Raw genomic sequence first — 64,845 nt, forward strand, 5'->3', positions numbered from 1 at the left:
CAATATAGATGATGTTTTTAGAGCTTTTAAAAGCTCTTTTGTGAGTTGTTTCACTGCTCACCTTGGTCACTATTTCTCTTACAACCAAATTAACTAGGACTATAATTACGATTGAACTAGCTCATTAGAAAAGTTGACATAACGTTTGGCTCGAAATTGACTCCTCTCTTGTATCACAAGTTTTCTTAAGTACAATGTGATTTATCTGTCTTAGACCAACTAAATAGTTTCGTTTTAAAGTTACTCACATTTTATAGAAGATAATGCGTAATGTGTTGAGAAACTTACGAATTATGCATTCATGTAATATGGTCATACTTTCAAAATCGATATAACATGCCTAGCTAGGTTTCTATTTCAATTAAGGTAGTAAGTATTTAGGGCTTTGTTTACCCCACACGTTTTTTTTTCGTTACTATGTTCTACCTCATTGAATTTTTTAAAAAGGTTTTTTAATGAGACAATTATCCTACTCCTTCATTTTATTGTGTTTTTTCGCCTAATCCTCCAAGTTGTACATTTCCTATTTTTATTTGGGAAATGCTAACCTAGGCACCTAAGCTAATTTGATATTTAAAAAGGAAATTATATAGTAGTTAATACATTGAAATTGTGTAATTAATTTATAATAAAGTCAAAAACAGCTTTCCTTTATGGTAATAATTCCTTTTATGTTATGCTTAACCAAAGGTGCCCGGCACCTAAGCAATAGGACCCTATTTATTTTCGTTGAATAAATTCATTAGAGTGTTGCAATCAACTTGTGGTGATTTAAAGCGTCAACCCAGTTGAAATGTCATTATTTTTGTGTGATAATTTTGCACTTTCATATTTTTTATAAAAAATGATATTTATGTAACTATTTTACGACAACTTTTGTATAACTACTTTTCTCATACTCACGATGATCTTATCTTTTTTTCTCTTCTTCAAATTTTTTTTCTCTATTATTTTTTACCAATAAAAAAATGAAGATTATCACAAAAATTATAATCAACTAATTGTACATATATTACTTTTAAAAAAAATACAAATCGGCCAGCAGAATTGACATCAAAACTGCATGAGTAATGTAATGAATGCGTGGAATGATTCTGAGTCAGGGTTCGCCGAAATAACTACGAGTGTGAATGCACCCTGTTAATTAATTCGAAACACAGATTTAATTTAATGCGACAAAATAAAAAACAACAAGTATCAGAAAAGAAAGTGGTAATAAATAATAGTAAATGATGAAAGGGTTCCGTTGGTGATGGCGGGTTTGCAACTTGCACTTTCCAAATGCAAATGCAAATGCAAAGAAACTAAGAAAGATCCTTCTCTGAAAAATCTCCACCAATTTCCAACTATATCCATCCCAAAACAAACAGCAACAACAACAATTTACATTACAGATCCCCAACATCACCAATCTCTATGCCATTTTCCCTCTTTTTTTAATCTTATTATTATTATTTCCTTTTCTTAAATCTAAATCTCAAATCTCAATTCTCTCTCTCACACACTCTGTACTCTGAACTCAATCCTTGGCTCTTTCTGTTATAATTTCTAATTTCTCCCCCTCCTTCCAAATCGATCCACGATCCATCTCTATTCACCCATCAACGGTCAGATTTCACTCTCGTCCTTTTCCTTCACTAATTTTCACGCGTTTTCACCTTCCCAGTAACAAACACAACCTCTTCACAAAATGCAGAGCAACACAACAACCACATTTTCCCATGCTGCTTCCATTTTAGTATTATTATTCCACCATTACCCTCACTGAACTGAACAGCCATCTTTCTTCCATATCTTTCCTTCATTATGCTTCCATTTCTCAACAACACCACAAAAAACCACGACAAATTGTAAATTAACATGGGCTGCGGGGGCTCCAAACTGGAGGAGTTCCCCGTGGTAACTCTCTGCAGAGAACGCAAAAACTTTCTCAAAAACGCTTCCGATCAACGATACGCTCTCGCCGCCGCGCATCTTTCTTATTTACAGTCTCTCAGAGACATCGGAGAAGCTCTGAGGAGATTCTCCGATCAAGATCTTTTTCTTCCAACTGGTTCTACTCCTTCTTCTTCTTCTTCTTCAATTTCTTCCCCTGTTCTCACATTGCCTTCTCGTGAAGGTAAATCCTCTAAAAATAGTAGTAACCACCATGATGATCATGATCTTGAGTACGATGATGATTCTCATTTGAATCTTTCTTCTGGATCGGAGTTGAGTTCACCTTCTTCAGATCATGTTCATCATCATCAACATGAACACCGAACACCCGAGGCTGAATCCGAACCTGAACAAGAACAAGAAAGAGGATTTGAATATGGACACGAACCTCAATACGAACACCAACCCGAACCATCTTCTTCTTACGGGTATAATTATCCATATCCATATCCATATCAACAAGATTGGAATCAAAATCAACCAGGGGTTAATAGTTATGCTTATTATATGAAGAAATCTGCACCACGTGGAAAATCTGTGATCTATCAAGAACCCGAGAGACACGTGGCGGAATCTGGACAATGGACTGGTTCTCCTTATGGTGGTTATGGGTATAATGGTATGAATGGAGGTAATAGTGGTTTTTTTGGTTTTCCGGCGGGACCTTCTACGCCTGCGCCGCCTCCGCCGGCTCCGGCTCCACCTTCACCACCGAGAGTTTCTACTTGGGATTTTCTTAACTTTTTTGAGAGTGTTGACAATAATAATTATTCTGGTTATGGAAGTTATGGATTAGGGTTAGGGTTAGCGTCGAGTGGGAGTAGTCCTGATTCAAAAGAAGTGAGGGAGAGAGAAGGGATTCCTGAATTAGAAGATGAGACGGAACAGGAAACTGTGAAGGAGGTTCGTCATGAGAAGAAGAAGAAGAAGAAAGTGGCAGAGGAAGTGGAGAAGGAAAAGGAAGAGGCTGTTAAGGGTGGAGATTTTGGTGAAGGTACTTCAAATTCAAAGGAAGTGCCATTGCAACAGGTGAGTAGTAGCGAGGGAAGTTCCAAAACGGTGCGGTTTCATAGTAGAGAAGGTAGTGGTGATTCGATTTCTTCTAGTGAAAAATTGAGTCCTGATAATGTTGTTCCTAAAGGATCTCCTCCTAGAAAGAAAGGGGTGAGTTTTGAGATTGAGGGTGATGAAGATGCGACGGTTACAACAGTAGAGGTTGATGGTGAATCTTCTATGTTGAGTAGCTTAAGCACTTTGTCTCCACATGGAACTAGGGATCTAAAAGAGGTTGTTAGGGAAATTAGAGATGAGTTTGAGACTGCTTCTAATCATGGAAGAGAGGTTGCATTTCTTCTCGAGGTTTACAAACCACCTTATCAGTCAAGACTTGCTGCATTTAGAGGTATCAAGGCTTTTTCCTTTTGAGTTCTTTTTTGGATTTGGTTTCGTAGTGGTGCTATAGATTGTGCTAGAATAATCATGGGTTATGACTTATGCATGTTATGTAGGAGAAGGTTTATTGCTTACAACATTAAGCAATAGGATAAGGGGCTTGTAGGGTGCATTTTTCATTATGCATTGTTTGAGTTTATATTCCCAGTTTTGTGCTTCAAGAAAATGCAGTTGCAGTTTGATTTGAAGGTTAAAGTAAAATGCATACTTCAAATGAATTTTCTGCATATATGTTGAACTTTATGTGGGACTTTATTGCTAATTTTGTTCAATTTTTATTCTCTATACTATCATTTAATCAGGTTTGAAATATTAATCAACTAAATCATGTAAATATTACTGTTTACAGGTTTAATGTCTTGCTATGTGCTTTTATGCAGTTATCTATTCAAGAATATTACAGATGCTAGCACCTTCTAAGCCACCTTCCTATCCTCCATCTGGGCCGCCAATACAATTTTCTTCTAAGACAATGAAATTGGCAAAAGCATACCGTGGGGAGCCCGAGAAAGAGTTAATATCAAATCCGATAAACCTTTCATCTACATTGGAGAAACTTTATGCATGGGAAAAGAAATTATACAAGGAAGTTAAGGTGTGAATATGAATTTTTTGAAATTAGTTACTTTATGCATGGGAAAAGAAATTATACAAGGAAGTTAAGGTGTAAATATGAATGCTTTGAAATTAGTTAAATGTTAGGATTCTTTAGCAGAAATTGTTCATGAAATTAGAAAACGTTGGAGCGATTGATAATTTGATATCCATCTAGCTGATTTACTGTGTATCCTTCTTTTAGGGGACGAAGGCTTTCTGAAATTCCTATACATAGTTTCCCTTTCATACATTTATGTTGTTTGAGAGATGATATAAATTGGATCTTCATAAATCAATAACATGTACTCTCTTATGATCAATTTGTCCTGCATAATCAGCATTGTTTTTTTATATGACAAACTACTTGTATTAATAAATTAGTAAATATTGTACGGTTCCTTTCAAATTGTTCTTATTTGTATTTAACACTGTTCTCGGGATGAAGAGAGGTTAAGAGCTATTTATGAGAAGCAATGCAAGAGATTGAAAGCATTGGATAATCGAGGAGCCGAAGCTACTAAAATTGATGCTACCGAGTCATCAATACGAAAGTTGCTAACAAAGATAAACATTTGCATCAAAAGTGTTGAAACTATATCAGGGAGGATACATAAACTGAGGGATGAAGAATTAGAGCCTCAGCTTGCAGCATTAATTAATGGGTATGAAATTGCTTCACTTATTCACTACTATGTTAATATTCATCTCCTGTGAGTAGAAATTTCTCAGCTAAGGGCCATTTTTTTTAATATCAAACAAGTTAGCTATCCAATTCCATTTTGTTGGTGCAAATTAGCAATAGTTTGATCCTCCAAAAATGCTTTAGTTGACAGTTTTGTCCCTCCAAAGTTGAACTGTTTCATTAATGTCACTCGTATGCCCATCTATGAATCAGAAATCCCTAATGGAATGTTTGATTTTGCAAGTTAGATGCTTTGTTGTCACTATTAATGATAATGTAGGAGCCTGCCTGCCTTTATAAGACGCTGAGAATAGATGGTCACGTGGTATAGAGGGATGACATTGATTCCAATTATAGCTCGAGAGATTGATGAGAGGCTTCAGCGTTTATCTCACATTATGTCGGAAGTGGCTGAAGGCACCCTTAAATCTTCATTATTAATAATTATCATCATTTTTGGTTTTGGGATGGCAAAATTTGTTGTTTTTCCTACACGGTTGAGTGTTTTTCTGGAGTTGGATGCTAATAGCATTATGTTGTTCATAAGTGTAATGAAATGTATTTTTTGTCAGCAGATTGATAAGAATGTGGAAATTCATGTTCCAATGCCACCAGAAACAGTTCCAGGCTATCATGGAGAGTAAAACTCAATCTCTCAAATTAAACACTGGTTTGCAAAGAGATGAAGGTTTGAAAGCCATTATAGAACTTGAAAGGGAGCTTCTGAATTGGTGCACACAGTTCAACAATTGGGTCAGGACTCAAAAATCTTATGTTGAAAATTTGAATGGGTGGCTCAGAAGGTGCCTTCTTGATGAACCTGAAGAAACAGATGATGGTGTTGCCCCTTACTCTCCAAGTCGGATTGGAGCTCCGCAAGCTTTCATTATCTGCAATGATTGGCAGCAAGCAATGAATAGAATTTCAGAAAGAGGGGTGGCAGATGCTATGGGCGAATTTGCTCAAAAGCTGCATGAGCTATGGGAGAAACAAGATGAGGAACAAAGGCGGAAAATCAGGGCAGAGTATCTCACAAAGGATTTTGAGAAACAACTTAGAGCTTTGCGCACCGAAATGGGAGCCTCAAAACACGAGCATGACAAAGTTTCAGGGAAGACTTCATTGTCGAAGTTCAATTCTGATAGTGGTGTTTCGCCACTGGATGATCTAAAGGTGGATTTAGATTCTATGAAGAAGAAATTGCATGATGAGAGGGCCAAACATAAGGAAGCCATTAGGCTTGTCCGTGATGCAGCTTCTAATAGTTTACAAACTGGTTTGGTTCCCATTTTTAAGACCTTAGAAAGTTTCACTTCAGAGGTGGTGAAAGCTCATGAGGAAGTCAGACTTCAAAATGCTGCAGCCTCGTAGAGAACATGGACGATTTAGAACTAACCACCAATTTTGCAGCTAGAGTTATTCTTGGTATGTAGGAAAGAACCTCTTAAAACTCTCTGAAGAGGTTTGATTAGATCAAGTTTCAGCAACTAAAGCTTTGGGTGTGTAAACGTCAGGACATGGTTATCTTGAATTCAGCTCCTGTAACACCCAATCTACAGTCAGGCAAAATTTTGTACAGAATAATTCATTTATTTATTGATTGTAGGTGATTGTATATGCTGTTTAATATGCCTAGGAGTAGTAGGATCTTATTAAGAGGAAGCAAGGAATTTTAATAGAAGTTCAAGAACGATCTGGTGAATTCAAATACGCTTTATTTTCAGGCAGTTTTGATTTCTACCCTCCTCTCTATTACTTCTTTCTCCTGATCATACCCAACTCTATTTAGGAAAAATGGCTACCCAATATTAAATTGTGGTGTACTCATTTAGATGAAACTACAATACATGAGACTACTTTTATTATATTTCACTAGAAGTGCAGTGAAAGGAAAATTTTGTTTTCTACTTCTCTAGTCACTTGATAACAACTTAACCCATTAATCCAAATTTAAAATGGACAATCATGAACTTATGCATATGGTCGTAAAACACACATATACCCATAATTATTAATCAATTTCTGGCTAAGTTTCCTAATCAACAATCAGAGCCCTATTAGGAAATCTATTGGGATTCCTAAAATCATCATTCAATCACTCAATTAGAGAACTTCAACTCTACTAAAATTTAAACTTATAAACATAGCAATATTAATCATACCCATCGCAATTTCTACACATGCAATTGCTAATAGCAAGTCTTAACTCACAAGAATTCTCTGGACATTAGTATTCTAGTTAGACTTCTAATTAGAACAAATTGTTTAGACTTTATTTACTTCTTGGTTGAACTTTAGATTAGTCGGACCGTTTTTTAACTGAAAAACTGAAGGGTTAAGAAAAAAACTCTATTCTGGAAATAATTTGATATTGTTTGGACATAAGAAAAAAAAAACTTTAGATTAGTCAGACCAATTCATAGTTTGGAGCTTCCTTTGCAAGAGCAGATTATGTTGTTGACCAGGATTTCCCTGCGAGAGTACAACCTTCAGCTTTCAATCCGACCAACGACAATTCATGTTAATTATTATTGTCTCAACCTTGGAAATGTACATTAAGCTGTGTTTCAGTCACCTTAAGCATTATTGTCTCAACCTTGGAAGTGAACATTAAGCTATGGAGGAAATGGAATAAGTGCACTGGATCTCTTTACTGATGACACAGAATTGGTCAAGGCTTGTGTTTATCACAACCCTGAGGATAAGGTTAGTTTGGAAGGGGAGGGGACTGATATGACCCTCAAAGACACTGCAGAAAGGCTCAACATGGCTGCTGAACTTGAGAACATTGACCAAGCAAAGTCATCACCATTCTTTTCAATCTCTTGTTATTTCATTTCCACAATTCTCGCAAGTTGTTAAAAAAAAAAAAATTAATGTCGTCGTGAGTTAATCTATCAGGAGTAAACCTTTGCTTCAAATACAATGTACTTGTGAACCATTGAGTATGATGAATATGAAGAAGGTTCTCTTTTCTCCAAGAAATTTTACTACTTCAATTTCATAATTTTTAAGGAGTTTGCACTCACTTGAAGAGTATCTCGCTTATCTTCCTGAGCTAGCAGGTTGTATCAGATTATATTAAATAAGTTACGTAAATAAATGCTTTTAATGCTCTCAACTGTAGTTGATCGAACTAATTTATCTGCGGCATTCTCTAGCTTGTGGAAGGATGATGATGATTGATGCTAAATAGGAAGTACACTTAGACCTGTTATCTTGTTCTCATTACCCCGAAGATATTCGTTAACCTGATTACAATCTCTATTCATGTAAGGATAATTTACTTGAAAAGCCTCTCCAGCACAGCAGTATACTTTTCTGGTATATTACTTTCTTGACACTATAGAATTCACCCTTTGATGAAATTGGGGGTAATTTATTCCTAATGACAAGTAGAATTCGATTCTTAACGCAGGAGATGGAGATCACAATAATAATGAGATGAAGAAGTTTGATGTTCTTGAGATGAAAATGGGTTACCGATTGTAAGAAAAAACCATATAAGAGGTAATGTAGAAAAAACCGAAATTAAAGTTGAGCGCATGTGAATGATAATTTGTGTCGTATGAGCCAATAATTTAGTAAAAAAAATAAATTTATATGTATATTATGCTAGTTTATCACATGATATAAAATAAATCTATGATAAAAATGGGTCTAATCTATGTATATTATGCTAGTTTATCAGTGATGCTACTTAATATCATGAGAAGCTAAAGAGTTTACTAGAATCATAGTAGCAGCATAGTATAATAGTATGAAAACATGAAAATGTTGGGGGGACCGTGGCCCCCTAGTGGCTCCGCCACTGATTTGTGTAGTGACAAAGACGAGCCTTTGTATCCAGGGTGCAAAAACTTATCATGGATGGACATATAAAAGTTTTACTAAATTGCTTGAGTTGTTGAAAGAAACACTCCCGGAGGATAACATATTGGCCAATCGTAACTACGAGGCGACGAAAATATTTTTTTCCAATGGGTATGGAGTATAAGAAAATACACGCAAGCCCGAATGATTATATATTGTACCCAAATGAGTTTGAAATGTTGAAGAAGTGACAACCGGTGTGGGCTATCACGCTACAAAGTGAAGGACAATTATTTTAATTGTGATGATAGCTTAAAGCGTCCTTCGCAAAGGTGTTATGGCATCTTCCAATAATCTCAAGGCTTAAACGATTGTTCGCTAATGTAAATGATGCAAAAAATATTTTTTTGAACAAATCAAAATGAATGATGCAAAAAATATTAGATGGCATGCAAATGAGAGGAAACATGTTGGGTATCTTCCAAATCCGGTTGATTCTTTGCAATGGAAGAAAATTGATGATTTATATTCGGATTTTGGAAAATAGGTGAGATACCTTAGGCTTGGACTTGCTACAGATGAATTGAATCCGTATGGAAACTTATGTAGTAGTCATAGTTCATGGCATGTTCTCCTAGTCATCTACAATCTACCTCATTCTATTTGCATGAAGTGCAAACAAATTATTTTATCCATGATGATTTCATGCCCAGTAGCGACCGTAAAATGACATAGAAGTTTATCTTAGACCATTGATTGAAGACTTGAAAATGCTTTGGGAAGAAGGTGTCGATGTGTTTGATGCACATTCTCCCGATGTTTTTCAAGATGCGTGTTATGTTATTTTTCATAATCAATGATTTTTCCGCATATGAGATGTGTATTGAAGTTTTAATGTTCTTACGCCTTGGACAAATATTTGATTCTGCCATTCTTCTATGATACAAGAATTGTAAGGTGTCCCTGAAAAAAAGAGTTGCAAAGTGGGAAGAATTGACTTGTGACATATAAGCCAAATGAAGAACTTCTGGTGCCTTTAATTTCCAAATCCAAAGCCAATTCAAAGCATTATCATACACCATATATTGTTCAATCAACCAATGATATCCTGTTTTAGCACTATAATTTTCCTCCAAGGTCCTCCCCCAAATGAAAGCATAAGGAATATCCTATTGTTTACATGGAAAGAATCTTCTAAAATACCCGTCTGCAGGTTAGCTGGGACAATAGTATAAAGACATGGCTGTTAAAATAGTATAAAGACATTTTTTAAGAAAAAAAATAGTGCAAAACATGCAAAGTTTCATTTGCCATCCAGCAATAAAAAATAAATAATTCATTTACACATCTTATAGGGGTCCAATTGATTTGAAGTTGAGTATCAATAGTGTGGACATAATCAACCAAATTATAAAGTTCACAAAATCTATAATCCAAAGAGAGTACCGAAATAGGGAATCACCAGCGCCAACTCTATAATTATATAGCCATCTTTTAGAGCTTGAGCAACTCTTGAAATTGAACTCCAAAACATGTTTGATGGGCAATTGCACATCCAACACATACATATGCATTTTCATCGGCTAACCTAAGATAGGTAGTTGTTTGGGTCACATAAATAGGTTCAAGAAATTTTTTATTTAAGCAATTTTTTTTTGAAGGAATTTAAACAAATTGTTATATTTTTCCTCTTAAAAATATTGTTTTTTTAGGGGAACATTATAGTAGTAGTAAAGGAAAACATCATAGTCTTTTTTGACAAAAAAAAACATAGTTTGTTTTTTGATAAACAAAAACAGCATAGTTAAGCCATACATTTTTTTAGGGGAAGTTAAGCCATACATTTATCACATGATTCAAACGTTAATCAAACATTGACAATTCAATTAATCAGTTTATTCGTAATTATTGATTTTCATTTGTAAGTTACAATTTTGTTATATCAATTTCAATTTATTGATTCTTTAAAAGTCGGTCATTGACTTTTTGAATATGTTTGCCTAACTCTAAACTTTAAGCCCCCTCATAAGAATGGGTGGTTGAATTAGGATTACTATAGGTGATTTTTTTCAACATTCAACAAACAGTTTTTTTTTTTTTTTAACAATTCAATTCTCGGAAATGAATATGGTAATCCGAAATTCGATAGGAAGATAAACAAAGTCCGACAAAAAATCGTTTTATCTAAAAATTAAATAGAACATTTTTTGAATAATTCGCCTTAAGTGGAGGTTATTAACCACTCGGGTTCAACCACTTCGTATCGAAATGCTAACGAGTGTCTTAAGGACACTCTTTGACAACCTTAAATAATAGGTTTTTATAAAAATTGATGAATTCAATGCATTGAAATTGAACTATTTGACTTTGTTAATAAACATTTTCTTCATTAGGAATTCATAAAGAGTGCCCAACACATTCGTTAGTAAGACTCCTTGACTATATACATATTTTATGAGTAGAGATCTCTCCATTTATCCAAATAAATGGACATCACCATGACTATAGTTTTAATGTGTAAATATCCAATTAATGTCATCAATTCTTGAAATTCGTGTCTTTATATCCGTTATTTACTTCAAAACTATGATAGTGGGTAATCCATTTCTTTTAAGGGTTATGTTAAGCTGGTGTCTCGGACATTGGTTAAGAATAACAAGAAAGAAAGTTATTACTAAAAAAATATATATTGACTTTTTATGGATTGATTACACAATTTCAATGCAATAAATACTATGTAATTTCCTTTCTTATCTTTAATCGGTGTTCCGAGAGCACCGATTAACATTTCCCTTCTTTTAAAAAATGGAGATGATCTCTAATAAACCTAATAAATACATTTTAATAATAACAAATAAATTTAATTATTAAGAAAAAAACTTAAAAGTTTAACTTTAGAATATCTTAAAAATTTAGTTATTAATTCGCATAAATTAATTTATAATTATTTACAATTTTTTTAATATCATTAAAGAAGTTTATTTTTGTTATATTATTTTCTAAGAATAAAATTATTATATTACAAAAAAAGTTAATAATTATAAAAAAAGTTCTTTGATTACATTTGTTTTTTTTTCAATTTTTATCAAATAATTATAATTTTAATCACCAACCATTCTGTTATTAAAATCATTTTGTAATTAGGTGTCAATTTAGTGATATGAGTTTTACAATACAACCTTAAAAAAGATATTGAAATTCTATTAAAAACACTTGAAATTTTTTCGTTAATTTCACTTTAAATAATAATTTTTCCTCTTTCGCCTTTTTAACCATAATTCATTTGCTATCAAGTATCCATTAGAAGTTATACAAGAAAATAGTTTTTTTTTGAAGGAGTACAAGAAAATTGTTACTCCCTCCGTCCGTTTTAAATGACCTAATTTAAAAAGTTTACTATTCATATAACATGTTTTGACCCATTTTTTTACTAATATATAAATACAAAATATAGCGTATAAGATCTTGTTGGATTCGTTACGATGAAAATTTTCAAAATAGTAGAATTTTCATAACTTTTTCTAATAGATTATTGAAGATAGTTAAATTCAAAATTGTGCGTTGACATACGTAAATGCAAGTCAATAAGCTCGCGTAATATAGGACGGGGAGAGAGTATCATTTCTTTTTAAACAAAGTTATTGAAGAAAAAAACCAGTCAAAAAAGTATTTCGGTCAAATAGTTTTTATGGTATTTACTTACAGGAATTCGGTCAAGTAGTTTATAAGCTTATTACTATTTAATTTTGTAAAAAATAACAGCTTACAATAAATTAATCCCTAAAAAATTAATTAACTCTTTTCCCAAAAGAAGGATAAAATCATAAAATTAACACCAAAGGTTTGACAAAAAATACAATTACTACTCCAAACAAAAACCAAACAAAAAAATGAAAAACGTTCATATGACAAGAATGTACCCTATGAGGTAAAGCCACGTAATACATATGCCAACGTGGAGACTAGAGATTCGTTGATTGTACAAAACCAGAACACACGAAAACCAAAAATATCTTAAAAAAACGATTACTCACGTGAATTGCTCACGTATCACGTGTCTTGAACAGTGTTAGTTTTGTGTGTGTTACTTGTACTTTCTCACACACTATAAACCCATCTCAATTGTTAGAATCTCCCAAATCCTTAACATTCTTTCAACACCAACAATGGCGAAAAACGTTGCGATTTTCGGCTTATTGTTTTCTCTTCTTGTGTTGGTTCCTTCTCAGATCTTCGCTGAGGAATCATCAACTGACGCTAAGGAATTTGTTCTTACATTGGATAACACTAATTTCCATGACACTGTTAAGAAGCACGATTTCATCGTCGTTGAATTCTACGCACCTTGGTATGGTTCGATTCTCCTATTTTTTATGTTTTTTTTTGTGTATGCTCGATTCATCGATTCTTGTTCTGATCTGTCTTATTTGCTTTTATTGTGTTCTAGATCTTAATTTTGCTTATTTCGTGTTAGATATTGGTAATTATGCTAAATTAGGTATAATTATTACATAGTTTTTGTTTTGTGTACTAATTTCAACGATTAGAGTTAGACTTGTTAATCTCTGTAGCACTACTCTTATGATCGATGTCGTGTCTGTGTCCGGTTTTGTCAGTGTCCGACACACGCTGACACGACTAACTCATGTGATTATGTTGAATTATGTTATTTCCTCGATGCGTGTCTATGCTTCATAGTTGAAAATATTGTCAATTTTTTTTGTTAGTTTTTTTTCAATTTTTTTTATTCAGATTGTATTTGTTGCATGCACGCTGATGTTTGTTAAATTTTCTGTAATGGAATGTTATTAAATCCAATTTTCATTTTGATCAATTGTTATGAATATTTTTGCATTGCATTTACCTTATAATTGTTAATTTGATTTTATTTTTTCCCATCTTTCTAGGTGTGGACACTGTAAGAAGCTAGCCCCAGAGGTGAATTATTTTTCTTTATTTTCTTTAATTATTTTGGGTTAAAAAATGAAAGAATATTATGCTGATGCTGATTTTTTGTTGTGTTTACATCTGCAGTATGAGAAGGCTGCTTCTATCTTGAGCACTCACGAGCCACCAGTTGTTTTGGCTAAAGTTGATGCCAATGAGGAGCACAACAAAGACCTCGCATCGGAAAATGATGTTAAGGGATTCCCAACCATTAAGATTTTTAGGAATGGTGGAAAGAACATTCAAGAATACAAAGGTCCCCGTGAAGCTGAAGGTATTGTTGAGTATTTGAAAAAACAAAGTGGCCCTGCATCCACAGAAATTAAATCTGCTGATGATGCGACCGCTTTTGTTGGTGACAACAAAGTTGTTATTGTAAGTATCCAGCCATTGTAGTTTAATCTTAGAATTTAATTCATATATACCGTAACATCTTTTATAATGCGATGCATGAAAATAAAACTCTTAATATTATCTTTCAATTTTTTCAGGTCGGAGTTTTCCCTAAATTTTCTGGTGAGGAGTACGATAACTTCATTGCATTAGCAGAGAAGTTGCGTTCTGACTATGACTTTGCTCACACTTTGAATGCCAAACACCTTCCAAAGGGAGACTCATCAGTGTCTGGGCCTGTGGTTAGGTTATTTAAGCCATTTGACGAGCTCTTTGTGGACTCAAAGGTATTTCTGATTTCTGCAGCTTGACTGTTCCATGTTACATATTTTAGTTTTTTTGTTTGTTTGTTGTTTAAAATTGTTTCATGCTCGTAGGATTTCAATGTAGAAGCTCTAGAGAAATTCATTGAAGAATCCAGTACCCCAATTGTGACTGTCTTCAACAATGAGCCTAGCAATCACCCTTTTGTTGTCAAATTCTTTAACTCTCCCAACGCAAAGGTAATATGCTATTTAAGTTATTTTTATGATTCGTAGTTGTTATTAATTTATAGAAGCATATTATTGATATATTTGCCTTTAGCTTACCATTTTGTGTCTCAAAGCATTTTACAAACCTTGCTTCCTTTGTCTCTGTTTTACACCCATATTATCCTGTGTCCCGTAAATCTAAATTAAAGTTATAAAATTGGCAGGCTATGTTGTTCATCAACTTTACTACCGAAGGTGCTGAATCTTTCAAAACAAAATACCATGAAGTTGCTGAGCAATACAAACAACAGGGAGTTAGCTTTCTTGTTGGAGATGTTGAGTCTAGTCAAGGTGCCTTCCAGGTTTGTATCAAATCAAAGTTTTATTATTTAAATATTTTCAAGTTATTCTTTGCTCAATATTAATATTTGACATTGTCAATGGCTTTTCTTGGCAGTATTTTGGACTGAAGGAAGAACAAGTACCTCTAATTATTATTCAGCATAATGATGGCAAGAAGTTTTTCAAACCCAATTTGGAACTTGATCAACTCCCAACTTGGTTGAAGGCATACAAGGTATTAGCTCATTTCTCTTGGTAGCTTTTTGCCTTTGACTTCTTTAAGTTGGTACCCTTATTTCTATTAGGATATTTGGTTTTGTAAACTCTTTCATTCAAGATATTTTATATTTTACTTCTATTGTTTGTCTTCAAGATTTTTAATTTATCGTATTTTCTTTTCAGGATGGCAAGGTTGAACCATTTGTCAAGTCTGAACCTATTCCTGAAAGTAACAACGAGCCTGTTAAAGTGGTGGTTGGGCAAACTCTTGAGGACGTTGTTTTCAAGTCTGGGAAGAATGGTATTAAAATTTTGCCTTTTATTTTTGCCTTTTTCTATGGATTATCAGATAGATTTTGGTACTCACTGTGTTCAAACAACATATCATGTTTCAAAATATTTATGTTCCCTGCATGTGAAATATCATGTTTCAAAATATTTATGTTCCCTGCATGTGAAAGAGTTTGGACAAAAATATTTGAGATGATTAGATAATGCATTCATATAAAGATTGTCAAAACTAGATTATAATTTGACAAAAATATAATGAATTTTGTTTTTAAAGCTAGAGATTTATGTACTTCTTGTCATATATGTTCTATGGAAGTTCTCCAGGAAACATGTTTCTTTGAAGCTGTTGCTATTACAACCTTGTGATTATGTATATAGCATAAATTACACATGGAAAGGAACATGTCTTTCTGATTCCATTATGTTGCAGTAATTACCATACAGAAACCACTGTCTCTCATTCACAACTTGTATTAATTAGTTGTTTGCCTTATTCATTTAGAGTTACACTAATAATATACTGGCATAAACTATACAACCTGCAGTGTTGATAGAGTTTTATGCTCCTTGGTGTGGTCACTGCAAGCAGTTGGCTCCAATCTTGGATGAAGTTGCTGTCTCATTCCAAAGCGATGCTGATGTTGTTATTGCAAAACTGGTAAGATATGTGTCTTGTTTCATATCCTTTGATGATTATAACATTATCCTTTTTCTTTTATTTTTTGATATGGCTAACTTTATTCTATGCATCATTTGTGTCACTTTCCAGGATGCAACTGCCAACGATATCCCAACCGACACCTTTGATGTCCAAGGCTATCCAACCTTGTACTTCAGGTCAGCAAGTGGAAAACTATCACAATACGATGGTGGTAGGACAAAGGAAGACATCATAGAATTCATTGAAAAGAACAAGGATAAAACTGGTGCTGCTCATCAAGAAGTAGAACAACCAAAAGCTGCTGCTCAGCCAGAAGCAGAACAACCAAAAGATGAGCTTTGAAAAGGTAACTTTCCGTAGATCATTCATTAGTTTCCCAACTTAATCCGAATTGTATAGAAACTCTTTCTACAAAGTTTCTCATTCATATTTTTATTCTTTTTGCAGTTTCGCTTGGAGGATATCGGCACACAGTCATCTGCGGGCTTTACAACTCTTTTGTATCTCAGAATCAGAAGTTAGGAAATCTTAGTGCCAATCTATCTATTTTTGCGTTTCATTTTATCTTTTTGGTTTACTCTAATGTATTACTGAATAATGTGAGTTTTGGCGGAGTTTAGTACTGGAACTTTTGTTTCTGTAAAATTTAATCCGAGATAAATTAGTTGATGTTTTTAGTTTTACAAGTTAAATCGATGAAGAAACATGGTTCGAAAACCCTGCATGCTCTCTTTTCTAATAAATAAAAAGGACGTGGTGTGATCAAAATGGAACCTAGTCTCTAGGAACTTTACTGAAGGATTAAACACGTTTTTACCATTTACTATAAAATAAAATTGGTAAACTGTAATTTTACATAGAAGTGAGTCACGGTCTATAATAATTATTACAAAATAAAGCATTTTGAAAAAGAAAAAAATTAGCAGGAGACGGTGTATATTAGATTTGAGAAAGTATTAATGTTGCTTGATTTTGATGTATTTGGTTGATTTCGAGTATAAATGATTTTGTCTCTACAATTTATGATACTTTTTTTTTTTTTTGACAAAACAATTTACGATACTTGGTGCTAGAAATTGGAACTTTTAATTCTAGAATTAATTTTTACTATCATTTTTATCGTTCAACTTACTATTTTCACATGGGAAATGATTAATCTCGCGATAAAACATTTCACGACAATTCACGACATGTTTTGTTTTTCACATGGGAAATGATTAATCTCGCGATAAAACATTTCACGACATGTTTTGTTTTAGATGAATTCTATGTGTTTCAGCAGAGATGACTCTCATTTTTGTCATGAAGTATATAAAGACATATTAGTGGGCAGTATTTATTTCAAATATTAGATAAACGGTTAGTAGGCAAATGGTTAGACACCATTTTTGTCATGATGTATATAAGGACATATTTTTAAGATTGAGATTATGAGTTTAAGTTCAATAGGCAAACGGTTAGCTACCTAACACCTTTTTTATTTTAAGAAAATATGAAAATAAAACTTAGAAAGCTTGTAGAAATCAAATTATAGCACACTTCGTGAAAATTTCGTGATAATGGCAGTCGCTATATATAGCACTGCTTTCACATAATTACATCGAAATACATATCCATTCACTCAAAATCACATTGCTCACGACACTTTAAGCGCACTTCGAAATGAAATTGTATTAAAACTCACATATTGGCAATATTTAATTTTGAAAAGATATTTGGAAAGTATAAATTTCTATGGACTCTTTTTTTTTTTACATCTTATAGACGTATACGGTGTAATATACTTCGTCTCACGATCTTTCTCTCTTTCTTTGCCTGGGTTCGTCTAGCTTTCTTTGCCCTTTCTATTTGTATTTTATCTTGTGTAAATTGAGCTTAAAAGTTGCTATATGAGAGTAGAACTTTCAAAATTTATTAATTTATTATTTTGCACACTTAATTTATTTGCGTTTGTAGTTATATATCTCTCTTTTTGTCCCTTGGTGGGGTTGTGAAGTTTTTTTTTTTAGAAAAATATTTATAGTTGTGGCTTAAGTTATTTCAATTAAGTTAATTTGAATAGACCAATATAAATCATAATTTGGAGGTTCCATCGATTCGATCTCTAGCCATAATCCTATCGCATTGCTCACAGCACTCTAAGTGCACTTTGTAATGAGATTGTATTCAAAAGTCGCACGTGGCACTATTTAAGCTTAAAAAGATTTTGAGAGTATAAATTTCTTTGGACTTTTTTATTTCTTGTATCAATATATTTTGCATCACTATATTTTCTCTTTCATCGACCTTTCTATCTACTTCCTCCGTCTCGCAATAATTGTCTCTTTAACGTCAAAAATATGTGTGTGTAATAAATAGAGATTAAAAATGGCTATATGAAAGTGGAACTTTCAAAATATATTAACCTCTTATTCTGCACAGTTATTTTATTTGTATTTGTATCTATATATTTTTTTTGTCCCTTGATGGGGTTGTGAAAAAGATATTTATAGTTGTGGCTTAATAGTTATTTCAAATAAGTTATTTGAATGCAACAATAAACAAAAAGTTAGGTCCCACTGATTCAATCTCTAGCCATAAACATATTATATTGCTCACAATAAACTTATTATGCATATGGAAAGATAGTTCCTTTGTGGAGGCTTGAAAGGTGAAAAGAAATTTTATCGGGTTCTATGGTATGATGTGTGCAAGTCGAATGAGAAAGGTAGACTAGAGGCAAGAGAAACTTGAGGCGTTTTAGTTTGGCTGATGTGTGGGTGGGTGATGTTTCCCTAAGATATTACTTACTTAAGTTGTTTCTTGTGTCGGATTAGCAAGCCTCAGTTGTGAGCGGTTTATGTAAGTGTTTGAAGGTGATAGGTGGGTTGGAACGCTTACATAGAGAAGATATATGTTTAAGGGAACATTTATTGACGGTGGAACTGATAACCTAATTAGTGGGGTGAATCAAGCCCTTCACGAGGATACATGGTCTTCGATTTAGACTCATCTAGTTAGCTTTCTATTTGCTCCACGTATGCAACTTTGTTGGCTATGTCTCCTCGGGTGGAAACATTGTCAGCTGGCGAACTTCAAATCCTTTTGCAAGTGTGGAAGAGTTAGGTGTTGGAAATTTAGGTCTTAATCCATAAAACATGTTCAATACAAAATAAAAGTATAGCGGAAGCAAATTAATCATTGAACATAAATATGATCGGATCGACAACATGTTTGATTTATCAAGGATATCAAGAATTAGGGTATTAGGAATACCTGGATAAAGCTTTCATGGCGGCCCTACTCTCAATCGGCAGCCGACGCTAAACGAGAGAGAGGTGATCCGAAACAAACAAGAACGTTAGCGGCGGTTGATTTGGTTATTCCTCAACCGGTACGCTTTATGCTCGAAGTTCTCTTTCGGATGGGGAGAAGAGAGAGTTCGCCGTGTACGGTGTATTGGGGACCATAGCCTCTTTTATATTGGATGGCCATTAGGGTTTCCCATTATTCCGTTAATGGGCCATCCAGACATCCACTCATTGAGTCCATATCAACTAATTAAATATTTAATTAAGGGTCATGTTAACTTGTGCCCTTAGGGCACAAGATAAGGAACCTAAAAGTAGAAATATTTCCTCAAATTTTGTGCATTCTATTTATCATAAATTTAAAAATTAAATTGAATGCACACATTCCAACAAAAAGTTACTATGTTGGGTTCCTTATCTTGTGCCTTAAGGGCACAAGTTAACATTTTCCTTTAATTAATTATCCAATTAGAAATACAATAGGCTTATTATTTAATTTAATCATTAATCAACTAAGACTCACAATTGATAAATAGCTAATATAATTATTGTTACGATATTAGCCCACATAATGATATTGGAATATAATAAATAATAAAATATTCCAACATTAGGATCCACCAATGATCACTGCTTTCTCATGACAACTGTTTTAGATACTGTTTTCACTCGTCCAAATCTTCTTTGGTATCGTATTATTCAAGATGTTGAAGGTTCAAACTGTGTATCATTTAACATTTGAGAGATGATGAGTCATATGTTTGTAACATGTGAGTTATATCTCTGTGGTATATATATGACTTTCTACTAAGAGTTGGTTATGAGAGAGGAAATTTAATAAATGAAGAAAATTCAAATCCTTTGCGCAAATAATAAATTTTGCAAATGAAATTAAGTCAAGTGCTTGACCAAAATAACAAATTTTGTAAATGAAAGGAATCAAATACTCCATCCGTCCCTATATCTAACCACCCATTTGACTTTATTTATGTCCCTAAATCTGAACCCCTTTTCAAATTACTAGATGTATTTATTATTATTTTCCTAAACATACCCCTAATTAATACTACTAACTTATCTTGAAATTTAAAAAGTCAAATTTAATACATATACAAACAAAGGACAATATGGTAATATTAACACACAAAACAGAGACATAATAATTACCTTGACAATTTTTCTTAAGAAATGTGAAAAAAGTAAAGGGGGTTACATTAAGGGACGGAGGGAGTAAATTCGTAAAATTTCAAATTCTTTTAAATTTTGAATTCCGTCATCTAAACACACTCATAAGAATATATGTCTCTTCTTTAAAAAAATCTCCAAATGGCCATACCATTGTTGAGTAAATTATGATCATGAGTTGGAATTGATTCCTAGTTTGAGGTGAGTTCCCCTCCTTGTGTAATGGATGGTGTGTTGAATTCTTATGTGCTTGACCATGAATTAGTTCTCTTTATGTATTGTGGGTGGATGTTATATTTTGATTTCACTTGGGCTCACTAGAACAATTGGTGTCGTTGTATTGTATCCATGAATTGTATTGTATCCATGAAATAGGATTCAATGCGGTGCTTTTGTCATGTATTGACGCGATCAAGAAATTGATAGCCATCCGATCTTGACCGGACGGTTAAAAAAATAGATTTAATTTTTAGTGTTTAAATCCTAAAATTCCAAGATCAAATCGGGATCATTCAATTTTGATCGAATGTTCATCGAAGCATGAGCGCATGATCCGTTAACCGCAACAAATCATGTGTATCCATGTGTCATCCCATCCGCTCCCTTGCTTTTGTGCGGCTTTCTATATTCACCTTTGCTATTTACCCCGACAAGTATTGTCCCGAATCCATCAAGAATGAAAATAAGCCAATAAAAAACGGCTGTGAGCGGAAATCATGGGAGGTGGGGGAGAAAAAGATGGAAATCATAACTAATGGATGGATGGCATATATGCCACATGTGTACGGAAAATCTCGGGACAGTTCTATTTGGGAAAACAAGCATTTTCCTTCTATATTTTTTGTTTATAGGCTCTCTTTGGTTTAATATATTTTGCCGTTTTTAGTGAATTTTTTTTTGCGACCAGTTACCAAAAAATTTCCAAATCGACCCCTTTTGACATTTAAATACGAAATGACCCCCTTTCGGATTTTTTGTTTTTTGTTTTGTCGTTTTCCTCATTACCGCGAGTTTCAAATTGCGGTAATGAGCCACCTTCTTCGACGCGCGCCGGGCTTGCACGGGTGAGGCGAGGTTGACCGATTTTTTTTTAAATTTTTTTTCTTCATTACGGCGATTTGGAATTGCGGTAATGAATTTTTTATTTTTTTCGTTTTTTCTATTTTTGGCACAATATATGTTTTTTAAAATTAGATGCAAATAATAATAAATAAATATAAATTTAAAAACATTAATTATATTATTCATTGTGTTAAAAATAAAAACTACTTTCTCCGCGGTAACCATTTACGCCAACCTAAATTTAAATTATGACTTCTGTAGCACATAATTTATCTTTTTTTCTTCGTACGGGTCGTTGGACTTGCTCTTGCTCTTCCTCTTCCTCGGAGCTCTTCCTCTTCCTCTTCCTCATCCACCTCCTCATTTTGCCGCGTGTTCTTTTCACCATGACTACACAACCCTTATTCCGGACGTGTTCAAAAACGAGAATGTTTACGCCATCTACAACAAAGCATTCAAAGTAGTCCGGGACAAGAGTTATTGGCCCCCATACGAAGGTCCGAGCTTTGTCATAATCCGGACATGCGAAGACTAAAGAAAGGTAGACCCGATAGTACTCACATTAGGAGTGAAATGGACGAGGAGGTGGAAGAAAGAACACCGACACCGAGACCGTGTGGGTTGTGTCGGCATCCCGGTCATATTAGGAGAAATTGTCCGACCATTCAAAATCGATAGTTTATATAGTTATGTATTATGTGTTCAACCAATCTTTTATAAGTATTTATGACCTTTTTTTAACCTTCAATAAAATTCCATCATTTAAAAAAATTAAGCAGCTTTGTGATTTTAATGTCTATTTTTACTATGCAAAACAAGTAGAAATGTATGAAAAAATGATTGTGAATTTGGATGAATGGTATATTGTTTTAATAATGCCAAAAATAGAAAAAACGAAAAAAATAAAAAATTCATTACCGCAATTCTAAACTGCGGTAATGAATAAAAAAATTTAAAAGAAATCGCTCAACCCGCCTCACTCCGTGCAAGCCCTGGCGCGTGTCGAAATGTGGCTCATTACCGCAATTTGAAAGCTAACGGTAATGAGGAAAACGACAAAACAAAAAAACAAAAAATCCGTAAAGGGGGTCATTTCGTATTTAAATGTCAAAGGGGGTCAGATTTGGAAATTTTTTTGGTAATTGGGTCAGCAAAAAAAATTCGTTTTTAGTATTTCAAAAAAGATATGATCCCTTTCAACATGGATCTGATCCCTAAGTTGGTATACAGCTACGAAACTCTAGCAATGTGACTGACCGTCTTGTTATAATCACATCCAAAGAAAAGAGAAATTTCAATACCCCTTGAAATAGAAATAGCAAAGATGTTTATTTTTTGACTCTAATGTTGATCTTGAGAAAAACCAAGAATCTTATCCAACATGGAGCATTAGTAAGCCGCACAAGAATCAAAATATTGAAGTATGGTGACCATGAAAAAAGCCTTATGATTGGAGGTTCAAGATTCCAAGATCCTTTAGCAAGCATACTTTTTGGACAATATTCAATGGATGAGAAAAAAGAACTCAAATAATTTCTTTACAAAATCAAAACCATGCAGGACTTAGCACTAAGAATTGGATCCTCAAGTTATTCTTTATCATGGTTGTTCCTTTTAAGTTGTCAGTTATGTCCCAAAGTAATTTAAAGATTGCAATATCTAGACGACAAAGGGTTAATTTAAACATTTGTACATAAATTTAAGTGGCTAGTGGTAGTTGTAACTTGTAATAGTGAAATATAATATTAGTACGTGCTCACAGTGATTTCATTAAAACAAAAATTAAATAGAAACATAGTCATAAACTAAATAATATGCATGCAACAACCACTCTTAATTTGTACGATTTTCTCTTTACACCACCACCGCCAACCCTTTCATTTTGGGCATTGATCTCTCTGGAGGCTCAGGAGACATGGCCTTCCGTTTGCTGATACTATTAATGTTATCATCATTATTGTTATTGTTGCTGTCGATGAGATCGTTGTCGTCGTCCGAGTCTGTGGTGGTAGTGGAACTGTTAGCAGATTCTTGCTCATCAGAAGAATTTTCTAGGGATTTTAGGAAGTATGGTTGAAGCTTCTGCAAATCTGATAACTGAAGAGGCTTCATTAGAAACTCTTCTGCCCCTTCTTCCAAGCACCTATTAGCCAAATTAAGTTGTTAATTAAATGATGCATTTTTTTCTTCTAATGTGATAAAGTATTGATGCAGCATTAGATTTTGGTTACTTTTGAAGATCTACTTTATTCTTTCCTTTTTCTTTGAAGAAGTATTTAAGATATAATAAAGGATAATGAAAGAAATAAATACTGTTGCAAGTATATGATGAATTTAAAAAGAAAAAGAAAACTTACATGCTAATTCTAGAAGGTACATTTTCTGATGACATAACCACAACTGGAACATCTTTCCAAGAAGATCCCTGCAGTGCAGTAAGCAGTGTCAAAAGAAGAAAAATTAATGGAAAAACAAAAAAAGAATAGATACATGGATAAAAGAAAAGAAAAAGCAAAAGCAAATTCAGATTCAGAAATCTAAACTTTTCCTTTTTCTTTCTTACTCTTTCTACCCAAAATGTTAGGATTTAATTTATCACAAGAAATATGAAGATAGATTTAGTTCATATATGGTTTAAAGTTTTTATTTTAACGATATCAATCAATAATAATCACAAAATTTCATTAAAAATATTTGACTTTAATTAATTGTAACTACCCAAGGTGTATGATGAAACATGAGGTTATGGGTCATTTGTTTTGTAGATGTAATTTTGTCGTCAAGGTTTGATATTTGATTTTTAAGTGGATCATAGTTGGAGTGTTATTATTTGAAAATATAGTCTCTCTTCTTGATTATTTTTCATCCTTTGTCGTGGAATAAAAATCACTGAAATGGTCTAATTTTAACATGACATGCAACAATTTAAAGATTTGGGAGGGTTAGAATGAGATTATTTTTTCCTCAAAGAACTTGAAGGTGGAAGAGATTGTAGAGGTCATCAAAGTAACCTCTTAGAGGTGGTTTCTAGCTATGAAAAAAGAGACCTTGTATGTATTTTGAATAGTTTTCAAACCCTCTTTCTCAATTCTTGATTTAGAGTCTTTGTTTTGGTGGGTCGAACACCCTTATACTTCTTTTTGAATTGTTGGTAAAATATTCTTTGTATTTTTCTCCTATGTCTAATAAAATTGGATGTTCAAAAAAAATTATACCTGCTCGTAAGCAGTTTTCTTTTATTTATTTATATATTTATTGCCATTCAAAATATATAAAATAAAATCGTAACTATCTTTAAAGTCACACATATAATTAGTCGTGACAATGTAAAACTTTTTATATCCACAAGATGCGAAAATTAAACTCTAAAGCTATATAGTAGTAGTACTTGAAAAAAAAAACCAGCCTTGAAGTAAAATTAATTTTCTTGTACCTTTGCAAAGTGCTAGTGAACTTTAAATTGTGACTATATATATTTACTGACAGAGAAAAGAAAAGAATGCTTAGCATCTTTTTCAGTGCGATGCATGCATCCTATTCAAGTTTAAAAAAGAGAGAGGGAATTTAGGGAAGATGTCGGGGAAAAGATGAGATTTTGACCTTGACCCTTTTAAGTAAATCATAGCCACTCATCCCAGGCATGCAATAATCTGTCATGATCAAATTCACTTTGCTTCCCTGCAAAATAGTGCACATGATGAATTAACTACCCAAACATAAAAATTTAATGTTCAATAAATATATACTAAAACATTTCCGTACGTATCCTTTTTCACAAAAGAGATTTAAAGAAAATAGAAGAACGTACAACCATAGCAGACACTATATTCTTGCGAGGAGATCATGGATCAAAACAATAATTAGGAGTACGTACAGTGCAGTGAAAAGGTTTATACTTTTCTACAAAGTTAATTTAATTTACCATTGAATTCTATTTTTTTCCTAATCTGATTTAATGTCTGCTGATTAATCCTATAAACAAGAGAATATATATAATCATTGTGCATTATTGATATAATTATGTTAACCATGTATCATATGTCATATATGTAGTACATTTTGAAACATTATAATATGCATTATCATCCTTCAAAAAAAAAATGTATATATATGCATTATCATATATATGTAGTACATTTTGAAACATTATAATATGCATTATCATCCTTCAAAAAAATGTATATATATCCATTATCATATATATATATATATATATATATATATATTGAGTACATTTTGATATATTATAATATGCATCCGCGACCTAGATGAATGGAGGATCTGAAAGAGAAATTGGCAACTCCATATAAAGTCGCTTTGGTTTAATTATTTTTTTTATGAGATTTTCTTTCCTAACTGTATTTTTTTTTAGAGGAATTATATATGTTGATGAAGGTAATTTTTGGAGAAAGAAATCTCCATATCCATATATAACATGTATATATTCTTATCAATAAATTATATATATGAATGAAAGTAATTTGATAAGGAGGTCCAAAGTTCAATATCCCCACTCAGCATAATACTACTAACAATTTCAACAGTCTAAAGGAGAAGTTAGAAGAAAAAAACGCAGAAGGCATGTCTCTTAAGTCCTAACTAAGAAAGGAAAAAGGAGCTTAGTCAACACGATAAAATGGATGGTGTTGATATTTAATTATGTAAATTGAGCTTAGCTTTATTAATTTTATGGGGTATTATTAATTTCATGTATGCAAACAAGATAAGCATATACTATAATTTTGCATACTCAAATTTTCTTCTTTACTTGTTTTTGAAGTTAGCAAATATACCTTTTTTTCTGGACAAAACTAATTAATTAAACGTAGTACACAACACGAGTTCAACTATCTTGAAAACTTTTGAGGAGGAGGAAGAAGAAAATTAAGATTATTACCTCTTGTAGCTGCAATGGTTGTTGAAGAGGAGGAGATGATGATTCTAATATAGAAGACTTTGTTGAGGAAGAATTATTATCAATTTCATCAATATTCAGTCCAAGATATTTCAAAGCCTTATCTCCAGAGTCCACACAAGTAACTGTTTTAACAATTAACCACAAAACAATTAACTAACCAAATTCAGTACACAAAATTCTTTAACAATATATTTTGCATTCTAAAAATTAAAACTAAAAAAATCCTAATAATTGAGATTGTACGGAAAAAATGTTGGTCACCTAACTACCTTTGCATGAAGAATCTCTAAGAAGCCTCTCTAGAAGCATCCTATCAATGACACTATCATCTACAGCCAACACATGAAAGTGTTCTTGCTTCAAGTTTTGTGGTTGTAATTGTAATTTTCTACTATCCAAAGCAAGCTCCATATCAATTTGGTGATGAATACTTGTTAAGTAATTGATTGAAGTTATATAGTATATAGAAGAGTAAGTATAGAGAGAGAGAGAGAGGGGAAGATGATGAATGAGAGTGGGAAAAGAGAGGTGGAATGTAATTATCTTGTACTAGTAGCTTTATTCTATTAGTGGGTGCATGAGAGAAAAAACTGTAGTGGAACAGTGGTATGGATGTTTTGTTGTTTTTGTGTAATTTCATTCAGAGAAGATCTTGTCCCTAGATTCTCTCCACCACGTTGGTACAACTACTCTTTCTCTTTCTCTCTCTCATTCCCCTTTCAATTGGATTTTATTTGATTACAAAGCAAAAAATTCAAGATTTGTTTTTCCCATTGGGTCATCATGCTGATGGAAGTTAAAGGGTGGGTGTTGAATTTTGGTAGATATATAGATAGTGTGTGTGGATAGGATGGATCCTTTATTCTAATTCTAAATATATTATATTATGTGCATCACTTTCAAAATTAATAAAACCAACCTTCTTTTCTAACTAATTAAACTGTTTTTATTACTTTAGTCTTAATTTTTCCAACCACATGTATTAATTTTCCGGTGCCGATAAGTGGGGTTACTTTTCTTCACATTTACCTTAACAAAATAAACATATTGTTTTGTTTTCTTTTGGCCGGTAAAATACTGTTAAAAAGCACATTGTTAAATCGTGTATCCCAATCTGTGAGGAAAGAGATATATTTAAAAGAAAAATGATAAAGAATATGATAAATATTACGAGTAATGTAATAGTAAATTAGAAGAAATGAGGTAAGAATTTTGACATTATACATCATTGCATGCACGAGGATGAGTTGATTTAGGAGACTTTTGCTCCAATTAATTTAGCCTATAACCCACCTTAGCCAAATATCTCGTGAGGAATGTAGGATGTGACCCATAGTCAATAGGACCATTTTTATCATAGTATTTTTTTTTTTTTTCAATTATAGTAGTTATTTTTTAGCAAGATGTTAGATGAAATGCAACACAGACTTATAATAAGGTTATTCATCTTAGCACTACTTTCTCTCACTCAAGCATGGTTAATTTTGAAATTTTTGATGAAATTCGATGTATTAGTATTAGTGTTGATATGATCGTACTTAATTAATTTATTTTTTATTTTTTATTGAGATAGACAAATGTTAGTTGTTGCAATATCGTTAAAGAAAAATAAAAACGTTAACAAATATTGATCTCTTTCTTAAACTCTTTTGCCGTCCAAACTCTTTAACCACATATGTTTAAACTTTAAAATGTCATATCAAATTAGTTGTATTCTTTGTTTTTTGAGATATCTTCGAATTATATATATATATATATATATATATATATATATATAAGAAAAAACAAAGTTATTAAAAGATGGATTTTCTACCCTCCCGTGTGAAGAACCAGCCCTAGATTTTTTTTTTTACCAACCCTAGATGTTATTATAATCTGAGCTATAAACCCATCACAACTGCTTGCTGCTCCTCCCAGATAAATAATATTGCTACGCAGCAACCAAACAATCCAATACGACAACATACCAAATAATTTGTCTATGCTTCTTTTATCTGTCTTTCAAAAAAAAAAACATACTTCTTTTATCTTTTTCTGTTTGCAAGAAAACCATGTTGCAGTGAATACTCTCAGTGTTGTATGATACCAGCAACTGGACCAATTTTATCTTATTTGATCCTTGATACAATCTAAAAGGTCTGCTTTGGAGTCTGTCAAGGGAGATTTCAACAAACACTACATAAACACTACTTGTAAGATACATCTTAGAGACACTACTTTTCTTTTGGGTACAAAGAGACACACATTTTTGGAATTACAAAGAGACACAATTAACTCTGTCGAATTGGGGCAAACAAATTTTGAAACAAAAGTAAAATTTGTTATATTTTAAAGATTTGCCTAATATGGACTTCAAAAATATTATTCAAATGTGGATTATCACCGTTTTTAATAAAATAGTAGATTTTTATTTCAAAAAAGTAGATTTTATTAATAAAAGAAGGAATGAGTGTGGGATGGATCATTACATTTTTAGTAAATTTTAATAAAATATTAGTACACAACTTTTTCTTTCTTTATTACTTAAAAATACACTTTCATATTAAAAATTGTAAGAGCAATTCAAATAGTGATCTCTATTCAAAAGTTATTTTGTGGGTTACTTTGAGCTACATTGTAAGAGCAACTCTAATAGTGATCCACCCGTGCAACACTAACAAACTCATGTTGGGTTCTTCAATTTTACCTCTCATATTAATATTTTATTTATATTTAATTACAATACACATAAAGGGTGAACCAGTGAAAAAATCATGTGTCAGCATGTCAAACTCAATTGAAATACCTCTGTTGAGAGTGCTCTAAGAGTCTATCTTTAAACCTTTTTGAGAGGTCTGTATTAGACATTGTGAAAATCCACCCTTAATTAAAATTTTTGGTCGACATAGGTTGTGTAAACTAGGGCTTTAGGCTCCAAAATTTTAGATCATAAAAAGACTTAAAAAATTTAACTCAATTATAAATATAAAATATGATAGATTAACTCTGGAGAATTGTTTAGCTTGATTAGTCAAGCTTAGAGCCTCGTACCCTCAAATTCAAATCTTGGAGTCGGTAAAAATGTTTTTTTTTTATAAGCATTATGTTATTATTTTTACTTCAAAGTACCTTGTTATAATATTTGTTTTAGACATCTAAAGATGTTGAGCAGGCCTGTATATTTTTGAAGGACCGTAAACATATTTAAACTAATTAAATATGAAAAAAATAGTTTATGTACGGATTTGAAATATGATTTTATGACATGATCCTTTTCCTACTTTAACCAAGGTGATTATTGTGACATTTCACCTCTTTTTTGTGAAATTTCTTTTACTAGCATCATGGCCTAATTAATATTGTTAGCTACTTTGCACCCAAAATTACGCAAACAAACAATAAGAAAATCTTCACGAAATCCTACCCAATATCACAAAAAGATGTGTCCTTACCTGAAAATGGACGCAATGTTGACATCGCCCAAGAACGGATCCAAAAATTAGTTTGCAATTAATTCCCATTTCAAATTATGAGGAGAGAAAACAAGGAATAAAGAACTCAACTTTTCAATTGTTCACTTCGGGTAAACATATCACATCACTTCAATATATAGAATTGAAGATCTGACCAAGAACATAGAAACGAAAATATAAGAGGGACCACTATGCATTTTGTTAAGTTTATGTGTGTTTAAAGAATGCTAACATAAATATTTATAGATTATTCATCAATGAGTATTTAGCATTGACAATGTAAATGAAACACACTTTTGTAAGATGAGTTAATTTTTTACTAACTAAATCAACCATGAGATATGAGTCAATTTTTTATCAACTAAATCGACCAAATGACCATGATGCATAAAAAAAATGTCTTCATAAAAAATTGCATCGAGAATAAAAAAAAATCCATTTATGTTTATATGATAAATAGTGAAGGGACAAGAAATAAATAAAGGTTGGAGTTGGGACCAAAATGGGGTCCCATTGAGTTTTATTTGAAATCTTTAGTGGGTCCAATCAAATATAATCTTTTGTAGGGTCCCAACCCCATTCATCTCTTTGTGAAATATATTAGATATTAGATATTCTAATAATATTTGGAATCTGTTCCCATATTGAGGGTGTCCAAAGCAGAAAGTTTTCTTCCTATGCTACTCCTCAGTCAGTTTGTTCAAAATCCTTTTTCAACACTTGATTGCGGGACCCAATTGTTGTCTGCCACGTGTTTGTTCTTCCAAGTGTAGACCTAATTATCTTCTGAGAACATGGACATAGTTTTAACGTGGTAGCACATGAACCGTCAGATCACATCACTATCATCTACAATTATTTACTTTGTTTCCTCATTCTTACCTTCCCGTAACTCTTCTTCTTGTAGTAATTGTCTTTGTTGGTTTCTTTTTCTTTTAGGACAATCCAAATAGCGTGGTCATAAAGGCCTCTTTGCTTTGGCATCACACGCCACACCACCAAATAATGAACTACTCTATACGGCAAGAAAGTATATGAAAGCAGCATTTGTATAGAGAGAAAGCTATATCTATATGCATCGTCCTCAATAATAGAGAGGAATATTTACTTAGAAAGTGTTTTGAAGGGATATAAGGTTGTTTTGGTGGCTAGGATGAGAGATTTGAGTAATAAGAATGGTTTCAAATTCGACTCTTACCATTAACACAAACTAACAAATTACTAACAATTAACATACTATGTTGGTCGTTTCAAAAGAAAATTTTACTAAGTAATTCAGACAAATGCCCCCGCTAAGTTCACTATATAGAAGTTTCAATAATATAAATTTAAAGTGAAAAATATTGGTCATCAAAATTATAAGTATTTGTCAAAATATGAATTGTTAAATAGATCCATAAAATTGTCATGTATCAAGTCAAAACGATATATTGGTTAAATTAACTTTTATAGTGAATATTAAGAGAAGTTATACTCTAAATTGTTGAGTATTAAAATAACTTTTTTTATATACTTCGTAACAAGCGAGCCCTAAAATATTCTTGGCTAGTACTTCATTACATTTTTGTTTTTCATATTGGATTTCTTTAGTTAAAGATAATTTCATTTGAGGTGTTGGACACTAATGTGGACACATCTCAATTAGACGAATTCAAATATTAGTTTGTCGAGTTGTGAGAGTCTAGATAGCTCATTCCGCTAAACTAATCCTCCGATATTTACATGCATTTGTATTTTTTTATAGTGAATAATATTTGTTAATTCATGGTAATCAAGCATGAAGAGATATTTCTCCTTGTAAAAAAAAGGGTAATCCTCTAGAAGAAGATCAAGACTTAAAAATGTCAATGGAAAAAAAACCTAATTATAGTAAGAATATGGTACCATATATTCCCACTTTATTTCAAATAAATAAACCCCATCCATTGTTGGGACAAATCGATCTGCTTTATCTTATTCATGTTACGCATGATCGTTTAAGATCTCATGTTTGAAACTTTTGACAAAGCCCACCCTAGTTGAAGGTCGTGTGAAAAAGAAATTAACATCATTTTTTTCACGGCACATCTTAATTAAGCTTTACAAATACGTGACAGATAAAATGAAAAGATATGGAAGGAAAAAAATAAAAGTGAATGCATGGTCCCCTTCTCCTTAATGTGATTATAATGTTGGATTTTACCGACTTTGGATGACTGAGCAACCTCCTAGTACAGTAGTAAGTAGACATGCATGTATGCTGGTCCATTTCTTTATTCCAAATTAAGACATGTGAATCATATTTATCGATGTGGAGAAAGAGTAAGGAATGAAGATGATAATGTCCACAATCTCCATATAGATATTGGCTTTGTTTTTTTATCAAAAAATGTCATGATTATACAACAATAATTAAAACCTAACTTTTATATATGATTTATCTTTTTTTAATTGAAAAGGGGGTAGGGATTGATATAGGATTTATTTTTATGGTATGCTTATTTACTTAGCTACAAATCAAGTAGATATATATGTGCTCCTTTTAAAATAAAATAAAAAAGTAATGAAGTACTAGGTTTTTTTATCATGAGTCTTTTAAAAATGAATTACCCTTTTTTATCAAGTAAGAATATGGTACCTACTTATTCATTTTTATCATGAGTCTTTTAAAAATGAATAAGTGGAAAATCAAGAATTTGAACTCCGATCCATATATATTGTATCGTCCATACCTACCGAGTTATACTTACGGAAACGTTCCGAGTCTCTTATACAAAGGCAATGAGGTAATATTTTTACATTTTTTCCACTTTAATTATTTGTGCGATTTTATGTCATTTAGTGATTGGTAATTAAAAAAAAATCTAACAAGTTCCTATGATGTACTTGTTAAGGAACTAAATATAGTAAAATTATCTTCAAATTTGTGTACTCGTACTCTTAAAAATTTAAGAAATATTTTTTTAATGTAAAATTTACTTTTTTTGTTTCCATAACAAGTATGCATGGATGTAAATGAATATTCATTGGTACGTATAGTATGATCTTTATGTACGCTCTGTTGAATATATATGATATATGTTCCCACATCATATCTGTTGGGTATCTGCTAAGTGGTTAATCCTTAGATTTTGAGGTATCCACGTGTATAAAAAAATATCCATGGATAATATTTTAAAAAAAATGTATTAATTTCTTTTTTAAAATAATTTGTTTTTATGATTACCTAAAATTTAACCATCACCTTCATTTTCTTCTTTTCACCAAAACATAATAATATCCTTACATAATAATATTCATACACTTCATATGTAGCCAAAAAATCTAATATTCAATAAAAACAAAAAATGTGTTATGAATATATCAATTAGTAGATGTCCATCCATTAACCTTCCACATACATGTAGTTTACACTAGTAAGTGGATTGTAATTTGATTGTTCATTTACCTATTTGTGTCCTATAAATAGGACATATATTGCAATGTAAATGCACACTTGCGAAGTAATACAATATACTATCTTGTTCTCTCTTTATCCCTTTCACTCTATTCTTCTATAATATTCAATATATTGTGATACTTTTGATTAATTTCATAACAAAAGGTTCATTATAGCTACTAAAATAACAAAGTTCCTTGCTTTAACAACCTCTTATTCAACAAAAGCAATAACAACTCATCACATTTAACAAAAACAATTTTTTTTATTGAAGTTTTAAGTAACAAAATAGTTAAAATGGTCATTTATTTTATTCGTGAATATTCATTAAAATATCTATTTGTACTCGTGGTTGATTTTATCGGTATGAATTTTTTTGTTAACCCTATTAAAATTGCTTCATGGACATTAATTACCAAAGTCCTACAAAATATTATTTGAGCCCAAGTCCACTTACATAACCTAAATGTCTACTATGCTTATGCAAAGAAAAGTTTACAGCCACCACACTCTCTTCCAAGGATGGACACAAACTTGTTACCCAACCCAACTCGAGTAACCCGAAACAAAAACCGAATTGGGTTGGGTCAAAGCTGGTTCATGGGTCGTCGGATTTAACATAACGGATAAGTGTTGTTGCATTTGATCGAGTTCGGTCCGGTATAATTGAATCGTTGGTGACCGACCCGAACCGGTCCAATAACATAAAAATAGGTTTTAACCTCGTATATACAATATGAACCCACTCAAACCCAACGCGTCCAAATTGTTTCTAAATTTGAAGATTTCTTTTTAGGTCCTTCTCGAGATCTCTTTATCCCCCCTAAAGTTACGTTTTTATCCTCAACAACACGTATGATATATAACTACCGAGCATCACTACCACAATTTTGGCTTTTAATAGCACAATTTTAACAAAGACTTCGGGATAAGTGCTATTAAAAATGCAACTCATAGACCTGTTATAGCACTTTTCGTAAAAGCGCTAAGAAAAACATGTTAAAAACTAGGTTAGATAGCGCTTTTCTATAAACGCTATTATTTTGGTTTGCACTAATAGCGCTTTTTAGGAAACGCTATTGTTGGAGAGGGGTATAGATAGTGTTTTACACAAACGCTACCGTTTGGGCTTTATTAAAATAAAATAAAAAAGAGGATTTTTTTCATTTTGGCAAATAAAGGGCTTAACCCGGTCCCACGTACAGAGAAGTGCACAAAACGTGTTTCTAGCAGCCTTCTCCATCACCGACATGCTTTACACAAACACTTTACGCGAACTACTTCTCCTCCATCACCGATCTGCTTCTCCTCCATCACCGAACTCCTTCAACAACCTATCAATCGCGTCATCGTCTCTCAATCGCGTCTTCTCGATTCTCCGGTACCGTTGCTTTACTCGTTTACTCGCTTTACTATTTGTCTCTTCTCTCAATTAGATTTTGACTTGGTGACCCTTTTTGTTTATTCTCTCAATATAGTTTAATTTGGATTTGGAGGATTTTTACTTGTTCATTCGCTTTACTATTCACTCGATTTGGTAACTCTTTTGCTTAGATTTTGAGCATTGAATGTGTGATGATGCTTAGATTTTGAGAGTGGTGACCCTTTTGCTTAGATTTTGAAATTTGTATAATGATTTTGTTCATCGGTGATGATTTTCGCAATTAAACAAATATGTTTACTTTTCAAAAATAGTTGAAATTGTTTTATGAGGATAATGATGGAAGGATTGTTTTCTGGAAAAAATGACACTTTTTATAGTAATATTACATTCATCATAAAGAACAATAACATGAGGAGAGCCATCCATAGGCCGCCAATCCATTGGTTTTGAAGTTTTTATAATTTATGAATATGTTGAAGTACGTAGTACTACTCTCTCGAATGCTATTTACATATTACTTTTGTTAATACTATTATTTATAACTTCAAATATTTTTTTGGTTACCCGTACTTTTTATTCCCTTATAATTAGTGTTCTATTTGCATTATTCGAGCGGTCTAAAAAAAAATAGTGTCCTTATGGAAACATGGGAAGGAAGAAAAGCCGAGACTTTTGAGGATGTTCGAATGAGAACCTTGGTTATGGCTTAAGGTTGTTTTTGTGAATTTGTGCGGTGGGTGATGAGCGAGTGTTGTGGCTTACTCCAAGCCATTGACCCCTTTGTCTCAAATCGTATTTCTAACACACTTGTGAATTTTATATTTTTGTAACCATTAATTTAGTCTTTACACTATGACTTGATCGGTAAACTATTAAGATCAATTATAATGTCCCTAAATTATACTATCTTCCATCAATTTGGTCCGGGATTAGGATTAAATTGAAGGTGGAAGTATAATTTAGGACATTTTAGTTTATTTGAATAGTTTATAAACCAATTTAACAAAAGAGTGATAATTTAGAGACTAAATCGACTATTTATTCAAAATATATATGTATATTTGTTTGAGGAAAAAAAATCTATATCTCTATTTGTTTGTAAGGTTCCAATCAGCTCCCCTTCATTTATTTGCTTTTGTTTTTACTACTTTATCTGCAATCCGATTTGGATTTTGTGAATACGGTTTTATTTAATTTGTGGTTTTTGTTACAAATTGACATGAACATGGTATATGGGCCTCATATGGTGATGATGAGAATGGAACGTTGGGAGCGTGCGAGGAAGCTTGGTTCAAAACCTTAGCAAGAAATCGATAGCCTTTTGAAAAAAGAGGTAAGGTTAAAAAAAAAACCTTGTTGGACACTCACATTTAGAATAATTGTGTTTATTGTTCCTAAAAACTACAAACAAATTTATTTAGAAAAAAATAATACAACCAAATTGTTATCTCTTGTTGTAGCTTATAACATGACTTGTTTGCTTTGGTTTTGGTTAGGGAAATCAACTTTTGGAGGTGTCCCTTTTCAACCTGAATTGTGTTTTGTCATGTGACTCTAGTCTTGTTCTTATATAAGTATTGTCACTATTTGTTTTGTTAATTGGCTGTTCTGTTCCCATGCTTTCAAGTGAGTGTGAGTATTTTAAGGATTTGTTTGTTGAGCAAATATTGGCGAGTCTTAGTGACCTCTACGTGTTTAGCTTGTATCAATTTTGGGTTTTGTAGATTTAATTTCAAATTGCTCTACCCTCTTTTTTTTGAAGTAAAATTGCTCTACCTTGTGAGCTTAGTTTTATAACTACACTATGCCACTTTCTTTGGCCATAAGATATTTATTGATGATGGAAGCTTGGAATGTTTTTTTTTGACCTAGTAGTAGTGATGATCTAACATATATTTTATATTTTATATTGTACGGTGTCCTTGTATATAATACATGGTATGGACAACTAATTATATAAATTAAAGATGAGTGTGATCATGAAGTTTATTAAAGTAATATATGAAGAAAGAAAACAAGTCGATGCTTTTCTTATATATTGTGTATGTCTATCCAATTTTCATTCTATGTTGCTAAGTGTATAAACAAGCACCTGTAGCCATATTATTATCAACATATATACTCTATCCTTCGTTATTAATTAAGAAGGTTCACCACATCAATACATCTCCAATTTTGTCATCTCTCTTATGTTACGTTTCGTTTGCTTTTTCTTTCTTTCTTTGGTTTGGTATTGGACATAGTTACATAATTCGTGTACTACGTACGGATCGCGAACCAATTTGCAAGCACCGAATTCGGGTACTTCGGCGTATTGGTATGCGTCAATTCCCGTCGAATTCGCCCAAACTGTTGAACCAAGCGTACCAAAGAACGAAAAACTCTAATTGGTTGAAAAAAAAAAAGGTTTGGACTATAGATTAAATAAAAAATAGGAAAACGGTGTAATGCATTGTATGCATCAAATGAAGATACCACCGGTATTTATTGCTTCCTTGGTTCGTATTCTCAAATCCATGTAACTATCAATTCATTTCCTTAGTTATGGACAACTTTCTTCTATAGTTTCTCAAATCTTCGATGTGAGACTTAGTTTGTGGGTCATTTTATCCTATACCATTGAGCTTATATTTGTTTAGCATTGGTGTTACGAAGTGAGTTTGTGTTCCTTGATGCCCATTTATTTTCTTCTCCCTAATTATAAGCAAAAATTGGTTGTCTTTAATCTTTACCAAGTAGTTTTAGTTGTTCTGTTATGCCGTAACGAGTTTATACCGACTATATCCAAATATTTGTGTGCTTTCATGTTTGTTAACCATTGATTGATACTCACGCTTATATATTTTTCCATTTGCATTCTTCTTTTGTCCCAGATTTGAGTGTATGTTACTTGTGGTTATAGGACAATAAACTGTATTGTTTCATGATTTGCAGAGCAGCAAATTGGTCACAAAAAAGATCACCTTGAATTGGTTCATTGGTTGATGTTCGACTTATCTCACCCTACCGCTCAATCACGCTTTTGGTGAATGTATTTCTAAAGGTATAGATTCTTAATTCTCTTTCGGTCGTTAATCAAAACAAAGTTATGACATATGATATGATATCATTCTTGGTTATATTTAGCTCAACACAAGATTAGGTTGTTGGAATTTTTATATTGGAACTAGATAGTTTGACGGAGTTATGACATATGATATGATATCATTCTTGATTTTAAGTTGATTCTATACGCACTTGAGTACTCTTTGAGTTATTTTTCATTCCATACGACACAGAGAATATGCTGGACAAGCTTAGTTTCATATATATATATATATATATATATATATATATATATATATATATATATATATATAATCGGTTTATTATCTAAGGACCTTGTTAGAAATTTCTTGAAATATTGTAAATTATGAACCAACTAGACAATATGAATTGAAAATCAAGGAATAGAAATAGCATGCCTTTTAGCTTCGAACAAGCTTAGTTTCATATATTTATTTTTTAACAAAACTTAGGTTCATATGTTGTTCTCCTTCATGAAGTACACGTGTCTTTAGTTTTTTGTTAGCCTTTGTGTCACTTGGAGAATTCTTCATTATATTTGAATATCATATTGCTTAAGCATAACTAAACTTTAGGGTGTGTTTGGATTGAGGGTTTAGGAGGAGCGTTTGTTTTTCTTTTTTAAATTACGGACTATAAAACATGTTTCTCTAAAATAAATTAAGTGTGATCGAAGTATTATATGATCATTTATCATGTTAATATGTTAACTCTTCAAAAAATATTTTATAGTGTCCGTAATTTAAAAATGAAATCTAAACCCTCCCCTCCCACCCTAAACCCTCCATCCAAACACACCCTTAGGCTTTTAGACATTTACATCCAAATTTTTATGACTTGTACATGCAGAACCTATCTATGACTTTTTTATTGGAGAAGCTTGTGAATCAAATTGACTTTGATTAAGCCTAGGTGATTAAGTCTATCTAAGGTTGATATGGTTTAGGAGTTTTCGCTAATCGGGATCTTCGTTTCTTGCGATTTCGCATGTTGTTGTGATGCGCTTGTTTCAGCAGTTGGTTCCGGTTATTTCGACTCATGGTCTTTTTTCCGCTTATGTTTCTACCCATGATCGGATTAGGTCATATACTGCTTCATTATCGGTTAGAAGGTTTTTAAATATAATCTAGCCCCCTGTTTCAATTTTTGTTCTATTAGTTTTGTTGTTCTACAAATTTGAATCATTTTGCATTTGTTTGTGTGCCCTTTGTTTCTTGTCTATAGATGGTTTGGTGTTGTAAGTGGTGAAATTTTTAGTGGGTAATTTTAATTTAGTTATATATTTTTAGTTGTTTTGATTAATAATATTATGACATTTGTAATTAAGTTTATGATCAATTTGTAATGAGATTATCATGAATGCAATTTGCTATATTTATATTACGGTATTTTATTATAGCATTTTAGACTTTAGATTTAATTATAGGGTTTTTGGTTGTAGATTTAAATATAATAATAAAAAAATAACGAAACTTTTATTAGCGCTTTCGGTAAAACGCTAAGAAATTCCAATTTGAGTAGAAAGGATATAATAGCGCTTTTCGTAAAGCGCTAAGAAATGGCTGTTAGAAAAAGACTTTAATAGCACCAAAATAAGGCTATATTAGCGCTTTTCTGAAAGCGCTATTGAAGCATTGCTATTTAATAGCGTTTTAAAAGCGCTATTATAGGGCTCTGACCTTTAATAGCGGGGGCTTTCTTAGCGCTTCAAAAGCGCTATTAAACGCAAAAATGAATGCTATAAAAGGGGGTATTTTGTAGTAGTGCATCATGTACGTAACTACCGGATGTTTATTTTAAATTTTCATTTTTGCACCTCTAGTACATAGTTATCGGATGCTCATTTTAAAATTACATTTTGTACCTCCGTAGTTATCTACCAGATGTTCATTTTAAATTTGCATTTTGTTATGTGTTCTTTGTTGGGCTTATATGTTTGGTGTGATAGGAAACATATGAGAAAGAAAAGGCTTGAAACTTTTCAATTTGATTTTGATCTTGAGGAACAAGGTTTAAGGCGTAGTGTAGAAAAATGAGAATTATGGTGATAAAGGCGTATTTGTACTAATTTTCAAAACAAAGTTCATTGTCTAAATTAAACATTTGATATTACAACTTCAAAGTCACGACAATGTTATAAAATAAATTAAGTCATCAACTGTTTATTATTTAAATAATCCTTCTTGACAGACTTCTTGTTTTTGTTGCTTCTTATTAACAAATTTGTTATGTATGTCGCCTTGGACGTGACATTAGTGCACCTTTTGTTTCACATTCTCGTAATGATAATCAAGTAGATAACTACCGGAGGTACAAAATGTAAGTTTAAAATGAGCATCCGGTAGTTATGTACCAGAGGTGGAAAAATAAAAATTTAAAATAAATATTCGGTAGTTACGTTCAGTATGTTCCGATAGTTATACATCTCACTAGAGTTATTGCGGTTAAAAATGTAATTTTGCGGAGCCAAAAGAGATATGAGGGGGGCATAAAAAGTAATCTTTCTAAATTTTGGGTGAAACTGGACCTTATGTTTTCAGCCATGATTTTGGGCCTGAACTGACCCGAACCGACCCATTGTCCCTGCTGTTTTCATGTCTCCTCTCATTCTCCATCTTTCTCTATGACAGCCAAGCTTGTGGTGGCCGAACGTGAAACGCACAAGAGAAGAGAAAAGGAACGTTGCTGGTTTATTAATTTTTGTTAAAAAAACGATTTTAACTCTGGTGAGTGGACTTTTACGTTCCACCAAAGCGGTAAAATAATTTTATGACTCTGACTTGCACAAAGAAAAGAAGCAGTTATAGTTGGTGAAGGGTAGAAATGGAAATTGAATAAAATTTGTCTGGAACAAAGAATCCATGTCCCGTGCGTACTTGTTCACCTTAATAATAACTTATCTTCTTCCATCATTCAGTTTCACCTTATTGGTTGTTATCTAGATTCTCTCATCAATCTCTCTCTCTCTCTCTCTCTCTCTCTCTCTCTCTCTCTCTCTCTCTCTCTCTCTCATTTCCACGCTTCAATCTCCGATTACGATCATATGGCTTCTTCTTCAACAATTCCAAACACACCCTTAACCTTAAATTCACACACCAACGTTGATCTTAAACCAGCACTACCATTGAAGAACTATTTGAGCTTCTCTTTATCAAAGCGTCGACCTCCATGTCTTTTTACTGTCAGAGCTAGTGATGCAGATTTCGAAGCCGCTGTTGTCGCTGGTAATGTGCCGGATGCGCCTCCTGTACCGCCTACACCGGCTGTACCTGCTGGAACGCCAGTGGTGACTTCACTTGTGAGCATTATTGCAAAATTAATCTGTGTTTGTGCATTTTTAGTGCAATGCTAAGAAATTATTCAATTGATTTTGATTTTTTTGTGTGTGTTTTGGTTTTGTTTCAGCCAATTCAGAGGCGTCCTCGTCGTAATAGAAGATCAGCTACACATCGATCCGCGTTTCAGGAAACAACTTTATCACCTACTAATTTTGTTTATCCACTTTTTATACATGAAGGTTAGTCTTAAGGACATGTTTGGTTTGACTTACTTGAGCTTCATATTTGTATAAACTCTTGTGAAACTGTTTCGGAGAACTTATGTAAACAGTGTATGACATGTCAATAAGATGTCATAAGCTGTTTTTAGCTTGCATCCGTTTGCTTTCGGCTTTTTCTGTAGAGCTTTTGTGGTTGTTACTTGCATACATACATTGTTAGCTTGTAGGTGTGAGCTGTGTTGTAGTGTGTTTTTGATGATTTGAGAATATTTGAACCCTTTTTGCAGGTGAGGAGGACACCCCAATTGGTGCTATGCCCGGATGCTACAGGCTTGGTTGGAGACACGGACTGTTGCAAGAGGTTTTTATATGGCTCTACTCTTTCTGTGTCTTATACTCGTGCATGTTCTTTGTTATCTTAAGTAGCATTTTTATGTTTTGTATCTTAAATTTAGCTGAGAAAATGTTGGACTTTGAAAATGTAGCAGGATCAATCACAAGCTAATATGACATTACCATTCAAAAGTGGTATTGAATTGGGGTAAAACACGTCCATTGCTGTAAAAAAAAAAACATTTTTAAAGGGAGATTATGCAGATATTTTTTTGGCATAATTTTATTCTTTACCGATCTGGTCTAAGAGTTTGGATAGATTTTATTGGGTATTTTGCTTCCAATGTTGAACTTCTCATTACATTGCTTGATTGTTTCTGAGGAATTTTTTCTTTCAAATATTGTAGTATATTTTAAGTTATAACTTATAACTGATGAGTACACAAACCCAAACAAACATAAAACCTTTTCTTTTTTATCTTCTAAACTGCATGCGTGATAGTGACATTATTCTTGTTATTCCTTAGTATTGAATTTTAGTTTAATTTCAGTGAGCATTTTGTAATTCAGGTTGCAAAAGCACGGGATGTTGGTGTTAACAGTGTTGTGCTCTTCCCCAAAATTCCAGATGCTTTGAAGGTTCTATTTTTCTCTCACACTTGCCATAAATTTTTGGTAGAATATATGTAATCTAGTCTAACAAGTTTCCCCCTTTAGACCCCCACAGGAGATGAGGCATACAATGAGAATGGCTTAGTGCCTCGAACTATACGATTACTTAAGGATAAATACCCTGATCTTGTAAGTGAACACAGTTTTATGTTTTGAGAATGTTATATTTTTCTGGTGCATGTAAGAAGATTAATCCAATATCCTTGTTCAACTGTTGTTCAGGTTATTTATACAGATGTTGCATTAGACCCATATTCTTCAGATGGGCATGACGGCATTGTTAGAGAAGATGGTACGCTAAAAACTTTTCCTTTTGTCGTCAAAATCTTTTTCTCAAACCTATTTTGTTACAGAACATGATTCATTTCATTGGCTTATAATTCATAAGAAATGTTCTGTGAATGTGACATATAATCTAAACATTTTACATTTGGATGATGGAATTTGTAAGTCATGCCAGCAGCATACTTCTAGCATTAGTTTAATACTTGCTGAATATGTTTTTAGTGTGTGTACCTTTAATATTATTCCTGGAAAAGAAATTAAAAAAGAAATCGTCGGGAATTAAATTGTGGCTTTATCTCCTTCCTGTATGAACTTGTGTTGGTAAAAGCCTAGGATTTGCATGATTTGAACTATTCTTGAAGGAAGTGGCAAGTGGCCTTTCTTGATTGTAGTCAATAAAGTACTAATTATAATGTATATCCTTAATATCTTGTAGGAGTTATCATGAATGATGAGACTGTTCATCAGCTTTGTAAACAAGCTGTAGCCCAGGTAATATAACTACATCTTTCATGTGTACATCTTCAACTAGGAAGTTACCATTATTTTGTTCAGGGATTCTTGAACAAATTACTCACCTTCTATGTTCCAAGGTTTTTCTTGCTATACTTCTATATCCGCACCAAGACACTAACATAATTTAGTTTGTGTTTTTATTTTATGAAAGGCCCGTGCTGGAGCAGATGTGGTCAGCCCCAGCGATATGATGGATGGTCGTGTTGGAGCAATGCGAGCAGCTCTCGATGCTGAAGGCTTTCAGCATGTTTCTATAATGTCATATACAGCAAAGTAATTTGATCGCTTGGCCATTTCCTTTTCCGATCTTACTTTCTGTTTTTGCCTGCATGCATTGGAAATTATTGAAGTTTATGTCAGTTACCTGAGCTTTAGAAATAAGTTTAGTAAAAAGAAGGAAATTATTTGAAAACTGAAATCGACAATTGCTAATGATGGGCATTTTTTTTTATTGATCTGGTATAAACTTACAAGTTTGTGTTAAGAAGGATCTAGACTTACTATCGATGGCTATCTATTATAGGTTGTAGCATTGGGTATCGGTGAAGATATTCAAAATGTGTGGCATATAAATGATTTTATAAGTGAAGCATTTCCATTATGCACAAGCTGGTTTCTTTCTTATGCAAGTTATGAACAATTTTATCTTCCTTTCGCCAATAACCGTAGCGTTCAAATTCCTTTAGTGCATCTTGTAGCTGCCATGAGCATCTCACTATATTTGCTAATTTCTAATTGTCACTGATTTGCTCATTGGAGAACCAATTCTACAAAAATAGAAATTATGACTAACAAGATGGATTGGTAGATGTTGCTATTAGTATCATGCATATTTTCTTGTCGGTTATATAGCTCAGTTCTAAATTATGCCGTTTATTGGTTGCCAACAGGTACGCGAGTTCATTTTATGGCCCATTTAGGGAAGCATTGGACTCAAACCCCCGTTTTGGAGATAAAAAGACGTATGTATTACCTTGAAATTGAACTGAGTGCCAAATATTTAATCTATTTTAAATTATTGATTATTTACGTTGCCATATACTTGGTCTGGCTGAACAAAAGCTATCAGATGAACCCGGCAAACTACAGAGAGGCTTTGACTGAAATGAGGGAAGATGAATCAGAAGGAGCTGATATTCTATTGGTTGGTTTAGTTTTCTTATGTATACGATCATAGTTAGGAATGGAACTCATCTTATGCTCATTTTTGTACTGACTTTAGAAAATTTGCATGTGCAGGTGAAGCCCGGGCTTCCTTATTTGGATATCATAAGGCTACTCAGAGATAATTCTCCGCTGCCAATTGCAGCATACCAGGTTCTTCTCTGGCCCATTCTAGTTCTTGGCATAAACAAAAGTGATGCTTATATTTTTATATCGAGCTGGGGCACAGGTTTTATGGTTGCTTCAACAGTTATTGTTCGTATGCTATTCTGCTATTACGTGTCATCAAATTTTAATCCGATTCTTTCCAAAAATGGTTAATCGGGAATTTGTTTGTGTAGTGATCATATATCTGTTGTCTCATGTGAATCTTCCAGTTTGGGAATATGAACTGCTGCATATGCTGTTTATAGCATTGAATAAAAAAAGTTGTTTCAAACATTTTTAACTGTCAAGACAATGAAGATTTTAAGTACAAAGTTGCTCAAGTTGAAGAAGAAGCTTGTTTGATGATTTAATTTAATAGTTTCTTTGAAACGCTTTATTGTAATAAACTTTGGCTGTCTGTGTTCTAGAAAGATTGATCAACTTTTTCTCTTCCTTTTCCCTTACCCATCTGTAAGGTCTGGAACATCATTTAGACAGTGGAAAATACATGATAAGAAGATAAGATACAAAAACAGTTGGTAAAGAATGTGAACAAGTATACAACATACAAATGTTGTTCATCATAGATATTATGGATGCCATGATGCTTGACACCCTACCCTTAAGATTAAAGCAGTCAATTAGAGAAAACCTTGGTTTTATGTGAATGATGATAAGATATATTTCACGTTTGCTTTGCTTTATTAATTTGACCCCCTTTATTCACAACAGGTTTCTGGTGAGTACTCGATGATTAAGGCTGGTGGGGCTCTTAAAATGATTGATGAAGAAAAGGTGATGATGGAGTCATTACTGTGCCTTAGACGTGCCGGTGCTGACATCATCCTAACATATTTTGCTCTACAAGCTGCGAGATTTTTGTGTGGAGAAAAAAGGTGAGATTCTTCAAACATTTAGGACAATTTTCTTCCCAGAAGGCCAGAGAGCTCAAAGCATTTGACAGTGTGGAGCGTTCAAATTATATGCTGAGATTTTTTTATATGCTGAGATTTTTTTTTCCCCAAAATGTGTTGTTTTTGTCAACCCATTATCTTACAAATGGTGTAATTTAATCAACTGCGGAATAAATAGTACTGACAGAATGTCCTCAACAGCAGAATAACTAGAACTGTAATGTATTAGAGCTTTAATAAAGTCAACTTTTTGCGGTAAATGTTTATGATCCATTAGCCTTCTGTCATATAGAAGGCTAATGGATACGATTGGTGCAGTTTATGGTATAAATCATGCAATGTAGGATACAATTGGTGCATAGTTTCATGAGTTGGACGCATAACTTTGTTGAACAGCAAATTGATTTTGTAATAGCTGATCTCACGAGGGGTTATTAAGACCAAATTGGATCGAGGCTCTATGTATCGCTAATTTCCATGACCATACTAACTACTATTACTTCAGTTACTCTGTTATCATTAGTCCACTGGCATTACAGTTTGCCAGTATAGCATTACCCTACGTATTAGACTGATATCATTAAGGAAAAGTCAATCTTACACCAGGATCACCTTAAATCAAATTATTATTTAATAGTTTAAACTGATGGACATCTGCCTCCAGAAACTGAACATATTTTATACATATATTGTTCCCCAACCTCTTCCCTTTCCTATTTTGAGCCTACATTCTACAGAAGGAAATCATAACCTGGTTTCTACCGTTCCTTAACCTCAAGCAACAAATAAACAGAGAACATGAGGAGGACGGATACACCGGCGTACCGGTTTTGTACAGGTGGAAAGGACATGGTTTCCGAGATCAACCATGTTCATTGAGGTACCTCTCTGCAATGGTGGCATGAACAGCAGCTCCTATTGGTAGAGCATCTTCATCAATCATGAAATGTGGAGAGTGTCCTGTGTGAGTAGACCCTAGTGTTTCATTCCTTATCCCTATGTAGAAGAAAGCTGAAGGAATGACCTGGGAGTAAAAAGAATAATCTTCAGCACCCATCATAGGTGGGACTACCCTGAAATTCTTTTGACCCAGCAAATCGATGGACACTTTTTTCACATGCTCATACATTTGGTCATCATTAACCGTGGGAGGGTAAATAGTGTACTCCTTCTCAAAGAAGTCAACTTCTGCAAAGCAACTGTAAACACTAGCCTGTTGCACAATTACCTGTTCGAGAGTTGGGACAATAGTAGGATTAAAATTAAGCTCATTCAGCCATTTGCACTCACATTAGAAATTAGAATAATAGAAATAGAAATCAAGTTACATTTATAAACCAAGTTGCCAACCTGCTCTATTCTTTCTAGCAGCTGGTAAAAACTGGTGTTAGAAAACGCTCTGAAGGTCCCACCAATGACCACTGAGTCTGGTATCATGTCATGACTATTGCCTCCATTAAATGAAGTTACAGACACAACCTGAGTTTTAAATAGAGACAAATAGTTAGTTGGGGAAGGTGAGCAAGCAAGACCACAAAAGAATACAGGATCAGCAATTTGTTGAGAAGTATAAAAGACAATGAGGCAAAACCTGTGAATCCAATGGATTTGATTCGCGGGAGACAATGCCCTGTATGCTGATAACTGCAGCTGAAGCTGCCAAAACAGGATCAGCAGAGTTACGAGGGTTTGCGGCAGAGGCTCTTTTCCCACTAATCACGGCTCTGAAAAATCCACATCCAGCCAACAAGGGTCCAGGTCTTGACCCAATTATACCAGTCGGGTGCTCATGGGATACATGAACTGCAAATATAGCCTCCACATCCTCCAAAGCACCGTCTTGTATCATTCGCTTTGCACCATTACCAGCTTCTTCTGCTGGCTGGAATAACAGAATTACAGTACCCTGTGATGACAGATAAAAAATGCTAAGTTAAAGGCATAGGTTGTAGCCTTGTAGGGGATCGGCTGTGAAGTATGAAATGTAGTTTAGTGACACAATTTATTTTTTCATCCAATATTGCACAGGCAAAATTTGCAGGAGTCGCAGTTACCATTTTAAAAACACGGTGACTATAATTTACAAATAGCTTATCACGCGAATGAGAAACTCACAAAAATAAGCAGTTCTTTCAAGTTCTACAAGCGAAAATATTTTTAAAAAGCTGGCGTTAAGGAAACAATATTTTCAATGGCTTTTGCTGCAATTTTGCTAATGACAGTCAATTTTGCATTCATTGTGCATATTCTCTCCCTCAAGAAATGTAACGTAGCTGCATTTTTCGGGTTGAATTCAAACCTAAAATCTTTAGTTAAATTGATAGAAATCTCTTACCATCTCATCCAAATGTTCTTGGATAAGTAACAAGTGTTCTTGTTTGTGCGTTAAAATTAAAAATATTTCATTTCAATTATTAATTGATTAAATATCAAATCAATTAATACTATCTTGTTTAATTCATTTGTTTATGTTAAGCTTACTCTTCTAAAAGACTAGCTTCTTCCTTAAAAAAAAAAAAACGACTAGCTTCTTATTATTTTTAAATGAAAAGATAAGCTTCTTATCCAAAATTTCAAGGCAACGTCGGTCACCAATTTCCTTTGTTTTAAAATGAACGTCGTTATTTAATCTAAAAGTAGTAATTTAATATAAAAAAATATATATATATATATATATGAATGTTGTTTCAAATACAATAAAATTGACAAATGACATAACACTTGTATTAAACTAATTTTACTAACGATTGTTAGTGTTTTCCACCATTATTTTTATCGAATCTTACCTTCTTGTTTAATTTGTTTGTTATTGTTAAGCTTACTATTTAACAAGACTAGCTTCTTAAAAAAAAGACTAGCTTCTTAGTATTATTTTTAAATGAAAAGATTGGCTTCTTATCCAAAATTTCTAAGCATCATCGGTCACCAACTTCCTTTGTTTTAAAATGAACGTCGTTATTTAATCTAAAAGTAGTAATTTAATAAAAAATATGAATGTTATTTCAAATGCAATAAAATTGATAAATGACAGGACACTTGTATTAAATTAGTATTCCTAACCATTGTCGTGTTTTCCATCATTATTTTTTTCAAAGTGTAATACTTATGAAAAAGATAAAATACTCCTTTTTTAGAAGGAGAATCAACTTCTTACTAAACCGAGTCAATATTCATCAACAAATTTTGTTTTTTTTTAAGAAAAATATTATCTAATGTCCTAAGAACACTAGTCATTGAAACAAATATGGTAACAACATCTTAGAATTTATATAATCAAATAAAAATATTTTTTTTTTTACAAACTTTTAGAAGTATTAAAACATGTTATTTTTTTTGTCAAGAGGGTTAATATATTCTTTTCGATGCAAAATTTCTTTTTTTCTTAACTAGAGATCATGTGATATTAGTTAACACTTAACATGACCAGGAGAAGAGAAGAAGAAAAATAAATTACCAACATCATCTTTTCTCTTTAACCGACAAACAATCGGTAGAGCGATTGAATCTCGTGCATGGGCCGATAGAAGACAAAGACAACTTTATTCATAAGGAGCACATGCATGTATGCCTTACGATAAACACTGAACATTGGCTCAGTCAGAACAAGTTCTTCCCGAAATGGGATAGAACTAACCAAACAATCAACTGAACAAAGGCTTTTAATTAGATCTGAGGTCATGTCGGTATTCATCCATGTGAGAATAATTGAGTAGATGTACAACACTTCACTACAGTAGCTCTTCAAACAGTTTCAGTTATTTTCGTCAAAAGAAAGAACAAAAAACAGTTTGAGTTATTATTATAGATGGAAAAAAGTATTTTAGTCCAAAAAAATTGAAGAAGCTATAAAATATAACTTTTGAAAATAGTTTTAGTGTGTGTTTGGTATCATCGTCGATATATAGGGGCGGATCTGGCCAAGGCCTACTGTGGCAAGTGCCACACCAGCCAGCCCAGGCCCAAAATTATATAGAAACAGAACACACACGTTTTTGCTCTCCCACAACTACCCTTATTCTATTGCCACCTCCTCCTTTCTTCTCATGCTACTTGCTGTTGGTGTAACATCTTAAATAATTGAGCACACATCTTCCATGGCCGTAAATAACCATATAAACGTACAAGAATGGATTTGGAATAAATTTCTCAAGTATTGTTGTAACTCTTATTTTCTTTACAATTTCACATGGGAGATTTTATTTATAAAGGAAGTGACAAAATCATATGAAACTGATTTTGATTTTTATAAAGGAAGTGAAAACAAACAAGAGCACTACCTTTGATTTTGATAAAAAAATTGTGCCCCAGTGATATTGAGAGTCCAGTCCGCCCCTCGTCGATATATCAAATTTACGGTGATCCATCGTGATTTTGTAAAAGCTATAATATCTAATTTTTGTAGAATTAAGGGGATTACCGTAATTCGAACATATCACCATGATATCAAGCTTAATATAAAATTTGTTTCAAGATATTAAGTTTTAAAGCAAAAAATATATATGTCATCATAAAACCTTAATTATTTTTGATACGACACAATTGCCACATGGTCTAACGAGGGGTTCAAAAAGTACAAATATTTGGTGATGAATTGACCAAACACCAAAATTGATGTTTCATGGTTTTGAGAGAAGGGAAAAAGTACAACAAAAATATAGCTAAATTTGTGAAATAGTACTATCATTGAAAAGACCCTAAAAATGAAAGTTGAGAAAAAGTACAACTCAATGGCTCTCCTCCAAAAGGGGAGTAATTAGATAAATAATTTCACTAAGTATTTATTCATTAAATGTTTATTAAATAGTAGTAATAAATTTTGATAAAAAATCAAAATAAAAGAAAAATGAGTAAACTGTTTATAAACTAAATAAACCAGTAACAATTTTTTGTAAGTCTATATTTTGTAAATAAATAAATAAGTCCATATATAAACTTACATATAGAGTATACGAAGATAAATAGTTAACGAATCAAATCAAATAAGAACCGTCATCGTGAGCTTGGCTCAATTGTTAGGGACAATGCATAATATATGCAAGGTTCGGGGTTCAAACCCGACCACCACCAAAAATCATATAAGAATCATTTTATAAAAAAAAATACTAATATAGCCAAACTTTCTATCACGAATGCATATTGCTAATAAGTCTATCACGAATGCATTGCTAATAAGGTTAACTCGCGTCTCGTGAGCTTAGCTCGATTGGTATGAACAATGCATAATATATGCAAGGTCGAGTGCTCAAACCCCACCCACTAAAAAAAATTAAGGTTGACTCGCTAATAAACCGTGAATAGCAACCATAACTATTATCCCTAAAAAAAGCAACCATAACTATTACTCATCTTTGAAATTGATACTTTTGCCGTTTGTCCTATAGTAGTAAGTAAGACAGGTTAAATATCTTTTTTTTTACAAAAGAGATTAAATATCCTAACCCACTGTTAAGTGATGAATTTGTTATAGGCAAAGGATATATATGAGGAAGTAAATTGATCTTTTGGCTGAAATGCGCCTCACATGAAAGATCTGTTACTATTAAGTGGCAGAATGTTTAGACAAACAAGATACGTGAACGTCTTTAAGAATGGATATGGACTAAAGAAGGACCGTAAAAGCCGAAACTTTTTATTGGTTGACCATCAATGAATGTAAATTGTAAAGTACGAAGATTTTACAATCAAACTCCCATTTGTCGAACTAAACTATGAAAACTACTACTAACTCCTTTCTTAAACGAACTATCTCTTCTAAATAATAAACTTGTAAAAATAGTATTGCTGTTAACAAATCTAATACTCCTACTACTATCATTTTGTTAAAAAATGTCGTGATTTAATCAACAAGGTTTTATATTAAAGGATGTTGTATAAACTTATTGATTAAAAGGATCAATTTATATTTTATGTTTTTTTTGTTACCGATTTATATTTTATGTGATTATATAAGCCATTCTGGTAAAAAAAAAACTCTCATTATACAAAACGAATGAAATAATAATTTTGTTTTATATATTATTTATTACTAATTTCTCTTTCACAAATTGATCATCATTTTATTGTATATTATTTATTACTTTATATTGTGGGATTGAAGGAATACTGTAGTACTAGTATTATTATATAGAAATAACTTTTGTTTGACAAGCTATATAGTCCAAGGATTTAAAACTAAAAGATTCTTGTCGTTGAAGATATAATGTAAATAAAACTACATGTGCGTCAATAAGGGATGAAGGTAAGAACAAACCTTTAATAAATGCTCTCGAGTTTTCAAGATCTTGGCAGCTCCAATAAGCATCGCCACATGTGCGTCGTGCCCACAAGCGTGCATTTTGCCGGCAACTTTAGACTTGTACTCCCACTCCACACCCTCCTAAAATGAATCCAAACAATGCATCAATGATAGTACTATGGTTTTCAATTTCTTGTGAAAGTTAGGTTGCCACAATAAAGCTAAAAACATCTCTAACAAAATTAAATAATACAGCTAAGGACATTTTTGCATCAAAATAAATTCTTGAAACACTTTATGGTCCATAGAATCACAGCAAAGAGCTGTACCTCTAGAAATTAATAGAATCATTAATAACAAGTGGGAGAATTTTAAAGCTTTAAATATTTCATGGTACTCTTAAAATAAGAATGAAAGACACTAAAATACTCTAAAATTCTTGACCAAGAAAAATATACACTCTTCAATTCCAACATTATGAAAAAACACAATTCTCCAACAAGTGCAAAAATTAAACTTTTTAATTCATGGCAATCTTCTATCAAAAGAATAATTGTCATGTTCCTCATAATTCAGAAGACAAAATAAAAAGTACACAATCTAGTACTTTTTATTACTTGCATCATAAAAGATTTCTGACAAAACTTTAAAAATATTTAAAAGTTTATTCATATGTCAAACAAACATATTCAAGACATCTGACACACATACTTTTGAAGTGTATCTTATAAGAGAGAAAAAGACAAATCAGGTCAGATGTTCTAAAATGAACAAGTCAAGTCAAATATATTAAAATATATATCGTGTTCACATTCGTCGCTATAAAAAACTTCTTAAATCCAACTCGCTAAAACTTTTAATAAAAAAAAAAGGTTTAACCATAATCTTTTGCGAGAAAGATATTCAATTTTTAAACTTCATTCACTCTAAATCATATAAATTTCAGCAACATATATTTTCTTCTTATCATGAAAACCTAAGCCAAGTTGCATAAAAAATGAAAAAAGAAAATCAAATATTGTGTATTTTCTTATTATATTACTGTTTCTAGGTTTTCATGGAGACATACTAATTTCAATGGAGAAAATAGATAAACAAATAAACACATAATTCCTTTCAAAAAAATAGTACTCGTAGAGTGGATAGTGGAATATTATAGAAGTGCAATCACCTGGATGGGAAGTGCATCCATGTCAGCTCTAACAGCAACAAAAGGCGGTCCACCCGTACCGATCCAGGCACGAATACCGGTTTTCGCGAGCGGGTAACGATAACTAACTTCCATCAGATCCAACTCCTTTCTTATCAAACGACTCGTCTCGATTTCCTCAAAAGCTAACTCCGGATTTTCATGGATCTTCCTTCTAACACTTTTCAACCACTCCACCGTCTCCGGCAACTGTGCTACGCTTAACACCGCTTCCGAACATGCTTCGTTCCAAACTTCGCAGTTTGTCACCGTCTTAGCCTTCCGTGTCACGTTTTTGCACGGTGACAGAGTTAACTCGTTGTTCTCTTTATCGCAGCATCTCCGATCGGAGAATAAAACACGGTCGTAAGCGGCGGAAGGTATTTTCACGGCGGTTGAAACCGCGAAGTGTTCCAGAATTGTAACGGTTGATGAAAATATGATCAAAAAGTAAAACAAAGAGTTTCGGAATTTCATTTTGTTTTATTCTTTCAGTTGGAAGAAAGTACAGAAAGCAAGGAACATATAGAGAGAGGGGTAAGGATGAGAGATATGAAGAAGGTGAGATAGAAAAAGAAGGAAGAAGGAGAATTCGAACACGTGCGGATAAAAGAACTTTAAAAAATTTGGACGGAGAGAGAGAAAGAGAATTTACTTTACTTTTTTCTTTTTCAGTTTTTTGATTTGATGATTGAGAATACTACTACAATTGGAGCACGTTGTACGACACGGAAGTAAATGCAGTGCAGGAACCGCGGTAGATGGGTCCCTCCACTTTCAGCAGCATTTCCACTGTAATCAAAAAAGGATGCACACGCCATCTATTTTTAAATTTCAAAATATATATAAACATTCCTCTTTTACTTAAAAAAAATTATTTATTCAAATTGTTTTTTTTTAAATTTAAATTGTTATCACTTATATTTTTTGGGGTTAAATATGTTTTTGTTCCCTATAAATATACCAAATTTTCGTTTTAGTCCCTCTAAAATTTTCTATAAATATACCAAATTTTCGTTTTAGTCCCTCTAAAATTTTCCTTCAACTTTTAGTCCCTATAAAATTTTCAATCACTACTTTTGGTCCCTATTTTTAAGTTAATTTTTGTATTTTTTTAATGAAATTGTGCAAAAATGTGTAGAATATTGTAAAAATAATTCCCCCAAAAAATTAGAATTTTTTAACAAAACATAAATTAATTATGAATTTTTAACCGTCAAACATATAAAAATTCATATTAAATTCATGTTTTGTTAAAAAATACTAATTTTTTTGGAGAGATTCTTATAATATTATGAATTTTTATGCAAAATTTTACTCAAAAATATGTATTCTACATATGAGTTTACTTTAAAGGAGGGACCAAAAGTGAAGATGGAAAATTTTTTTAAGGATTAAAAGTTGAAGGAAAATTTTAGAGGGACTAAAACGAAAAGTTAGTATACTTGTAGGGACCAACAACATATTTACCCTATTTTTTTCATTAAAAATCATTTTATTAACGAAAGTTTCACAATAAATCAAACGATAAATTAAGTAAATATTAGACGAGATCTTTTCAATTTATATGTAATATGGATTATGACGTACAAATACAACTTTAAATCCATTTAAATTGAAAATAATAAATCTACGAAACAGACTTTTACGATTGAAGTTAGTACATTAAACTGCGTACTATTTACAAATAATATGAAAAAATTGAAGTGACGAGAATATACATGTCTTTAGATTTACAACTATAAGTGTGCTTTTCACATTCTATTGTACTAAAGGGGCAAACAAATGATGTTGGACTTCCATTAATTCCCAACCTACTACAGGCCATTTTCGATTGTTCTCACTCTCGTATAAATAACTCAAAAGGGGATTTTGAGTTAGGAATGGTGAAGGGTGTCCTATGGTGATGTTTGATCACGATGGGAGTCACCGGTTCAAGATATACTGGATAGTAGTCCTTCCTCCACAAAAGGTTTTGATCGCAACAAATTAGTCGAATTCGAAAAAAAATTATTTAATTTTTTTAGAGATCGTTGCAGTGATCCCATGTAAAGATCTATTTAGAAAATAATTAGATAATATCAAACTTCTATATTTTCTTCGTAATTATCTCATCTTTTGTGAACAATTGTGCATGAGTTATTATTATTTTATAACAATTTGTTTTTGTAAGAAGAATGAGATCGATCAATAGCAAGGAGTGAAAAGATGTTCTGATTAATGCTCGTGAGGAAAAAGGTTGCATATCTAAATGTTGGGAGGGATTGTCTCCCGTGAGTTTTTCTCCTGTATTCTCCTGTGAACAAATCCTTGCCCTTCATTCAGCTTTAATGACAAATCAATGGCCATAAATAAAAACTCTTAAATGATGTGTCCTTTTGGTGAACAAGTCTGGTTTTGGGTCAGTTTTCTCCTTTTCTTCTTCATTTTTATCCACCACCAGCACCATTCATCACAAACAAACAAACCGCTAATAATCCAATCGCCGTCGAAATTGATTTGCGATAATTTTCACTAGTTGATTGACAAACGTAGAAATTGAAAGTTGGACAAAAACTTTTGCAGAATCATAACTTCTATTGCGTATTTACATGTGTGGTCTTAATATAATACCAAGATCTCTCAAAAACACTATGTTAAATGCTTAAAAATTCTTCAAATCCTGTGCGTGTAAAGATGTTCCATACACTTTTTTTCTATCTTTTTGCTACAAAATTTCTCCTATTTATTTTATTATATGACTACCGAAATAACAACAAGATTGCAAATTGCAATGACAATAGCAAATAAGTAAGGATAGCATATTTGGAGCCGATGTATGATTAATGGTGGTACTAGAATCACCGATCGCAATGGAGCATGACGGCGACGACGACGAATAGTTAAAGCTCTGGCGATGGCGACGGCGACGGCAATAGAAGAGTTAAAGACGGCGACGTCAACAAGTGCACCCGATGACCACTAATGGAGCAACATAGATGGAGTTTGGTTGTTGTTATGGAAGAAGATGAAGCAAGGACGTGAATAGGGAATGAAAGGAGTTGACCCAAAACGACACGCCATCTAAGAGTTTTTATTTATGGCCATTGATTTGTCATTAAACCGAATAAAGGGCAGAGATTTGCTCACGAAGACAACAGGAGAAAAACTTACGGGAGACAATCCTCTCCCCAAAATGTTAGTGCTTCTATGAATAAGTTGGATGTCCAAGGGGCCGAGGTTCGGTATTCAAAAAGGAAGAACTTTAATCATGAAGAAAAAAGTTTGGCCCGACTCCGGCATGTTGTAGGTTAGGTCGTAGGCCTCCGTAGGCCGCCTAACCTATTTCCATCCCTAATGCCGATGTATTGAAACTCACAAGAATGTCCGCATTTTTGTATACACTTATTATTTGATTACGCTTCGGTTCAATCTAAATTGTCTTACCGATCTACCGTATGTGTTCATTATTATCTTTGTTTAATGATTTGATTACGCCGATACTTAATTAATTTAAAATGATTGTATTTAATTGGAACTTTAAAAATGAGCGTATTGATACTTCATTAATTAATTTTTTGTTGTAATATATTATCAATTGTATCATGTGCTTTGAATCTTCATTAATAATTACTTAAATGATGTTGATCTATATGTATGTGTAATGTGTATGAAGTTTTGATGATTATACATTCTCGCTTGTTGACTCACTCTACTTTTTAAATGATGTTACTTCATTAAATTAAAAATGACTTGATGATTTTGCATTGAATCTTCCTTAATCGAATATGACTTAAACGATGTTGATCCACATGCATATGTGTAATGTGTAGGAAGTTATTGATGATTATGTGAATGATTTAATGTGTATGAGTGACTTGATGATTATATTTTGGGGAAAATATAGATAGACACGTATTTTGGCAATGTGTAACAAAGAATATGTAGTTATTTTGAACCCACATTGTCACATGTTGCATTTATGTGTGGGGTGTTAAGGGATGTATGTCACCTATGTGTGTCTATATATAAGCACTCTATATTTTGTGGTGATAGCTTAGTTTTTTTGAAATGATAACGAATCTTCGCATTAAACCAAACCAAAAGTCTAACAATTGTAGACTAAATTTTGATACAAATCTACCTAAATTGATTTTCTAAGCCAATCAACTAAAAACGAAATAATCTTTTCTTACCAATACAAGAACCATCACATAAGCGAATAGTGCGTTTACGATCACTTTGCATAACCAAGAGAAATAGTTGTATGCTCAAAGAATGATGGAAGTGTGGGGGCTAAGAAAGCAACATTGGCAACTATATCGACGAAAGTTATCGCCAAAAGTTGTTTAATAGAAGCCTTTTCTCGCGAGGGATTATGAGGGGAGTGTGGTTGAGAAGAAACAAGATGATTTCGAGGGGGTTAGAGCATCGTCACCGTCTTTCTTCGTAGTGGAGATTGAAGCACCATCACCGTCTTTCTTTAGTGGGGATTGAAGCACCGTCACCATCTTTATTTAGAGTGGCAACACAATCTATCGGTGAGATTTTTAAAAAATTTAGGAAACCTCATGTTATGTTCGGACCCCCTTTGAAGAAGGTGAATTGATGAGAGCACGTGCTCTCTTCTTTGTTGTGATGAATGGCAAATCATTAGAGTTTGTTCATAATTTGGTCTAATATTTGAGAATATGACAATGAACATGCCTTATGTAAGTTGTTTGTCATGTTTTCATAGGTTTTTTATATGGTAAACATAAAAAATTGTGTTCAATGGGGTCATAGAACCTCCCAACATGAGTTGTTAACCAAGAACAATCTTGGGTAGCTGTTAACTAAGAGAAGCTAGCACCTCCCGTGGTTAAACTAATAGTAACATACACCTCCCTAGACAACAATCTTTTTTAGTAATATAGGATGCATAAATATTTAAAGAGACAATAACTATTTAAAGAGAGTTCTTCATAAGTGTATTGCAGAGACACAATCGGCTTTTGTGCCCGGAAGATCCATCCTAGATAATGCACTAGTTGTTATCGAACTAGTTCATTACATGAAAACCAAAACAAGGGGCAATGAACGGAGTGTGGCTTTAAAATTGGACATTAGCAAAGCATATGACGAAATTGATCTGTTGTATCTTAAAGAGGTAATGTGCAAAATGGGGTTCTCGGATAAATGGATCGGTTGGATCATGATGTGTGTGGAGACGGTAGATTACTCGGTTATAGTTAACAAAGATATTGTGGGACCGGTCATCCCGGTCGTGGACTCGTGCAAGGCGACCCTTTGTCGCCGTATCTGTTTATTTTGTGTGCAGAGGGTTTAACAAAGCACTTATAAGAGATGCCGAAGCTAGAGATGAACTTCAAGGAGTTCGTATCTGCAGAAATGCACCGGTTGTTTCACATTTACTTTTCGCGGATGATTGTTTCTTGTTTTTTCAGGCAAAGGAGAGTCAAGCCCAAGTGATGAAGCGTATTCGAATGTTTATGAGGAAGCATCCGGACAAGCTATAAGTTTACCTAAATCGTAAATATTTTATAGCCGTAATGTTCAACAACAAACTCAAAATAACATCACCGATATTCTAGGAGTGCAAGAAGCATGGGGACAGTAAGTATTTAGGCTTACCATCTATGGTTGGACGTAGCAAGAAGGAAACTTTCACCTTCATTAAGGACCGTGTGTGCGAGAAGATAAATAGTTGGAGCAAAGCAAATGCCTTTCTAAAGCGAGGGGAGAGAAGTGATGATAAAATCGCTTTGCAATCAATTCCCACATATGTCATGAGCATATTCAAAGCTACCCAATAATCCGTTAGATGAGATAGAGAAAATGCTTAACGCGTTCGGTGGGGACATGGTGGAGGTAATAGCAAGTTTGGTATATTGGCCGGCATGGGATAAATTATCCATGCCTAAAAAATTTGGCGGAATGGGGTTTAAAGACCTTGCGGCGTTCAACGTTGCTATGCTCGGAAAACAAGGTTGGAAGCTCCAAACTCGAAACCGATACTTTAGTCTCGAAGGTGTTCAAGGCAAGATACTTTCCGCATAGTAATTATCTCGGGTCAAAATTAGGACATAATCCTAGTTTTGTATGGCGTAGCATTTTTAGTGCGAAAATGGTTGTAAGGCATGGTACGAGGTGGAGAATTGGCGATGGCTATGACATTTCAATGATCAACGAACCTTGGATAGGAATGGGATTGCGTGTTCCCCCTGCAGCCCGGGTGATTTATCTTATCAAGGTTATTCGGTAGGACATTTGATTCATCAAGATACGAAGACTGGAATGAAGCACTTATCGTAGGTATTTTTGAGGCGAGAACAACGGCAAATTCGAACACGCCATTGTTTCCGCAAGTGAATGAGGATAAGCCGGTTTGGAAACCGAGAAAAATGGACAATATTCAAGTTAGGAGTTGCTTACCGGGTTTGTGTGGAAGAGATTGTAGATATGTCTCATTTACACAGAATGGTTTTTGGGGTGGAATTTGGAAATTAAAAGTTCCACCTAAGGTTAAGAATATGGTGTGGCGAGTGTGTAGAGAATGTTTACCTACTCGTGTGCGTTTGAAGTCTAGAGGAGTAAACCGTCCGTCGTCATGTGTTTTTTGTAACGACCCTCACGAGGACCGTTATCATATGTTTTTCCACCGCCGTACAGCAGCTGGGATTTGGAGAAGTACAGTTTATGGCGGGTGATACAACCGCTTCGCATAGGTTTGATGATGCACCGGAAATTATTTTCTATCTCGTTGGAACATGGTTCGCCGGTGCAATTCGAGCTACTAGTCACAATTATGTGGAGCATTTGGAAGAGTAGGAATAATAAGTTATGGCAAAGAAGTAACGAGAATCGAATGGAAGTATAATTGAGCGAGCAAAACACCTCCTTGAGGATTGGAGAAATGCAAACATGAAGCAGCAAGTACAGACATCTCGGCAAGGAAATGCAAATGCCGTCATGCCGCCAAATACATTACAGACACGGCAGAAGCATTGAAGAGACTAGGTGGAAAAAACCAATGCGTGGACGGCCGAAATGTAACGTGGACGCTTCGTTCTCATCTTCCACTAATAAAGTGGGTGTAGGCATGTGTATAAGGGACGAAGAAGGATGTTTTATTCGTGCAAAAACAATGTGGCACACACCGTTATGTTCATTGACATTGGAGAAGCATTGGGGCTGTATCACGCTATCCGTTGGGTTCATGAGTTACAACTACAAAATGTGGATTTTGAGGTAGATTCGAAGCGTGTAGCAGACTATTTTAACCGAGGCAATGGTGACATCACGGAATTTGGGGCCATTATGGATAGTAATAGAAACTATTGTTCTCTTTATTTACCAAACTCTCATGTTGAGTTTTCTAGGAGGCAAGCGAATGGGGTTGCCCATGAATTAGCAAAGGCAGCTCTTTCCGAGTCTAGCTTCCGTATATTTGATTATGTTCCAACATGTATTAACGATTTGATATCTAATGAAATGCTATAAGCATATTTTCTTCAAAAAAAAAAATATTTGTTAGTAGTTAGAAGGATAACAATTTTTTCGTACTCGGTGTATTAAAAAAAAATCTATGTTATTTTACTCATTTATGCAAAAAGAAGGAGGAGAGAAAAAGAAGAAAATACATAAGAATAGGTGAAAACAAATAAGATGTTAGGTAAATAATGAATATTGTTGATGTTTCTTATCTAATTTCAAAAATGGTAAATGATATAATTTATAATGTGTCCATGAACTAATATAATGTTACAAATTTTATGCGACTTTTTATAAAATAAAATAAAAATATTTGATATATAATAGATACAAAATACATAAATGTAATGGGTAAATTTATTTTTTTATAAGGCAAGAGTCCAATCACATAAAAAAGGAATAGAAAACAGCCTAAAAGTTGGAATGTCTTCGCATATTCCGGTTATGTCAGTGCTCATATATATTATTAAAAAAAGAAAAAATAAATAAAAAAAACAACTGGGGGACATAAACCTTAACCGAGTCAATCCACACGTTGTATGCCAACCCAATCGGGTAATACAAAAAATAAAAACAACACCAATGAATGTCTAACTTGCGGTGTATGGACAAACCGTCAACACGGAATGAATCCAAGAACCAACAACTCCTTGCAACAACAACAAGCATAACAACTCTTTCGAGCCAAACATTCAACATCGTGTAGACTAATGAGGATTTTGAAATCTCCCCCAATTTATATAGAGTCAAACTTCGTGCGGGTGAAAGATTCTACCGCCAAAGCACGGATAAGAACCCCACACCTACAACCCACTATGCCGCGACGGAGAGCTTCACGGCCATTTCTAGCCAATCCAATATAAAGCAACTCAAAACCCGCTGAATGCCGTATCGAGGGATGGTCAATCAACGGTCCGAGCACCACGAGCACCGCCAACACGGTAACACCCACACCAACCATTCACAAGAATAACGGACAACAAGTGCATGACCATTTCTAGCCTACAAGACCGTTACGAAGCACAACCATAACTTGGAGGAGTAATACAACGTTGACCGCCCATAATAAACTAACGAACCAAATCACGATTTTGAAGATCTATAAGAACAAATCCATGTCAAATCAAACGTACCCAAACCCCATTCTTTGAAACGGCCCGAACAGCCTTCGACCGCCGCCAAAACCCAAGAAGCACAGACGAAGAAGGAACGGGAAAGAGGCACCGACGCGTTTGAGATCGCGAGATCCAAACACGTTTTCAAACGAGAACCACCGGCGAGATGAAACAAGACCGGATCGAGAAAGATGGTGGTGCGGAGGGCCGACGCCACTCGTCGCACCACCGGTTGCGGCTTCTACATCGTAATAGGACAGAGTGGAGGAGGGGAGATGAAGGCGGTGGATACCGTGTTAGAGAGAAGTCGAGTACCGTGTTTGGATTTGGGAGGAGGTTTCTCTCGTATAATATGATTTTGGGTAAATTTACAATCATTTGAAATTTATAACATTTATAATATTTATTCTCACATAACATGCATGACTCGAAAAGTCATATTTAATAAATGAAGAAGGAAGAAAACATGTATTCTTTATAAGATGTATTAGTTGTTTGTGCTTGTAGTTGATGTTGTTGTTTGTGATTGAAATACATGACTCAAATATTCAATTTTGTTATACGAATAATGAGGGAGATATGTATTTTTTTTTAAATATATTGGTAGTTCATGAGTATAGTTGGTGTTGTCGTGTGTGTTTTTCTAAAGAGGTGTTTTTGTGTGTGATTGAAATTCACGACTAGCTTTTTAATTTAAAATTAATCATATATTAATTGTATTTTAATCTATTCTTTATTTAATTAATCATGATTTCACAAAGGTTCAATAAGTTTTTAAAACTCTTACTTTTGTTAATTGATTCATGCAAGGTTTGAATAAATTCACAATAATTTTAAATGTTATAATTACTTTTTTCTTAAGATAATTTTAATTATTTACTTATTTGATCATTCAATATCAACAAAAAGAACAAATTTGATTGTTTATTGGGACAATGACTTGTTCACTTTTGAGCAAATTTGTTGGTAGGGTTTGTTACTTTGCTTTGTTTGTTGTGATGTTTATTAGATTTATTTGTATCATCCACAAATTTTTGTTTTTCTTTATTTTGACCGGTTGAACATATAACCATTTGAATGCAAGTATAAATTAGTGAATTTGCCTTTTTTATATTTTTATTGTTTGTTTTTGTAAATTTGTGACTTCAATTTCTCATATTTACTTTGAAACCCCAAAGTTTATTGTTCAACCTCCGCCATTGTGCACATTCAAGTTTTTTTTTTTAATAATATGATTAGGAGAGACAACATTTTTTTAGCTCACCTTGAGAACCAACAATCTCACGATGGTCCAATGTGCACAACTTTTCTTTTTACCCATACCTCATAGTCGACGTTTTAATTTCACTAGACCTCCGAGAGACTCAACCCATATGGTAAGGAGGCATTAAAAAACCCACAAGGTTAAAAGGCTCTCCACTAAGACCATTTACAATGGCTTGTTGAATGTCATATTCAACATGTTGAAACCATTGTAGGGGGTTATTGAAAATGAGAGAAGAGGAGAGAGGTGATGAAAGAGTTAAACATGTTGAATATCCGACCGGGAGGACACGTGGCAAGCTTGCATTGGATCGAAAATGGCGCGTGGCATGCACGCGCGTACGTGGAGCGTGGGATAAGTTTTCTTGGAGAGAGAAAGAGAAATTCATAAAGCCGTGACACTTGGCATGTTACGATTGGTCGCTTGGATTTTTATCTTCTTAATAATTTGGACTCAATTATTTCATTGCAAATAATTTTTTAAATTTTTTTTTTTACCAAAATTCGTGATTTTTTTTTCTCTACAAATAGAGACTTGGATCATTTGATTTGGACACGAAAAAACCAAGTTTTTCACTCTCTTAAGTTAATTGTGTGTCGCGTGCTTAGTTTGTTGTATTGCATTTTAAGTTAAGAAAATAAAAATAAATTATTTTACAAAATTTTGTTTTTCCAAAAAACTAAAAAATAAATTGTTAATTGTATTATTTTAATTTAATTATAATCGATAATTATAATTTTATGTAATTATAAAAACAAAAATTAAATAAGAATAAGAAATAAAAAGTGGTGGGGTAGGGTGTTGAATGTTTACCATTGGAGTGGTAAAAATTGAATGGGTGTTGAATTAAGAGAGAGAAAATGATGTGGAGTGTTGGGAATTGAAAAAGTGGGTGTTGAAGGTTATTGAAAAAAATTTCCCATTGTATATGGTCTAATGCAATCTCACAAGTAAAAAAAATAAAGGGTTAAATATGTTTTTTGTCCCCGTAAATATGTCAACTTTTCGTTTTAGTCCCTTTAAAAAATTTCTTCAACTTTTAGTCCCTAAAAAAATTTTCATTTTCACTTTTGGTCCCTCTTTTAAAGTAAACTCATACGTAGAAATCATATTTTTGAATAAAATTTTGAAGAAAAATTCATAATATTATAAGAATCTCTTCCAAAAAAATTAGAATTTTTTAACAAAACGTGAATTTAATATGAATTTTTATATTTTTTACGGTTAAAAATTTATATTTAATTTGCGTTTTATTAAAAAATTCTAATTTTTTTTACAATATTCTACATATTTCTGCATAATTTTATTAAAAAAATTAAAAAAATTTATTTAAAAATAGGGACCAAAAGTACTAAAACAAAAATTCGGTATATTTATAAGGACAAAAAATATATTTAACCCAAAAATAAATAATCTAAAGCACCCTAAATTAAAGTTGACCCACAAGGCCCAAGTTTTTTGTTAATTTTTTCTCCAGTTATTTTATTTGATTTTATTTTTTGATAGAAGTGATTAACGCTGGAACACCAAGTTCTACGTGCGATTCAACAACCTCATGTCGGTTCTACAGTGACAAGGATGGTGCACGGGTCCAGGGCGGCGCTACGGCGATGGTTGTTATGATTTATATTTTTAATTAATAAAAAATATTTGTAAATAATTAATTATTATAAGTTTTTTTTTGTTTTTTATAAATGTTTCTAATTATTATTATTTTTTCTTGCAAAAATAATACTCATGCTATATGAGCTTCGGAATATTTCACACTAGACCCACGAATAAATAAAAATATAGCGGACTGAATCAAAATAATCTAACTCGATAAAGAGGATCTAAAATACAGCGGGTTTATTAGAAGTCGTGATCCTCTTCATTTATAACTTTCTCCATTTATTTCATTAGAAGAGATAGCGGCACAAAAAAGTAAAAAATAATTATTAATGGTGCGATCTACTTAATAATAAGACCCACTCGTCCATTTTTTGTCTCTATCTCTTTTCAAATGATGTCTTCCATTTATATAAATGGAGAGGATCTTTACCCAAACAGTTCTTTGTGATTTAAGGCTTTATTTCTACTCGCAGTTGCAATCTATTGGAGATTTTCTTTTTTGAAATGGAAAATAGGTCTCAGTTAGATGCGATACACCTCGCATTAGTCAGACTTATTCATCTAGTCTGGTTCTATATGCATTGGGGGTTAATTGATAGGATCGGTGGGTTAGCTAAAAAGGTTTGTGTTAGTGGAATTCGAAGCTACCAATACCATGATCCACTTTCTACCACTAGATTCACTGAAATATGCCAAAAGAAAACCATTCATGGCAGTGAAGGAAATTAGCAACACAAGAAGGGTGTGATCCTTGCAAGTCTTTTGGCCATAAGTTAGTCACTTGGTCAAGAAACAGTGAGTGAAATTCTGCATTCGTCGTGTGTTATCTGAGAGCACTGAAAAAT

At 33.1% G+C, this 64,845-nt stretch overlaps 5 protein-coding genes across 5 annotated transcripts; 3 read left to right on the top strand and 2 right to left on the bottom strand.

Moving 5' to 3' along the window:
- The first annotated feature begins 1,209 nt into the window (after positions 1-1,209).
- LOC146941107 (uncharacterized) lies at positions 1,210-6,396 on the top strand. Its single transcript, XM_085754892.1, has 4 exons — positions 1,210-3,340; positions 3,771-3,984; positions 4,425-4,649; positions 5,245-6,396. Exons 1-4 carry the CDS (start codon positions 1,861-1,863, stop codon positions 6,038-6,040), a joined length of 2,715 nt encoding a protein of 904 aa, XP_085611018.1. The 5' UTR covers positions 1,210-1,860; the 3' UTR covers positions 6,041-6,396.
- A 6,223-nt stretch (positions 6,397-12,619) lies between these two features.
- PDIL1-1 (PDI-like 1-1) lies at positions 12,620-16,525 on the top strand. The gene is made up of 11 exons (XM_085754894.1): positions 12,620-12,830; positions 13,390-13,420; positions 13,517-13,804; positions 13,921-14,109; positions 14,200-14,325; positions 14,520-14,657; positions 14,753-14,872; positions 15,040-15,157; positions 15,693-15,805; positions 15,917-16,154; positions 16,256-16,525. The coding sequence occupies exons 1-10, from the start codon at positions 12,649-12,651 to the stop codon at positions 16,148-16,150; spliced, it is 1,539 nt and encodes a 512-aa protein (XP_085611020.1). The 5' UTR covers positions 12,620-12,648; the 3' UTR covers positions 16,151-16,154; positions 16,256-16,525.
- Positions 16,526-23,019: 6,494 nt separating this feature from the next.
- LOC146941109 (two-component response regulator ARR17-like) lies at positions 23,020-27,120 on the bottom strand. Its single transcript, XM_085754895.1, has 5 exons — positions 26,533-27,120; positions 26,243-26,385; positions 24,946-25,023; positions 23,703-23,770; positions 23,020-23,488 (listed from the first exon to the last, which is right to left on the bottom strand). Exons 1-5 carry the CDS (start codon positions 26,672-26,674, stop codon positions 23,200-23,202), a joined length of 720 nt encoding a protein of 239 aa, XP_085611021.1. The 5' UTR covers positions 26,675-27,120; the 3' UTR covers positions 23,020-23,199.
- A 13,378-nt stretch (positions 27,121-40,498) lies between these two features.
- LOC146941110 (delta-aminolevulinic acid dehydratase, chloroplastic) lies at positions 40,499-45,373 on the top strand. The gene is made up of 12 exons (XM_085754897.1): positions 40,499-40,881; positions 40,989-41,100; positions 41,370-41,443; positions 41,986-42,054; positions 42,133-42,216; positions 42,310-42,379; positions 42,809-42,864; positions 43,040-43,161; positions 43,779-43,850; positions 43,951-44,032; positions 44,128-44,205; positions 44,932-45,373. Exons 1-12 carry the CDS (start codon positions 40,627-40,629, stop codon positions 45,097-45,099), a joined length of 1,242 nt encoding a protein of 413 aa, XP_085611023.1. The 5' UTR covers positions 40,499-40,626; the 3' UTR covers positions 45,100-45,373.
- Positions 45,374-45,721: 348 nt separating this feature from the next.
- On the bottom strand, positions 45,722-53,082 carry LOC146941111 (IAA-amino acid hydrolase ILR1-like 6). Its single transcript, XM_085754896.1, has 5 exons — positions 52,520-53,082; positions 51,364-51,489; positions 46,705-47,019; positions 46,464-46,592; positions 45,722-46,341 (listed from the first exon to the last, which is right to left on the bottom strand). Exons 1-5 carry the CDS (start codon positions 53,012-53,014, stop codon positions 45,976-45,978), a joined length of 1,431 nt encoding a protein of 476 aa, XP_085611022.1. The 5' UTR covers positions 53,015-53,082; the 3' UTR covers positions 45,722-45,975.
- Positions 53,083-64,845: the final 11,763 nt, after the last annotated feature.

The sequence above is a fragment of the Medicago sativa genome, chromosome 3 (assembly GCF_051527215.1).
Source record: "Medicago sativa cultivar Bolivia chromosome 3, Bolivia_mono, whole genome shotgun sequence".
Classification (NCBI taxonomy): domain Eukaryota; kingdom Viridiplantae; phylum Streptophyta; class Magnoliopsida; order Fabales; family Fabaceae; genus Medicago; species Medicago sativa.

Coding starts and splice junctions, on each gene's coding strand:
- LOC146941107 (XM_085754892.1), top strand. CDS start 1,861: ATGGGCTGCGGGGGCTCCAAACTGGAGGAGTTCCCCGTGGTAACTCTC. Junction 3,341..3,770: donor AAGACTTGCTGCATTTAGAG/GTATCAAGGCTT, acceptor GCTTTTATGCAG/TTATCTATTCAAGAATATTA. Junction 3,985..4,424: donor AAATTATACAAGGAAGTTAA/GGTGTGAATATG, acceptor ACACTGTTCTCG/GGATGAAGAGAGGTTAAGAG.
- PDIL1-1 (XM_085754894.1), top strand. CDS start 12,649: ATGGCGAAAAACGTTGCGATTTTCGGCTTATTGTTTTCTCTTCTTGTG. Junction 12,831..13,389: donor GTTGAATTCTACGCACCTTG/GTATGGTTCGAT, acceptor CCATCTTTCTAG/GTGTGGACACTGTAAGAAGC. Junction 14,326..14,519: donor TTAACTCTCCCAACGCAAAG/GTAATATGCTAT, acceptor TAAAATTGGCAG/GCTATGTTGTTCATCAACTT.
- LOC146941109 (XM_085754895.1), bottom strand. CDS start 26,674: ATGGAGCTTGCTTTGGATAGTAGAAAATTACAATTACAACCACAAAAC. Junction 26,386..26,532: donor TAGAGATTCTTCATGCAAAG/GTAGTTAGGTGA, acceptor TTGTTAAAACAG/TTACTTGTGTGGACTCTGGA. Junction 23,489..23,702: donor GTACCTTCTAGAATTAGCAT/GTAAGTTTTCTT, acceptor TTTGGCTAATAG/GTGCTTGGAAGAAGGGGCAG.
- LOC146941110 (XM_085754897.1), top strand. CDS start 40,627: ATGGCTTCTTCTTCAACAATTCCAAACACACCCTTAACCTTAAATTCA. Junction 42,380..42,808: donor CGGCATTGTTAGAGAAGATG/GTACGCTAAAAA, acceptor AATATCTTGTAG/GAGTTATCATGAATGATGAG. Junction 43,851..43,950: donor CGTTTTGGAGATAAAAAGAC/GTATGTATTACC, acceptor GCTGAACAAAAG/CTATCAGATGAACCCGGCAA.
- LOC146941111 (XM_085754896.1), bottom strand. CDS start 53,014: ATGAAATTCCGAAACTCTTTGTTTTACTTTTTGATCATATTTTCATCA. Junction 47,020..51,363: donor CTCGAGAGCATTTATTAAAG/GTTTGTTCTTAC, acceptor CTGTCATCACAG/GGTACTGTAATTCTGTTATT. Junction 46,342..46,463: donor TGCTAGAAAGAATAGAGCAG/GTTGGCAACTTG, acceptor ACTCTCGAACAG/GTAATTGTGCAACAGGCTAG.